Genomic DNA, 60,948 nt, shown 5'->3' on the forward strand with positions numbered 1-60,948 from the left:
TCATTTGCAGTCCCTGCAACAGGTGGTTGTAATGGTTGACATTCACAAGAGTGAAATGCGCAGGTTCATTGGGTACATGTATACACTTAGAGACAACTGAAGGCCCGTGTGATGTTTGCTCATTTTTGCGAATGATATTTTAATGGTATTATATACAACTCAAAATGCATCATCTTGATCTGTCCTACCATTTTGCCCATCTGATTGTTGAAATATGAGGTAAATGTGGCTTCATGGAGGCTTATAGTTCCATCATATTAAGTTCTGACCGTAGGGCCATTTGCGTCTTCACACATAAAGGTTGCATGTTGTTCATTGGTACAGTAAAGAATTGCGAGGCACAGAGAAATACCATCGCCAACGGATTGGAGGTACGAGTCCAAACTGATCTTCAATCATCGAATTGAAAAGCCTTTTTCAGATTCTGAATTATTTTATCCAGTGTTGGAGCCGTTTTTTCCGCTTTGTTCATACTACCAGATAACATGGTTTCAACTGTATCACATTGCTATACACACGTACAGTTATTTCTAAACCTGTTTGGATCATTTGCAAGCCTTAATATGTAACGCCCTCTTGAGAATTTTATCCTACCAGCAGACATATTTTGCTAATTCCTGGTATGTACTGGAAATCAGACAAACGCAGAAAATGAATTTTGTGCCAAAAATTGAACTTAGTACTATTCGCCTATATGGCGAACGCTTGAAATTGTTAGTCCAGGGATTTGCCATTAATCAGGTCAGCGGAACTGTTTCATATCACGATAAGATGAAGTTATAATAAGACATTGACCTGGATTGTTCACCCTGACATGGTTTGTGCTCACTGAATTGTGAAGTAAACATTTATAGTGTCGGATGAGGAAGAAAAAGTGTCACTAAGTTCACATTGAAGGTGTTGGGCCACCTAGGGTTAAGCTCATTATACCGACCGGCTGTTCAGGGTCCCTCCAACGAGGCTGGATAACCCTTTTTCTTTCAACTTTTTTTCTCTTTTTGCGAAACATTTGAACTAAAATATCGCTCTCTTTCTAATACAAACTTACTTCACCTTTGGGGATTTTATAAAATGAGAGAAAATTCGTAACAACGGACTGACATAAATCCCCAACACTTCTTGCAAGCACTATGTAACTATTTCCTTAGTGTGTAGAACAACATATATGCTATAAGCCAACCGCATACACTGTACTTTCAGCAGCCTCCCTGCATATGCTGCGCTACCGAAATAATTTTATGAATCTATAAGAGTGGTCACACATTGGCATATGTAATTGAGAGGTATACCGGCATTAATTTGTATTGAAGACAGCACAGGATTAGAAATGTTTGGCCAAAGGAACCTTGCGTATAAACCTTCCAATGCTTTCACGTAATACAGTCTGTTACTATATCTATACTAAAACATGTAGAGGTCGTATGCATTTAGGTTTCAGTGTATTGAGTTTGATTTATTATTTATTTATTTGATTGGTGTTTTACGCCGTACTCAAGAATATTTCACTTATACGACGGCGGCCAGCATTATGGTGGGGGAAACCCACTACCATCTGCAGGTTGCTTGCAGACCTTCCCACGAAGCCAGCATGAGCTGGACTTGAACTCACAGCGGCCGCATTGGTGAGAGACTCCTGTGTCATTTGCGCTGCGCTAGCGCACTAACCAACTGAGCCACGGAGGCCCCTATTTAGTTTGACGTAGTATTGACAGGTGCTTGGATTTATAGTGGACAGTAGCCCTCAATAAATGCTGCTTGCAAAACGCAATGCTTCTATAGATTTTTTAAACATATCACTTCAGGTTTCCAGGTTCTTGGGCCATCTTGGTGCCGTCCTATCCTGCCTTGTATGTTGCTAACAACATACATTTTCTGGAACTTAACACTTCATTTGATTATCCACAGGCTAATGAACCATGATTCATTCTCACGGATGTGTTATGCTGTGAAGCATTTGCTTATGTAATGGGATTAACCTGGCTTTTCAACCATTTTGAATTCCAGCACGGCATTTTACGGTGACACAGGGTACCATTATGGCTTGGTAATTTTTAACAATAGTGTTGCAGCCCATTGTAAACATTGTAAAGGTGCTGAAGTTTTCGACTCTCATTGCATTTTACTTGCAGACGCAACCGTTTTGATTCAGTATTAATATTTATAGTATACATGTAGGTCATGCCGAACAAAAAAACTTGCGTGACAGTTAACTTAGCATGAACAATTCGTGGTGGAACCATCTTTAGAATTGTAATGGACACAACTATATGATTTAATATGTGAAATTAATCAGTGGGTCAATCTATATGCAAATGAATGACCGAAGAAAATTTCAAGCGAATGTCCTTGTATTGCAAGCTTGAGTTGCAAACTTCCTGAGATTGTCAAATACCCTTTGACTTTCTAATCCAACGAGTTATTTTGAGAACACGCATTCCTTCTGCATACTTACCTGTATAATTTCTCGAAACCATGCGTAGTTTTTTATATACTTCTCAAATGTTTAAACCAATGTATGATGCTACGTAATTTGCAATTACAAAAGTCACGAGGTGACTTTCTTGTCCCGTTAGTTAAAACGTAATTTGTCTTACTTTTGACCTATATTCTCAAAACATTAATGTGTTAATTCAACAGAAAGTCTGTTGACTGAATGATGCTAGAATGTACTATGCTATTGCAACAAATTATTCTGTTAAATATAACACACATTCTATAATTCGACTTAAAGGCTCTGTTTGACTATACAGGATACTATGTTGAAGATGACACAGTATTATGCTGTAATTACGTTCAGGATACATTCTAGCATCACTCAGACAGCAGTCTCCCCTTTAAATTTAACAAATTAATTTTTGTTTTTAGTGTATTTAACTATGAGCCAGGTGTACCATCGCCGATAGATCCATACGCTTAGCTTACTTCAGAGCGTGGTTGGTATATATGTGGATCGTGGATCTTTGTCTGGCATTATATCCACACTGTATTCTTGATAAAATATCTATATAAAAGAAGAGCCCGTGATTAGTCATCGTCCCTGAGTCTACAGTGCTTCAGTAACAATTATAAATATGAAATTTATCTTGGCACTATCTTAGATTAGATCAGTATCACCACCCACTCGCTTTGAAATTAAGCTTTTTTTTCGGAGCAGATGGCATGATTTAAACCATAAAACCTTTTACTGCTATGGTTTATGTGCAGTCATAAAGAGTGTGTGTGTGCGCGTGTGCGTGTGCGTGCGTGTGTGTTTGTGTGTGTGTGTGTGTGTATCGTGAGATTTGTAGCAGTCGCGACGTTCGACGGTTTATATACAATCATACACCAAATGTACTTCCATATGACTATATATCCCAGAGCCAAAAAATCCGGCTTGATGTCGGTGATGCATTCATTTTGAAAGCAGGTTTGCGCATGGCACGTTAACACTGATGCATTAAGCCAAGATGCTATACTTGTTACTTGTGTACACAGTATGGCCTATGGACAAGGCATTTAGCTCTTTGCACAAGATAAACATTTATTTATGTGTTTGGAGTGCCCTTGTATACAGCGGAGTTGTAATATTACTTGGTTACAGTTATAGTTTGTAACTCATGGAATCTTCCATTGGACCGCAAGTAAATGGAAATAATTATACGTTTTGTGAAACTGATGATATTTGTTAATCAGTTTTATAAACTTGTTTATCTATTTTGATTAGTGTTTAATATCGTGTATACTCGATTTTTCACCTGTATGAAGGTGAATATTTTTATCGGTGAAGAAAACCGGAGTGCCCAGGATAAGTCACTGGTCTCCCTCAGGCACCTGACAAACCTCTTGACTAAAAGTCAAATCTGTAGCTTAACCAGCGAGAGCCTGCAACCATACTGCAAACATACTGGAAAGGAGGCCGATCTGTTGCGACCAGCGCTAAACTAGCCAACTTGACAAGCTATGTGAGCCATGATGACATAACAAGAGGTTGCACTGAAATTCGTTTTGTGTGGTTTCTTTGTTATAATTTTCTTTTTTGAGTGGGACAGACATGTGGCAGAGCGTTGCGCAGCGGTGGTATATTCAGTTCACAGCTAATAAAGTGGCCAGTTACATTTAGATTCATACATACATACATACATACATTCACGTGCTTACCGAAATATATATATATGATATAAGATCCATGCCTAAATCGCTTTTGGCAGTCTCTAATACAGACAGGTCATGGTTGCAACATTTGTATGAATCTGTTTGAGATCCGGCGACATCACGACTACATTACAAAACAATTGTTCAATGTAATACCTTCGGTGGCGAGCTTTGCCATTGATTCCATGCTCTGACCATGGTCCTGATCTATTCTGTACTGTTTATTGTACACATCATATATAGGTGTAGCTCTGAGGCTTGACTGTTACACAGATCAATATGTGGTAATGTCTGGCGTGTGCATGTGGACATATACACACAGTTACATTGGTCATCGTGCAGCTGAGTTTCTATCATATATTTCCAGTGCGGAATTTTTAAATTTTCGTTCGTCTTTCCGGCTTTTTTGTATTAGGTATAAGTATTTTGAAAAAAGACTCAAGTATAGCATTGTGTGAGACTATAGCATACATGTCATAGCACTGACATATAGCTGCACAATTAAGATATGACTTAACCGGTGTGGCCGGTAATTAATGTTTGCTGTTGTGTACATTTTGACGTCACGTGAATGATTATACTTCTGGGTTTAGGTGTATAACATCCGTATTATGACTGTATTATAAATAAAAACTCTGTAACTGAGTCATTTTTCATGCTATGCATAACAGTTGAAAAATAAACTTTCCTCTGTCACTTTAGCGCTGTTTTTTACTGCAGCTTCTAAAATAGTTTTTGGAGTAACGCCATATTTTTCTTTCACGCCTTTACCGCAGACTGCGTAGTGCTGGTACCGATGCCAACGTATGGTCTGTGTCTTTTATTTGTGGTGGGTTCAGCTTTCTCGTCATGTTAAACTCGTCGTAAATGAATACAAACTGGGCAGAAAATAGACACCATGTTGTACATCCGTGAAACCCATGTATTGTTGGCCCTTTTCCTTTTTAAACCGCGTTAAAACGGTGTAACTAATGTATAGTTCCAACGCCAGGAACGGCCAACGTCCAAATGGTTAATATATATGTATGTTCGGGTAAAATGTGGTTGTTCCGTTTCCGTTCAAGCTCTTGGATTGAGTTCAGAATTGAGGCTTCTTAGTTATCATGGCTTCCACATCGCATTCTAGACTATCACTCGGCGACTCCCGACCGTCTATTTAGACTGTTCTGCGTAGCCGTCTGATGGTGATAAACTACCCTGAAAATCCATGCTGACGACTCGTGTCCGCTGCCGTCATCACTACGTAAGAGGGGTGTACACGTTATAGAACCGTCGAGAATACGACCTCGGCATTACTCATCGCTATAGACGGAGTCTAGGTGAAAGCTGAGAGGCTCGGAAACGCTCTCTATTTCCACCAGGGCCGAGCGTGCTTCTAGTTTATTGCTTTCTATACCAGCTAACAGCGGTAAAACGCTGACGTAGAGGGAAAGCGATGTCCGTCTCTCTTTGCCGGCCACAGGATTTCCGGAGTGGGCTCCTTTGGTCGATTTTTGGTTTCTCAATTACAAGTCTATATACTGGTAGTCTGGTCAGTTGGTGGCTCTTTCTGTGATCCGCCACGTGCTCTTGTGCGTTGTGAAGGTCTATACCCAATTCCCATCAATCAGAGGGGCGACTGTTTATACTATGGTCTATATATGTTTTACTATTTTGTGGCAGCAAATAGTATACACACCAAATAATGATATTAAATGTAGCGTATGTATAATGCAAGGCCATGATCAGTTTGCTGGCTTGGGTGTCAATGAAATGTTCTAGACTATCACTGGGTTTAAAAACTGTCGAAATTTATTCTACCTTTGTTATCGTATCCATCGAGATTCACGTGGGATGGTTTTAACATAACGTTTCTAGACTGCAAGGACATTATACACTGAATTTGTATTACAGCATTATCCGCTTTAAAAACCGAGAAAAAAACAGTGTTCGAGAATACAGTATAGTAAATAAAATATGTGAAATGGTATGATGTCATTGAAACCACATTAAATCATTTAGGCCTATATATAAAACAGTTTCTATCGATTTTATAATCGTGAAGGATTTAGAGACGTGAAAACGTTCTCGACCAGCTTTTATTCTATTATTTCCTAAAATGAAGTGCCATAAATAGGAACAGCATGCACTCCGTGCAAAACGGATATGACATGGAAGTGACTGATATTTAATAACGTAAAAAAGGCCTGTCCCATGCAGACACATAGGCGCGTGCCGAATAACGTTACTTTTATAAGAAAGAAATAATTAAACCTAAATAATTTAGCATAAGTAATTTTCTGGGGTCATTAACCTAAGTGGCCTTATAGGGTCGTTGTCCGTAACCTGCAAGTTTTTTTTTCTTTTTTTCTTTTGGTTTTTTTTTTTACTACAAAAAATTCTTAAAATGTCAAACAATTTCGTTTTTAACGGCTTCCGTATGAATGGCACTGTGAACATTGCATGACAGTATATGCATGAAATATCACATCATTTCCTCGCTAGCACATCTATCGCCTGGCAAGCTTATCGATTTTCTGTTATAGTGTACCTTTTCCTGCACCTAAATGTTTGATGTCGTTATAACTTTTCTCCATATAAACAGTGGTTTAGCCCAGGAGTCCTCTTATATTCCGTGGTCGGCCGATTTTCTTCATGATTTCTTTATCATAGGTTCCTCCGAGCATTCACGGACATGCACTCACAAACCATATTGGGTGTCTCATTAAAACACGAACACCTCGGTGTGTTCGTGGGCTTCTCTAAATGATGCTTTTATGGATGCCGACAATTGCAGTGATCATCCAAAATTAACTAGTAGACGTCTTTTGTTCTAAGAAATTTATTTTGCATCACTCTCACTTTAAGGTCACACCTCAAATATATTTTATGAACACGTTATAAGAATAGCCCTCAACCACTCAAATCATCAGCGATATTGGCCTGTTTTCCGGTGCATTAATTATTTCACTTTCTCCTTTTTTGGTTCTCTAGACCTCATGGTTTCAACCTACATATGTGAATAATTTACGTGTATATAACTGATATCCCTGATCGTTGAATTGTTTTCCCTTCTGACACCTCACCGCCTATAACTGTATATCACCAAGTCCCTGACTACGTTCCATACATGCAGCTGTTGCATATCACATATACTGATCAAACAGTTTTCTTTTCGATAACATATAAAGTATATATACAAAATATGGTTGAGTGTGAATATATATCTATATAAAGTTTACTAATATAGTTCAAGGTATAAAATGTATAAATATATAAATCTTATAAAATCTTATAAATATAAATCTTAGATTATCTCCGAATCTTTCTTATTGAGACACTGTATATCTGTATACATCTCAAAATCGTTTAGGCCACTTTACATCAAAATCTTTCGGACGGCTTTATATCGAAATATTTCAGTTTAAATAGGCCTATTTATACAGGTGTCAGAACGTTCCATTTTGTATAACTTCATTAAAAAAAAAATCAAATGTGTTCATTAATTAAATAATTCCTTCCTGTGCCAACACATGTGCATGCACATGATTTATTTCCTTCCACAAATTATGCCTTATATTTAGATTTTTTCGTTCTTGATTGTGCTTTGGTGTTTCATTATTTTATTTTTCTGTCTCAGTGTTCGTTCTTATCTCTGCTACGTGTATAAAGCCGGAAACATCACAACACATTTCCTCCCCTCGTACGTGCTTTATATATTGTTTCTATCCTTGTAGATTGAAACGTCTTATCTTCTGGTTACCTATTGTAAATCTTTCACAGTTTATAAGCTTATGTCAATGAACTTGCAAAGGTTTGCAAATTCGAGATGTTCACAACACAATATGCAAGCTAACCGATAGATATATAATGTTCCCTTACACGTGTTTATGTACAGAAATGACACACTGTTCATTCGGGTCTTCATTTTTTGTACGTATTAACAGAGCTTTCTTTACTGCATGCATACTTGCTGTTTGTGAAATTAATTGAACAATGATTAAAATAGCCTATTGGAAAATATATGACACTCCCAGAATTGTATATATCCAAGTATAAAAACTAGGTGTTCGTGTCTTATGTATATTTATATGATATGACAATATAAATATATGTAATATAGCCGCGTTTTATATTTGGGATCTTTGCATTGTATATGAAGCTAATTTTGACAATCGGTCTGCCCAAACCTGCGGATGTTCGTGGCTTTCCCCCGGGTTCTGCCCGGTTTCCTCCCATCATAATGCTGGCCGTCGTCGTATAAGTGAAATATTATTGAGTAAAACACCAATCAAATAAACTTTGACAATCATTGTGTATTCCATAATAGTATCTGAATACGGTTCGCAGAATTATTTATAGTGATACATTATTAATATTAATTTGATTATTTAAACATTTAGAATTATAATTATTTTATTTTTCGAATTTATGGTTAATCACTTTAACTAAATATAGATTTATACGAAATATCCCCTAGTTACATTTATCTATATAGCAAGATCTTTGTTGACGTTAAATAAAAATCAGGTAAATAAATAAATTTACCTCCCGAAACTTTGAACATCCTGTGCATGAATTCATATAAGATATGCAATCTTTAAAATTCATATAAGCCTCTCCGTAAATAATATAACAACTCTTTCGTTGCATATAGATTTTGTACCAAGCTCGCTTTTAATACGGGTTACGTTTTCCTGTGTGTAACAAAATAAAGTATTTTCGGGTCATAATAACTTGCCACCTGAGAATATTGGTCTTAAAACTTATGTTAAAAATTATTTACTAAGCGTCTTTTTATCATGCAAATTCAGCTGCAATATAACATATAGCAAAAGTGTGATGGATGGAGAAGGGATGATGTTGAAATAGGCGAAGTTATCTTTGTCGGTATGAATCTGTGATTTAGTTTTGTTCCGTTATAATTCAGTTTTTTGGGGTTAATTTCACAACTCACCATGCATCCATGACTGGCACGTGATCAGAGATATCTGAAATGTATAAAAGTGGGACAAAATGGCGAATATATTTCACTTCAACTGTACTAAAGCGGATACTCATTTACCTTACCTGAAATTTGTCTGTCAGGTGTATATTCTCTTTATGGCATAGTCCAGAATGTACAAAATTTGACCACCTTGAACTAATTAAAAATGCTTAAATTATATTTCACATAATTACAAATTCATTTTTTTTTTGACATTCGAACCCTCTGTTGTAAATAAACATACATACCTTGTACATTCATCTTTGTTCAGTTCTATACTTATTCTATATTAAGTATATACAAGGGAAAAAATCCGTGCACGGTCGACGCATAGCCCACGCATTTTTAGCTTTCCTGCAATCTGGGTCGCCATTTTGTTGGGAATTTGTGGCTTATAAGAATGCCGAGTTAACATGCCAGAACATCTGCACGCACACTTTGGAGAAAAGAGGCGTTTTAGGTCGCAACGAAGTTAACCATATATTTATAAGATATAAATATTAATTATTGTCGCGGTTTATCTTTGAGTCACAACACAAGTTATACGCTGTCGAGTCGCAGTAGTCTGTATATATATATATATATATATATATATATATATATATATATATATATATATATATATATATACGTAGGCGTATGCATGCAAGCCATCTTGATAAAGTAAAATGTTCTACATACTGGCTTGTATCATGCGGAAAACAGACTTCTGAAACTGGGAAATTGTTGGAATTGTGTTATGATTAGTCAATAAATGCGATGTAAACTTTCAACTCTGTATTGCTTCAAAATTGATTTCTGGCTGTGCGCTTAGAAAATAGGACAACTTGAATCACGGTATATGTTGATCGCCATCTTGAATCGCCCACGACCATCTTCTGGCATGTAGATGGACATTATGCTACTCAATTAAAAAGTTTACATCGCCTTTAGTTATGTATGGTTATAGAAAGTCTTTCCATGTTCAGTATATATATTCTTTATTGTATGTGTAAAGTTGATGAAATTTAATAAAAATACTTTCAATGAAAAAGTAATATTAACATGCGGGCTAAGAACGTTCTCCTAGTCATAAAGTTGTCAAAGGCACATCGGACCTCCATATCTACATGTAGTGTGATTTCCTACTCCTTTACCCGAAACGAAATATAGGGAGCATTGTTTACTTGAAAATGGCAAGTGCTTGTTGTTTTGACATGTTACGCCATGTTTTTATACACGCATGTAACTACCTCGGCTATGAATGTATATTGAGGTTGTGTAGTAATGTGCAAGTATGGCAGATGTCATTTACTGTTACACCATATAGCATCACTCCAAAAATTCTTTATTAAAAAAGTTTGGTTAATCTATAAGTTAACAAGAAAATTTTTTTTAAATGCCATTACAAGCCGAGGATGCGTGCATGTTTACCATATGTGAATACATATGTATAAAATGAATAAACACAATTTCCAGTACATGTCAGTGATTTAACAAATTTAGTTCACCATCCCGAGCATATATATTTCTTATTTATGTAATTTGATTTCACGAAATGATCCTCTACACGTATGTAAGGGCAGTGTTAAACGACTTTTACCAAGTAACAAATGCAAGGTAGAGCAGATACGTAATGAACGCATGCTTGTCGTCACAAACAGACTCGAGATCTTAAAATATTGTCTTAAACTTTACAGTCGTGTTTAATGGTGTTTCTGACTTTGCGTTGTTTTCATTGGTCGATTTATGCATGATGAAATATGCATGAAAGCGCCGTTTGCATTTGAATCAGGCGTGCATCACCGTGAACATGTTACAAATTCTGTGATCTCATATGCAGCAACACGCAGCATTCTGTTTGACTGGCGCGCGTTGGCAGGGAAACGCCCTTTCGAGAGACGCATCATGCACATGAACCGTATCTCGCAACATGTATGTACACTGTACAAACACGTCATTCGGGTTAGTGCCTGCTCCAGTATCATGGATACATATATCATATTAACAATTTCCCCCGAAGAGAGAAAAAAAGGAAACAAACGAATGTCTGTACAAATTAAGTTGGCGAGAGGAGGGTTTTAAAAACTTGACGATGCATGTGATCAGCGAATGAGCATCCATTCGAAGGCAGTATGTAGCACTATATGTACATGTATTTGACTCTGGCACCCTTAGGCTAATTCATCTGCATATCTACCTGATCACAATACACAAAAATTAGGGGACCCAGATTATTGGCTGCGCTCCAGTTACGTCAAGCTTAAGAAAAGATTGAAAAAATGAGCAACGACAAATATAGCATCCAGTGCGCTGTGTATGACTTCAGAAGAAAGGCAATTTATACATTAAGCAGAAACTTCTAGAACGACCCGAAGGCAAGTTGAACAAAAAAAAGACCTGTTTCTAGTTCAACATAACCTATATATATACGCACACAATGTAAACCACATATCGGATATCCCAACATGCTGGTTAGATGACGTTACCAGGTCAGCCAAACCTCTTCACGTTAGTTTCCGCGAGCCTAAGGTGGTTTAATTGTAAACACAACAAGGAAGGGAACCAGCACATAATCGAGGAAATCTAGCTATGTGTGAAAATGTGGTTACATTCAATTTTCTTTGATGTTAAGTTAATTTTTTATAGGTATCGGTTTTTGGATCTGACGTAAAGCATGCATGCTAAAATGCATGGCTTTAGACATGGGTCAGTCGTTATCATGCATTGTGGATTGCATTTAAACAATAATCGCATATTTTAAAAATTATTTTAAAGCAATATATGTGTACATTAAATTTCAAATACATGTACACAGGAAGTATTTTTTCTTACATTTTTATTGTAGTAATATTTTTTGGGGTGTGAGGAGGGGGGATATAAAATGGATGTGTTCAAATGCTGATTGTATTTCCCGTTCCTTAAACATTAACGGGTACTGGCGTGCCAATTCGATGCATGGGATGTGTTTTTATTAACTTGACTAATGTGAAACAGCACAACTTACAAGGGAGTCAATTTCCTATGCAGTTTTGTACAAAAATAAATTATATCGATTTTAAATATAAACTAAGCATGTTTTGCTGGGGTACAGAATGTAAGACCTACGTGTATATTTTCTAATTTGTGAGAAGTTCAGTTATTATCTGAGTGGGGGCTAAAAAGCGAAAAATGATGGCTAAGAATTTAATTTTAAATATAATAAACTGTATGCCCAGGTCGCATTGTTGTCGCACAATATAACCATCTAGGGAACTGTAACCATCTGCAGAATAATTTTGTGGCGTAAACTGTTTGTGGTTTGATGGGCTTATGGCTTAATGTTTACACAAACATGTACAACCATGGGTTTAGTTTATAGCGCGTATTGATATTCATTCTAGATCTACCTTAATAAAAGGAGGTCAGTAAGGTATCTGGTGAAAATTATGCCTGCTAAAATAAGCCGTGTGAGCTAAATACGTAACATGTTAGCCTGAACATGGATTCGTCGCACAATTGCTCGACCCCCTTTTTTCCGTGAGGTCGTCAGATTCTACTACGATACTAGCACTCACGCACTACTACAACCAGAAGTCCGCCACTTCCGCCGCTGGTTAACCACGTGCGTATGTAGTAATTTATCATAGTCGTCATTTCCCGTGAACGATCGTGATCTACGAGAATCTCCAAATATAAACCCGTCAGCCTTCGTCATGTTCGTTTCGGGTGAGCTCGGTTCTCGCCGTGTAGGTGAAGCCAATATTATGAATGAAATTTCTATCTCGGAGTGACCCGAAGCTGTGTCGGAAGTATTTCCTTATTTGGTAATGTCGGTGGTGCCTTAGTCTGTGACGTAGACAGCTTCACAATTGTGGAATCTAGCTTAGCTGACGTCAAAATTCCCACGATCCATATATGGAGGTGCTCAACCACAACGGTCAGAGGTCAACCACCGGGAGACCAGCATGAATAATTAATGAGCTTCCACCGCTGGCTGTACTATGGCATGTGCACGCATTAAAAAGAACCATTTCTGAACAAAATTTACATCTATCGACAGCTCAGAACACGAGAAAGATGTATATGTTAAAAATATGTCTGTAGTTGTGCTTAGTTTGGCAGGGTTTGCCTTTTTCTGTTGTCAACGGCTATGACTCCATTGCTGTGTGAAAAAGCTGTGTGATCATTTATGTAGCCTACGTCACATTGACGTCAGTCTTGATTGTTCGCCAATTGAATGAAGCAGTAATACTATTGGCTGTTTAAGAATTAGGTCTCTCCATATATGGGACAACATACGTCAAACCGTTCATTGATGCGCCCTTGGTATATAAGGCAGAGGTTCATTGATAAATCGAGATCAGTCTGAGCGAATGTTGGAGAGAACCTGTTGTAGTTTGTTTCTTGATTTTAGTCTGGACTAGCTTGTGAGCTACCTCCAGCACGTGATCTTGTCTTACTTGTCGTCTGATCGGTGTGACTTGTCAAACTTCCGTTATGATTATGGACGGATTGGATACTCTTTCACAGGTCGCCCTGGCCAGTGACCAAATGAATTTGAGCTTCGACACCTATCACCCGCCTTCTCAGGCGCTCAGTACAACTGGATCCATGGGCCGACAACTGTTCGAGTCCGTAGAGGACACTTTAAACACACCAGTGACTACCAATTCGGAGACAACTTTCTTCGGAGCGGATACATTCGGACCTCTACCTATTACAGCCACTGGTAAGTCGACTTCATTTCTCTGTAACTTGCGCTGTTGGCCCGTTGTTCAAACAGGTCGGTAGTGGCTGGCTCTATCTAAACGGCTCGCTGTGTGAGCATGCCCAGTGCGCTGCGGCTGTCGACGGCTCATTATTCCTGTCAGGCCTTTCATTCATACAGCTGTTTGTACGTGACCTAGATTATCGTTCAAAGTTCGCTTTGCTTTGCCGAGGTTTACTCATGGAGACAGGTTACCCTGTTGTGAACTCCAGCCCTTAGCGGTACAGTATACATGTTCGCAATTATACACACTTACAAGACTCGCCAGTACCTTGCTAAGTATGTATACAGCTTGTGCCGACAACCGTTAATGCAGCTTTTGTTTGTTTTATTGCCTTGGTCAATAGTTCTGTTTGTGTTTCTGTAATGTTGTACTGGCACAATAATTACCATAAGACAATGGCTCCCTGGTCGTAGTAAAAATGACACGCGTATTTGTTTACCATCACCACCCACGCAAGGCGGGGGTAGACTCGGGGGCGGTGATACAGCTATTTTTATAATACAACAAACTAATTGTTTATCAGCTATCTGGCATCGCGGGGTTTGCTTTTCCTTCTATATTCTATAAATATCCACTAAACATCTTCATCTTCTACGGCTGTGACGTTTTAAGCGCGTGTGGCAGTATTTATAGAAGCCGTCTCTACTTCAGATCAATTCACTCGCCTTGTGACAGTTCAGTAGTGCATTGCGTTATACATTGGCAACTTGGACATATGGTAGCTGAATCCAACAAGTGACAAAGATTCTTCGGGCTTCGGTCAATACCTTTTACTTACTACTGTTGACTCTTCAACCCCTTTGGTTTGACGCAACGCTGAAGATATTTTTATTACAATGTTGTTGGGTGAGAATATTGGTTTTTAATTTTGTGCCGTGATCGTCTTTCAGCAATCTGAATCACATGCATTTGGACATTCGGTGATTCTCTTGTTTGTGACTTATGTGTGTTTCACCATTTCTGTATTTCCAGCAAATATCGAGGCTTCTATCACGATCCCAGAAAAGTCCAGCTTCGAGGGTATGCAACCCGTGAAATCACAATGCCAACAGCAACAAGGTTACAAGATTTCCTACACGGGGACCCTGGTGACCACGGCCGCTACCCCCACCTCATCGTCCGGCGATGCCAGCCTCCCGCCCATCAACCCAGCTCTGTTCACCCCTCTGTCCCCTCTTCTCAGCATCATCTCTCAAGCTGCCCAAGTCTCCGTTGTTAACCCTTCCAGCACACAGACCACCTTCAGTACCATGTCACCAATGCAGTGCCGGCAGCCAACCCCCACCTACAGCCCTGCCCCGTCTACACCGCAGTCACAGCAGTCCCCACCCCACCCGAGCCAACAACTCAGTTGTGGCCGGCAGGACTCGGACCAGTATTCGGCGGCGGACTTCGGGTCCCCTTTGGCCGGTAGCTGCTCATCTCACTCTACCCCGGAACCCCAGATGACGATCGCTGACAGCCCGATGGATGTTCCAGAGTCTATGTCGTTTTCCTCACCACCACCGCCCTACACACGCTCCATATCCTTCGAAAACTCGATGTCAAACTTTGCCATGAAGCAACCCCCCACCTACAGTAGCTGTGCCCAACAGAGCACGAGTGTCAGCTTTCCAGGCTCCAGTTGTGTGACTGTCAGTCAGCCCTGTTCCGTGGCTCAGACTGTCAACACAGATGATTTGTACAGCAAGGCTTATTGTTACAAATGGGCCTCACAACAATCCCCCCAGGGTCAGTTGCCGGACTTTGCCGCTTTACAAGTGAGCGCGGCCCAGGGCCAGTTTACGCCCTCTCAGACCATTAAAACTGAGCCTATCTCGGACCCACTCGCTGAGACACTGCTTCTTGCCACATCAGACTTTGTCACATCCTCAACCAGTGCGTCGAAGACTCTTGATACTGTGTTAAATCAGCCTTATCAACAAGTGTCAGGTGCTATGAAACTGTTGCCCCTTAAGCCCCGAAAGTACCCCAACAGGCCTAGTAAGACCCCACCTCACGAGAGGCCGTACCCATGCCCAGTTGAGAACTGTGACAGGCGTTTTTCTCGCAGTGACGAACTTACGCGACACATTCGTATTCATACAGGCCAGAAGCCATTCCAGTGTCGGATCTGTATGAGGTCTTTCAGCAGGAGCGACCACCTCACCACACACATTCGTACTCACACAGGCGAAAAGCCGTTCTCTTGTGACATTTGTGGGCGTAAGTTTGCCCGAAGTGACGAAAAGAAGCGCCACAGTAAAGTACATTTGAAGCAGAAGATGAAAAAAGACGCCAAAATGTTGGCGGCTAGTGCTCCCCTGCCTTCTTCGTCCAGCACCTCGGGATCTGTGCCCGCTGACCTATTGGAATCAGTATGTGCCAGTGCAGTCAGTTCTCTGCCACTGCCGGTCACGACAGCGTCATTATAAACTTACACATCCATCTATTATTATTCATTCTATATACTGACTTTCTGTCAAACATTTCCTGTCTTACCGCTGTGCACTACAGCTGTAGTTGTGATAAAATCACCCATTTACAAGAAACTTACCAGTGTACCTACGTGCTGATTCGTTCATTGATCCGCAGTCATTAAAATTGGTGTCGCCGTGCGTGAAGTACTGCTGTATAACTAATCTGTCTCGAAGAGTCTGCATGGTGTGAGGTGAAAGCGTTTAGCGATGCGCTGTACAAACGTTCGCTTTTGTATTATTCATGTAGTGTTTATATACTGCACATTGTTACAGCCTAAATTCGCTATTATCACAAATGGCTTTAGATATCGTGCATGGTTTCATAAAAGAAAAGCAAAGAAAATTTTATATATCTCGGTGACGTACATTTTTAAAAGATGTCTTTTTATTTTATTTTATTTAATTCTACGTATATTTTTTTCATAAGTCGATTGATTCGATGGCCATAACAAAGTGTTGTCAACCCCGCAGTTTTGAGTGTTTGAAGTACGATGCATAATTGTTTTGTATTATGTATAGATGTGTACATAAATGTCCTGAGTTTTTTTTCTTGTGACTCCATTGTAAATGTGACAGTATATGTGACCGGTGCACATTGGTTATTGTCCTTTTGACGTATTTTCACTCACTCAAGCTGCCTTATCAGTTGTCATACTTCATATTTCATTGACATAAAATTGTCTCGTGCCATGCACGTGTTTATTAGTGTATCCCAGAGCGCTCTGCAACTTGGGTTTACAGTTAGAATTCGTCATATTGACGTCGTTCAAGTTCATTTTGTTGTCCCGCCTGTGTTCGTGCTAGTATCAGTCGCGTTACTTGTTACCTGGGCAGAAAATATCACCTTTTATTTTTCTACACAGTACTTTATGAAATTTCTATACGTTAATGTTGACGCTGTTGTATTGAAGGTAAACGATATACGCGAGTTCCTGTTATTGTGTATGTTAAGAGCATATATATTTGTGAAGCCCGTAGGCCTGGTTGTCTGTACTTTATGGGCGATTCTGTTGTTCAGTTTATATATAATATCCAGCACAAATTTTTGCCATTATTTTGTTTACATGTGTACCATGTTCAGATGCTATCCAGTTGTTCTCCCATAGTACAAGCCCTATCTATCTATCCATCTATATATATATATATATATATATATATATATATATATATATATATATATATATATATTTCTCTGTTGAATGTTATTTTGTTCTGTTGGTTTTCCTTATGTCGACTGTATTCGTTTCTTGCTGGTTGAGAAGCCGGGAATACTGAGCGCCGTCAGGCTGTTATCAACTGATATATGACACAAAAGATTAAAAAATTGACACTGTTGAATTTCATTCTTGGACTTTGTTGTTTATTGTTTTGTCATTAATTGTTTCCAGAAAATATATCAATCACACATGGGTCTCCTTCCTATTGGGTGAAGAACAATCATCACATCAATTCATACGTTTTGAATCCGTGTGATTGGATTATTTCCGTGGCCGATGTCAATAGCCAAGTATTTTTCACTTACATCCGGTGGGTGCCTGGGGTTTGGGGTGGAAGAAACTTGAGTCAACTGATACGTGGGAATCTCCATCCCCTGATACCTAAGAATCCCCATCCCCTGATACCGGAGAATCCCCTTAACTTACAGCATCAACGGAACTACATGCCAAAGATGAAATTTTGAGATGGATGTGACTTCAGTAGGCAGGAGCCTATTGGCTCGATACAATGAGACTTTACATATACTGGAATTTATTTATTTATTTATTTATTTATTTATTTGATTAGTGTTTTATACGCCTTACTCAAGAATATTTCACTTATACGACGGAGTGTTGGAATTGAGTATATATATCTGCGTTAATACTGGTCGTACGGAGTTCGAGTATCTGGCTACTGGGAATGAGTATTTGGCGATTGGTATATTTATTTCTTTATTTATTTATTTGATTGGTCTTTTACGCCGTACTCAAGAATAGTTCACTTATACGTCGGCGGTCAGCATTATGGTGGGTGGAAACCGGTCAGAGCCCGGGGAAAACCCACGACCATCCGCAGGTTGCTGAGGGACCTTCCCACTTACGGCCGGAGAGGAAGCCAGCATGACCTGGACTTGAACTCACAGCGACCGCATTTGTGCGATTGGTATATTAAGTAAATGGCTACCGATATCGAGTAAACGGCTGTTGCAATTGGGATTGACTACCGCTGATGAGATATAGATACCTGGATTGAGAACACGATCACCGAGAGTGAGTATGTCGTCAAATGTATTGGTTATATGACTATGCCTGGAATTAATACCGATACGGAGAATCTGTACATATGGCTATGATGGATTTTTATCGTTTCGTAGATTCGATGACTAAGTAGCGAGAGCTAGATTCGAACACGCGACGTCTTACAGACTAATTAGCCATTGATTAGGCCGGCATGCATAAATTTGAGTTTCAAGAATCTCAAACGTATTTTTACATAAAACATATTGATTCATGATGATGTATAGTTGTATATCTTAAACAAACTTCTCAGCATATATATGTATATACATACATTGGTTGGAAAAGACCTCCGTGTTGTTCTACATCTACAAACATATCAGCAAGCAATATAGACCTTTATGCTGTTGAATCGGGTGCTACGTCACAAATTAAGCTCATCTAGCTGTCTTGTGCTGTACGTTCGCGCAGATATTAATGTAGCCATGAAATCAGCTTGCGTTACGCTATATTTGTCCGAACAGCTACGTCACGATCTCCTCCAAATTTCTCACCATTGTCCGTAATGGAGGCTCCTTTGGGACTATAGTGTCCATCTATATTCCCGCGGACGTCAGCATTGCCAAGCAGACCCTGGCCAAGCCGAGTCCGTCTGCGCATTCATAATATTTCAGAAAATCGATAATCTGGATAAAAATAGGCAAAAACGTACGCCAGAGGAAAAATCGCCAACCCTGTATCTTCGACCTTCGAGGACCCTTATTATACACAGAACTGAGGTGAATTGTCAAGGTTTATTTACCCCAAGTGTTTGGTGATTGAGGGGTTCCTGCATTGACCGGACAAACCAGGGGCACTATATACTGCACTGAGCATACATTTTGCAGGCTGTGGCCCTATCCACAGAGGTAAAAGTAAAGCCATCAGCAGGAGTTCGAATTGCCGTTTACCGAACTGCCCATTGGCAAGGGAAAAGATTTACACCTCAGTCGTCTTGAGAACTAACCAACTAATGAGGCCGACTAGATCCGTGATTTCTCAGTTATTGAATTAGTTCCCCATAGAGTACGAAACTGAATGGATGCCGCGCGTGTCAACGACCTGGCCGCTCGCCAATATAGTTTCGTCTTTGTCAGACGCTGTGCACTGCTCTCCGAACTGACTAAAATCTGTATCTTTTGTAATGACATATAGGCAGACGCCTCTGACCGAAAATAGGTTCCTCTGCGAACATATGTCGGCTTTGCCACATCATAAATACGTTAAAATCGAAAATCAAACGTTGAGTAAAATTTCACACACGTGTCAAGCTGCACACAATTTGATTTAATGTTTCTGTATTTCGCTGCAATGTATTCCAGATGGCCGATGAGTGAGTGAGTGAGTGAGTGCTTGGGGTTTAACGTCGTACTCAACAATTTTTCAGTCATATGACGACGAAGGAATCATCAGATGGCCGATGAGAATATGAACATTTTAACAGGCGGCCAATTCTACTACCCTGTAAGCCCTGCAGCTATGCAGTCTGTGTAGTCTCGATAACCAATACAGATATACTCGCAAAAAAAAAAACTGTTGAACTTCACAGAAATCGGTTGTCTGAGTGATTCAAGAAGGTTTTCTGCTCTTGCAACAGAAGATAACTCTCAGATTCTATTAATTCAACACAGTGATTATATTAGACTAACAAAATAATTTTGTTGAGTATGACATAGTATTATGTTGTATTTACTCACCGCATTCTTAAATCAATGTCAGCAGGCTGCGTTAAAATAACCTATTTTTTGAATGGCTTCGTTTTTGTACCATTGTGCCCTGTGTTGTGTGTGTGTGTTGGGAGTGGTGGGGGTGGGTGTGGGTGTCTTGACATAGATCCAGTATAAGATGTACGCAGAGTTAAAATTGTGTATAACATCAGTTTAGTTTTTGGTAATCGAAGTCGTTACGAAATCCCCAAGTTTTTTTTTAATGGTTTACAGACACGGTGAACGGGCACATGTTAAAATTAATCTGAAATGTATAATATATGTGCTGCCAATATTGCGATATGGTTTGAAGAGGAACAAGCAAAATGTATTACATTTCAGCACACCCGTCCGTTCTAAAAAGAAAAATGATCAGATCTTCCCCTCGCACGTTATATCATTAAAATCAAACTGCCGAAAGAAAACACATGTGGAGGCCACCTAATACAAGTATTTAGGCCGTCATAGTCCGATAGGGCCTGAGATCGTGTTAAATGCCATGTACTACATATAAAGGAGCAATGATCCCTCTTCTTATTGAGGTCTCCGTAGCCGAGTGTTAGCGGCCACAATACCTCAGGACCCACCCACCAGTGCGGCCGCTGTGAGTTCAAATCCAGGCTGGCTTCCACTGTGGTTTTACGTGCATGCTGAGGTCTGTTAGCAACCTGACGATGGTCGTGGATTTCTGCCGGACTGTGCCTGTTCCCTTCCACCATAATGTTTTCCACCATGGTATATTAGGAATAAAAATTGAATACGCTGCGTAAAGAACCAATCTGATCGAATCTTCGTCCTGTGGATCGCCACTCTCAGGCTGGTATATCGTCGATAGGGTGGCGACACGCGAGTTATAGGTATAAGGCAACCATCTGATGATCCTTCATGCAAATGCCTCAGACAAGCCTATGGAAGTCCAGTCTGTAGACATCTACGTGATTTTATTGTGATAAAGCCGACATGCACTGTCAATAGCGCTTATCAAGACATGTCGCATGTTTGATTACATGTATAGCTCCATATATACATGTAGTGCACCCGAGACGCTAACGGCCATGGCAGGATAGGGACATTCTATCTTGTCACGATTTGCTGCATGGACAGTTTTTGTTCCTCGTGATGAAAGCGCTTTTTCAAAGCCCGTCACACCAAACACATTTCTTTGCGTTAAAAACATCAATTTTTATGACAAAATTACAAAATTGCCTATCTGGTAATTTCATGACTCAGGCCGTATAAAATGCAGCCAGTTAAAGCGAAAGCCCTCTGTAAGTAGATGACTGTCTTGACTAATGTTGGATATGTATCCGAATGTTCGAGGAGACTTAACATAAAATCAACGATTCACTTCTCACGGGAGTGATTCACAGAGAGGCAACTATTTGGGGAAAGTGAGAGAGTTAGTGAGAGATATAAATACGTAGGCCTATGACTCGCTTGTTTATTTTGGAAAGAAACCCGATGTACAGTTTTCGGGTACACTCTGCAGTCGGAAATCAGGCTTTCCTGCGTTGAGTGGCTCTGGTGTTGATAATGAAACGCACTGACACTGTTCCGGTTAATATTAACGTTCTCTAGTGTTCCTGTGACGCAAACTTGGCTTGGCTGTAGAGTCGACTTCCGGTGAGCCGTTCACCACTGACGTGTTTGTGTTGCGCGACACCATAGTTACGTCAAGAGCCGTGGTTACTCGTCTCTTGCTTCAGTAGAACCGTGTACACATGCATTCTCTACATTCTCGTTACACAGAAACCGAAGCGTACTAACTGATCTCAGGGGAGAAGAAGAAAGAACAGGAAAAGATGAAAGTTGGAGGAGAACTATAAGCCATTGTCCTTAGATGAATAAAATTTTGTCTGTAAGGATATTACACACATTTTACAAGCTGTCTAAAATATGAAAATGTACAGATGTAAGCATTTTAGCATGATCTAAGATAAATTGTATAATTAATAAATGATACAGAAAAGGTCAAAACTGTTGATATACACTGTAAACAAATTTTGAAGCGGTATAGACATTAATATCTTCCAAAACTTTACATCTGACCTCAATAATTTTCAAGTTATTGTTATACAAACACCGTGTTTTTTTTTCTAAATATTTAGTCCGTGAGTTCTACATCATGCGCACCCATGAATGGAAACATATGTGAAGTATTAATTAAAGAATTTGTTTTTTTTTTGTTTTTTTTTCTTGATGTGGAGGAGAGGCATAAAAAAAAATACATTCAAATTCTGTATCGTTAGTTGTAATGTAACGACGTTGATGGATTGGTTTGCTTTTTTTTGTACAGTATTATATTTTGACGTATCAGAATTTATTTTCTATATTTATTTATTTGATTGGTGTGTTTCCTTGGTTATACATGTAAATTAAAATCTAACATGAAGTATATTTCAGATGAAAAATCATTAAACATTCTACAGGAAAATACATGTAGTTTGATTTTTTTTTTGTTTTTTGATTGTTTTTTTTTAACCGAGTAAAATTTTGGAAGAGAGAGAGAGAGAGAGAGAGAGAGAGAGAGAGAGAGAGAGAGAGAGAGAGAGATGTTTCAAACAAACGCGAGAGGTGAACGTGATACCATTGATATCAGTGCCGCACAAGGCTGACTGGAACGGAGTATTCTAAACTCTTGTCTTAAATCTCTAGGGATGGGGTTCGTGGATTCCTCCTCTCTCACCGACCGCTGGCCTTCTTGACAATAAACAATCGACGATGCTCGTGTGGCCGTTCGCTGACGACCATTTGTCTTCCAGCAGTATGGCGTGCAGATCTGTTCGTCAGTGCTCTGGTTTTTCTCTCTCTCTGCTGTACGTCTTAATTATGTTGTCTATATGGGCTACGTCTGTGGTTTACCCCAGGCACTCGGGTTTGTCTAGCCCACAAATCTCACCAACATCATATATAGGAGAAGAATTCTTGAGTATCGCTCTAAGCAGCAATAAATCAGTCACTCAATCAGATCGATATACGTGATGTGTGGTGTCCACAGCATAGCGTCCCAGTGAGGCAGGATCAAACAAGAAGACGACATTTGCAAGCGACGCTTACCCTAAAGCAAACAAACGAACCATAACCGAGTGAACAAGGTCCATATTAATATTGTAACCTGCATGAAAGAGTATATGGAACCTCAATATCTATCCACTGGGAAAGGTTTCGCATCTGACATTAACCGATCTTGTCTTTGGCTTTATTTTGTCACACCTGCTCTTAATAAGATATATCAATTGTTGCAATATCTTTGAATTAATGGCCTTCTCACGCTTTATTTTATATAAACGACCTCAAAACGCAGTTTGAGGTCTGTATCTAACCCTATATGTGCATGCAAGCTGTCATTTGTGAACGTTGTTCTTACTTTAACCCTGTCAAGGTCGAACACTACCACATGTGCGTTACGATCATATTTAGCAGCGATGTTCATTTATCGCACAGAGGTAGCATCTGCGCTGACCTATTCATCCTACTGACCCTTTATCCCGGAGACAACGTCGCTTTGGGCCATATCTGGACTGTCCTGATGGAGGGTAGGGGAGTACAGAGGTCAGGTATCACAAAGCAATCCTTACTACAAAGGTTTACATCGGTATATACGTCTGTTACCGGCGTCCAGATATGCTAGCACTCTGTTATAGCTATTTGGATTATCGCAGAAACGTGCACTGGCGGAGTTTACATTCGAGGCACCTGCTGTTTCTTGTTGGAGTCAAAGCCATATAGCATAACCCATAACCGGAAATGTTTGGCAAAACATTAATCTGTGCAAATCCAGTCGAAGTTTCGCTATTATTTTAACAGTAGTCACCTAAAATCTCTGTTTCGCCTGTGCACAAATTACCTTTCAAAATCGGTTATAAAGATCCTACGTTTTATAAAGTGGGATGCACTATAGCTCTTTCGAACATTAGAATCATTTTAGTACATATAGATACGAGTCAGACATGTACTCAAAGACATGATTTGAGTTATTTTTCATGTTAAATATACCGATAATTTAACGTGATTAGCGAATATGGATTTTTTTAGTCAAAAAATTCAGGTATAGCCTTTTTAGTATCAACTGCTAGACATCGAAGCTTTTATCCCTATATATACCTGTACAGAGCGGTCATCTTTTAAAAACCTACCACCACCGACCGTTCTCTCTTCTACCACATGTATAATTGTTCTCTTTTTAAATGATTACCACCTTCAGCTGTTCTCTTTTGTAGTAAGAACCAGCTGTACACCCTTCAAAATCAACCACCGCCACCTTCCCTCGTCTTTCGAGAACCATGTAACAACCAATCCCGCTTCATGTAACAACAGCCATCAGCAGTTTTCTTTTCTAGTAGAAGCCATGCACCCACAGCTGTTCTATTTTCTATTGAGAGCCATGCACCCACACCCTTTTTCTTTTCTGGTAAGAGTTATGCACCCACAGCTTTCCTCTTTTCTACTAAAAGCCTTGGACCCACAGCCGTTATCATTTCTGGTAAGAGTCAAGCACCCACAGCCGTTTTCTTTTCTGATAAGAGGCATGCACCCACAGCCGTTCTTTTTTTTTTTTATTAAGTCATGCATCCACAGCCGTTCTTTTTTTGTATTAAGAGTCATGCATCCACAGCCGTTCTATTTTCTAGTAAGAGTCATGTACCCACAACCGTTCTCTTTTTTTGTATTAAGAGTCATGCATCCACAGCCCTTTTTTTTCTATTAGTCCTGCACCCACGGCCGTTCTCTTTTCTAGTAAGTCATGCACCCACAACCGTTCTCGTTTCTATTAGGAGTTATGCATCCACAGTCTTTCTCTCTTCTATCAAGTCATGTACCCAACCCCGTTTTTTTCTGTATTAAGAGCCACGCACCCACAGCCGTTCTCTTTTCTATTAGAAGTCATGCACCCACAGTTTTTCTCTCTTCCATCACGAGGCATGTACCCACAGCCGTTCTCTTTCTATTAGATCATGTACCCACAGCCGCTCACTTTTCTACTAGTCCATGCGCCCAAAGCCGCTCTCTTTTCTATTAGGTCATGCACCCACAGTCGTTCTTTTTCGTGGTAGGAGACATGCACTCACAGCCGTTCTCTTTTTTATGAAGAGTCATACACAGCCGTTCTCTTTTCTCGTAAGAGTCATGCACCCACAGCCGGTCTCTTTTTCTGTTAAGAGTCATGCACTCATAGAATCCGTTCTGTTCAAATAACATAATACATAACTACCTTCAGTCATTATCTCTAAACATAACATTCACCTTCAACTATTCTGTCTAAAAATAACAACCACCTTCAGCTAATCCATCTAAAAATAACAACCACCTTCAGTTATTCTGTCTGAAAATAACAGCCACCTTCAGCTATTCTGTGTAAAAATAACAACCATCTTAATCTCTAAAAATAACAATCACCTTCAGCCATTTACTCTAAAAATGGCAACCACCTCAGCCACTCTTTCTAAAAATAACAACCACCTTCCGCCACTCTCTCTAAACATGACGACCACCTTCAGTTATTCCTTCTAAAAATAACAACCACCCTCAGCCACTCTCTCTGAAAATGGCAACAACCTTCTGCCACTCTCTCTAAAAATGACAACCACCTTCAGCTATTCCTTCTAAAAATGGCAACCACCCTCAGCCACTCTCTCTAAAAATGGCAACAACCTTCTGCCACACTCTCTAAAAATGACAACCCCCTTCAGCTATTCTCTCTCTGACGACACTCACAGTTCGTTACAACTTCGAACGAACGCCACACCATTATGGTGAACATGCAGTCGATACAGTCTCATGCATATGTATACCAAAACATGAACATATATACGGAGGGGCAGATTGATGATTATTTGCATGCTTACATGAAGAACAACTGTATAAAAAAAGTCGATCTGTTTAATACTCTCTGCAATACCATTACTCACTTAAATTCTGCATAATAAAATGTATATATGAATTAGTAACAGAAACAGTTTTTCTCAAGATATAATACTGCCGGCCTTCCTGGTTTATGCCGCTGTACTCGCAACAGTAGCTCACCTGCTTTCTCAAAAGGACAGTCGGCAGATATTCATCTATATATTCACATGTTATTCTCAGCCAAATAAGCATCTGATGTCTTATATCCAGTATGTGTCAGTATGGATTCATTCATTTGTAAACGAATGCAATATTGTAATATTTGGACAGGGTATTTGTAACTTTAAACTCTTCATGTTCTTTTCTCCCACCGATATGCTGCGTATATATATATGTACGTCACGAGTGGGAAGGTTCGTCAGTTAGTTACCAAAGGTCCGTTTTCCCGGGAAAACATATGAATATTGTGTTCTCCGGGATTTATGGATTTATAAATTATCCGCCCTCTTGTAAAGCACATCTAATTCATACGTCAAACTCCCAAATGTAGTCCTTGTAAAATGTCAGTTGATTTGCCCGCATGTTGTAACAGGATAACCTCGCGTTTTCCGTATGAACTAATGGCATGTTTATGCTTTGGATAATTGGGTTAGTTCATATTAAATTGTTTTGCCAATAGGAACAAATTGGAAGAGCGGAAGTAATTCAAATTCTGGTTAATTTGTGACCCCAAGAGGGATTTTCAACAGATTAAGTGCTGGAGTTATTTTTACATTACCTCAGCGAAAATACTGCCAACGAGTACCTTAGGCCCCGACAACGTGTTAGTGAGTAAGTCCAGCGTAAAGCCTGTCTAAAAATAGACCAAGAACAGGAATCGATCGAACAGTGATCGATCGCTAAGATTAGCCCCAACCGAACTCATTGTCGGAGAAATTGGAGAAAATCTAAATTTGTAGTTTCGATCACCCAGCCGGAGTGAAGTGATGGCTATATAGATGGAGTAGGTTATTGGAATAGGCTGACTTGCCGTTTATTTGGCCTGGGGTGCTCGGGGTGCTATGTAGCCTATTTCCCTCTGTTCCTCCCTCACTTCACCCACCCAGCTTCCCTAAGACTTATATTCCACTGGTAGGCTGTATATTCGGGTGATGTCAGTCTCTGCTGATATTTCTTTTTCACATTTCAGCTGAAACAATTCGGAGCTCGCGACATGCAAACCTTGGTATAGGCGAGCGTCACATGTGTACGAACATCCCGAACTCATTGAGCAAAAATGCCTCAGCAATCGATTGCCTGACGTCATTAGGGAAGCATCACTGAAGGCAAGTCGGTCTATTTTTAGAGCTCCATTCTCAACTGCGTGTATTTTTAAGGCAGCTGGCAGCGCTCGGTGATGTCAATTGGCTTTGCACATGCGCTCTTTCTGACCGCAGTAAGGCCGATTGATGATGGTGGCAAAGTATAATGACGAAGACTACGTCACTTGTATTTCTAGTGGAAGGCTAGAATAACAAGGCCTGGCGATGCGATAGCTCTGCGCCATGAGGCCATTACGTGGCTCCATATACATGCTACTCTGTGCAGGCAATTCACGTCATAGGCAATGAAGGTCAAACCCAAACACACATATTTCTGATTAATTAAAAATACTTTTTTTTATCGATTTACTGATATGGTCAAAACACTGCCTGCTTAAGCTTGCGTCACTGTAAATTACATTTATATTAACTGTATATATATATATATATATATATATATATATATATATATATATATATATATATGTATACGTAGATACATATATTTATAGACATGTAGATAGATTATAGTACTATATTTAAAGACGTGAGGACAAAACACTAAGGATGCAATGATTATAAAAATAAATCTTTCCATTTATTCGAGTATACCTTGAAGTAATATTTAAATTTAGAAATTCACGTAGTATATGTATACATCTCTGTGGTAATGAACTGTTATATTTCATTACTAGTTTATTTTTACTTTTTAATGGGACTTTTTAATGAAATAAATCGTTTAATATACAGATGAAGAATCTGTATATCAGTGAAAGCCCAATACAATAATATTGACTAAAATTAGGTTCGACATACCGGCACCTATAATAAATTTAGATGAATGTGTGCCAGAAGAAATGACTTATAAGACCAGGTCCGCAATATGATGGTAAAATATTCAGTTTTTAGTTTAGTCCTTTATATGTATAGCCCAGGGCTTTCTCGGCGCCAGAGAAATTAGATACATTCAGGTATAAAAAGTCACATATATATGATCTGTGCGGAATGTGAATCCAAACTCCATGTACATGTCAACTGATGGCCCTCTATATGTAAACGGCAAGACAATTGTTCGAGAAACAAGCCCCACCCCTTTCCCCATTTGTCAGTACCAGGTTGGCAAGAGCAACGAAGAACACGTGGTCGCTGCGTGATTCCTAACTGTCTGTGGGAGTACGCCAGACTGCCATCTCTATTCGTGTACCTTACAGACGTGACGCATTCGACCAATCATACGTCTTCATTTGTTGGTCCTACATGCATATGCGGTTACACTACACCCTCGATTTAGTTTACATTTCTGAACACTTTCAGTCATTATGCTGTTTCTGGTTTAGTTCACTGCATGGCTGAGGGCACGAAGTGTAGATCCGATCTGTGCCCCTGTCATATGACAAAAGCCAAAATGTGGAATTAGATCAAATTAAGCTCAACAAGTTGTAATCCCGTTGTTCATCCTAATAATGTGTTTCATTTATACAACGCTACCTTTCAGAATGGATATTTACCGTGTATCTATATAGATAAATTTACGGATGGAGATGTTTTTATAACTTATTTTTGGACGAATTTTGGCAAGACCGTGCATGTTTGAGACATTAAACAGAAGGCTGAGTAACTACAAGCACAATAGTTTATGCCTTCGAAGAGAATCCATGTAAGCGTATAGGTCTATATACGCATAAGCTTTGGGGTATAAAGAAAGGCTTTCTATATAATCTTTCAGAAACGTATTACCGTTAGGATTAACCGCTGGTCTACAGGATGATGAGATACTGAGCATCGATGAAGATAGAAAGATGCGTCTTTAGAGCCCCAAAATTGTGCTATTTTTAGATGGGCTCAGTATTGATTATTCAGACGGGAGACTGTTGGAAACTTGACCTAGTCAAGACAAGCTAGTCTGAGTATAGCGTTCAATCCTGCTTCATTCATGAAGATTTGTTGTGGAAGTGACCGTCCCATACGCGGATACGTCTGAAGGGGCATCTAGCCTGTGAATCAGCTATAGAGGCTACTTCCATAGTACATCAACCCATGATCAATGACCAGTTCTGCATGCACCGGGATTGGAATAGGGTCGCACAACTTACACCAGCTCAGTCTTGGCGAGAGCTGTTTATGACCGCGGCTCTGATGGGGTCACAATGTCAGGTCGGGACAAAGTATCACCAGTTACCCTACCTCAGTTTCGGCGAGAGCTGTTTATACCCGAGGTCGCTAATGCTGTCACAGTATCAGGTCGGGACAAAGTAGCACCAGTTACCGGAGATCAGTCTCGGCGAGAGCAGTTTATAACTGGGGTCACATTGTCAGATCGAGACAGAGTAGCACCAGTTATCCCAGCCCCAGCAAGGGCTGTCTATAACCCGGGTCTCGGATGGAGTCACATCTAGGGCAGGTCGGGACAGATCAGCAGATAGCATCAGTTACCCCATCTCAGTCTCAGTGAGAACTATTTATAATCGGGGTCTCTGATGGGGTCACAATGGCAGGTCGGGACAGAATAGCATTAGTTACCCCAGCTCATTCTCAATGAGAGCTACTTATAACCGGGGTCTCTGATGGGTCACTATGGCAGGTCGGGACAGAGTGGCATCAGTTACCCCAGCTCAGTTTGAGTGAGAGCTATTTACAACCGGGGTCTCTGATGGGGTCACAATGGCAGGTCGGAACAGAATGGCATCAGTTACCCCAGCTCAGTTCAGTGAGAGCTATTTATAACTAGGGTCTCTGATGGGGTCACGATGGCAGGTCGGGACAGAGTGGCATCAGTTAGCACAGCTCAGTCTCATTGAGAGCTATTTATAACCGGGGTCTCTGATGGGTCACTATGGCAGGTCGGGACAGAGTGGCATCAGTTACCCCAGCTCAGTTTCAGTGAGAGCTATTTATAACCGGGGTCTCTGATAGGTCACAATGGCAGGTCGGGACAGAGTGGCATCAGTTACCCCAGCTCAGTTTCAGTGAGAGCTATTTATAACTGGGGTCTCTGATGGGATCACAATGGCATATCGGGACAGATTGGCATCAGTTACCCTAGCTCATCCTCACTGAGGGCTATTTATAACTGGGGTCTCTGATGGGGCCACAATGGCAGGTCGGTACAGAATGGCATCAGTTACCCCAGCTCAGTTTCAACGAGAGCTATTTATAACCGGGGTCTCTGATGGGTAACAATGGCAGGTCGGTACAAAATGACATCAGTTACCCCAGCTCAGTTTCCGTGAGAGCTATTTACAACCGGGGTCTCTGATGGGGTCACAATGGCAGGTCGGAACAGAATGGCATCAGTTACCCCAGCCCAGTTCAGTGAGAGCTATTTATAACTGGGGTCTCTGATGGGGTCACAATGGCAGGTCGGGACAGAGTGGCATCAGTTAGCACAGCTCAGTCTCATTGAGAGCTATTTATAACCGGGGTCTCTGATGGGTCACAATGGCAAGTCGGGACAGAGTGGCATCAGTTAGCACAGCTCAGTTTCAGTGAGAGCTATTTATAACTAGGGTCTCTGATGGGGTCACAATGGCAAGTCGGGACAGAGTGGCATCAGTTAGCACAGCTCAGTCTCAGTGAGAGCTATTTATAACCGGGGTCTCTGATGGTTCACAATGGCAGGTCGGGACAGAGTGGCATCAGTTAGCCCAGCTCAGTTTCAGTGAGAACTGTTTATAGCCGGGGTCTCTGATGGGGTCACAATGGCAGAGTGGTCGGGCAGAGTGGTATCATTTACTCCAGTGAGAACTGTTTGTAACGAATGGCTCTGACTGGGTCACATCAAGTAAATTCTGTTCTTGTGTCACTTTAGTAGCCTTGGGGAAAAATTCACCCTAGTAAATTTTATTCCAATCTTAGGCTGTGAAGAAAAATGGTGGCGAGGGTGCACTCTGGAATCTGCCCGTCTGTCTCTCCGCTGGACATTATAATTATCTCTGTAGACATTATTTGTAAAATCACGCATTCAGGACGTAATACTGCTTTCCACGTATTCAGATTTTGTCCATGTAACTCCTCATCAATTCATGCCCCGATTGCCATGAAGCAATAGTAGAAAAGTTTTATATAAAAGTTGAAAGGTTGTCTCAGGTGACCTGCGTATACTGATAATCAGTAAGCTGTTTTTGACATACTCCGTAAAGCTCTCGCTTTACACCACTGCCACTACGTGACAAGCTTGATTTACAGCATGTGTGACGCATGTAAGCTTATTAACTTAACACGAGCGCTATTCATCACTATTTATCTAGTAAATTTGTCAAATTCAACCACAGAAGTATATATATATCCCCTAACTCTCTCGTGGTACCATGGCGTACCACCATTTGTAGCCTGCGCTCTCCTCTACCATTTATCAATACGTCATACTAGCAAGGCCATCATTTTTTGAGCTGTTGTTGCTGGAGATGAAGTCACAGCACTCTGTCCAAATCAGACAAAATTCGGATATATTTTAACTAGGTGGAAAATAGCAATGCAGAAATTTATAGTACATCAACAGCTTATTAATGTTGCAGTATTGTCCAATCAGTGTCGGACCCAGTTTTACCAATTACGTATGTGCAACATTTAGGACACTGGTGTCTTTCGCGTGGAATCAGCATTTGACATCGGTCCCAGTGCAAGAGACTGTGCAGCTCAAGATGCGAAACTGACTATAGTTGTGACTGACATCTGCTGACACCCTCGTAAGGCTATTTCTTTTTCAGTTCTGTTTTACGGTTCTTTTCGTGTTATATGGCAAGCATGCATTCATGCAATGTACATGTCATATGAAAAATCTAAGAATGGTAGCCTGCTCTGGTCACACTGAAATGTTTTTTTTTTCTTTTTTTTTCTTTTGCATTAGACACTGTAGAGTGTGAAAAATCAATCCCCCACAAATGTAACTTTTGAAAAATTCTTCAGCACTCAGTTACGCACCAATCAATTAAATACGTATATAATGAATGTTCAGCCTTATACTTCCTCTACACATAACATGTGCATGTTAATGATATCTGAGGACCAATCTGATATCTGGATCTATCCCCTCTAATGCATAATATGCGGTCGCTGTGAGTTCCGGCCGTAAGTCCTCTCCTGCCGTAAGTGGGAAGGTCTGGCAGCAAGATTCGAACTCTCCCGCGAGCTGAACCATAGTTACTTCGTTAGTTCACTGTACTATGGAGGATGTCTGGCATTATATTGCAGAAACACAGATTTTAAACTTGCCATAGTATCACAAAACCGATCACATTATAAAGTTTATTTTTTACATATGAAGATAAAGGTTAACCAAAACGACACTTTGACAGCGCGTAGAAATACACACATAAAACTTTCAGTTATTTTTCTGGTTAACGTTGATCTTCATTCTGTAAATTAAAAACAGTGCCTCATTTGAACGAAAAATTGTGTTTTTGACCGAGACTGTATTTTTGGCAAGTTTTTTACAAAGCAACCATCTCTTTTATGGCGTTATAACTTTATAGGTGATTCGACCAAAGATTTGTACTTCTGATGTAGAATTTACAGAATTGTGCTGGGATTTTGAAATTTGCGCTTTCTTACTGACTCTCCGCCTTACCGTACCAGGCCCTTTGCGAATGGTGAAGAGAACGGAACATGCACTGTGAGGAGTTTGTAATCTTACGCTAAGGTACTGTGAACTTCTAACAGCGAATAGCTGTCGACTAGGTGACTGATTTACACCTTTAGCTAACTTGGTCACACTATAACACAGCTGTTTAATTAACATGCAGGCGTACAGACCGACTGTCAACCAGTATGTAAAACAGAAAGCCGTTTCTTTCCCTTATACAAAGCAATGAGTTCGTGACTATTACTGGACGTTACCTAATGAGTAGTTTGTTAAAGCCTGCATGTTATTTGAACGAGCAGAACGAAAGCTTTCAGCATGCGAATCCTTAACACGTTTTGTGTGACGATGCCTTTAATACAGGAATTTGTACAAGTTTTAATTGCTGTACAAAAAGCCGTGGATACAGGATGCAAACGTTTGGGTTGCTGTACAGAAATCCGTAGATAAAAGACGTAAAAGTTTGGATTGCTGAACACATAGCCGTGGACACAGGACGCAAACGTTTGGGTTGCTGTACAGAAAGCCGTGTATATCGGATGCAAACGTTTTGGTTTGCTGTACAGAAAACCATGGATACAGGACGCAAACGTTTGGGTTGCTGTACAGAAGGCCGTGTATATAGGATGCAAACGTTTTGGTTGCTGCACAGAAAGCCCTGGAGACAGGACGTAAACGTTTGGGTTGCTGCACAGAAAGCCCTGGAGATAGGACGCAAACGTTTGGCTTGCTGCACAGAAAGTCGTGGATACAGGACGCAAACGTTTGGGTTGCTGCACAGAAAGCCCTGGAGATAGGACGCAAACGTTCGGCTTGCTGCAGCCGAAAGCCGTGGATACAGGACGCAAATGTTTGGTTTGCTGCACAGAAAGCCCTGGAGACAGTATGCACACGTTTAGGTAACGACTCAAAAAGCCTTGGATACAGGGCGTAAACGATTGGGTATTTCGACTCAAAAAGCCTTGGATACAGGGCGTAAACGATTGTGTATTTCGACTCAAACAGCCTACAGGACGTAAATTTTTAGGTAGCTACTCAAACAATCGTGGATGCAGGACGTAAACCTGTGAATAACGACTCAAAAAGTCGTGAATACAAGACGCAATCGTTTGGGTAGCGACTCGCGTGGTAAAGAACGCCTGTCAAGAAAGCGGAAGATCCATTTTAAATCTCGTGTCATACAAGTACCAATGACTTTAAAACTGACAACGTTTAAATTTGTTAAATTTGAGAAATTTTGGGGGCTCATGTGTTAACCGAAAAGATAGGCGAAGCTCTTATCAACAAATTATCAATCAACATGCAGTGTCTGACAACTTTGACTTCATGGGTGAGGGCATCATATATATATATGTTAGATCTGATCTCCTCGGCATAGCATCCCAGTGAGACAGCACTATAACATGGTCTGAAAGACAAAACGTTGAAAGCAACATTAAATGCCAATGAAACTCCATCTCTTCCTCCCGAAGCATTATTCCTTACATTATTTCGTGATTTGCACCAAATCCGGAAGGTAAACTCTGTGTAAGTCAAGGTCCTCACGAGCACCTATTCCATTCCATGCGGTTTTCCATCCGAGGAACACAAGTTGATTGGTCCAGAGGCATAGTCAGTACAATTTTTTATCCCAAAAACTGTCCGGTCACTTTCATAACGATCATTTTGCGTGATATACCATGTATACAGAAAACTATAAGCAAAAAATAAAATATGCAATTGGCGGGGCGGCTTTTTATTGATATGAAGCAAAGAACAATGGACAAATGGATCAAGACAAAGTGGTGGATGGGATTGCCAAGGTTTAAGTCAACATTTCATGTAGAAGACAATAATGAGTACATGGTGCGCGGTCTCCAGTTAGAAGGTACCCTGCATTATATATATTGATCTGTTCTGTACAACTATTCATAAATCCCTAGTCATAAATCCCACCACAACTCACATGTAAGTATATTGAGACATCCTTACAGCATAGGGGATCATTCTTATTCCAAGGTTGAGTTTAGGAATTATAAGTTATATTTATGACGAGGTTAATTTGTTACCCTATGATGGATCAATCTGACCTCATGTGGAATGAAGCCTGTTCATAATACTTGTAGATTACCTACATACACACACTTAGAAGGAATGTCATCAGGCTATCCTATAGGATATCAGGGGCCTATTCTACAAAGTCATCCTTGACTTACGTCAAATTTAAAATATTTTCACAAGGCTTAGTTTTTGGCGTCAGAGGTTGAATTTTTGACACCTTCGTCTTAAGATAACAACGACGAGCAGGTCAAAATGTTAATATTTGGGGCCAAAAGAAATAGGTACAAAATAATTCAAATCTTGATTGTAGTCAGAAATGACTTTGTGGAATTGGCCTCTGTTCTGGGACATTCCAACGGAAATTGAAGTTAAATCTCAGTAGATGTCGTAGTGATAGATACATAGAGTTATATGATGTTTGATATGCAGATGATGGCACTATTCGATACGTCTGATATAAGTGAAGAAGGACACAGAAACCTGTACATTTGGGTTTCCGCACAAAACATGCTCAGTACGTCCATTTGGTTTGCTCTTAGGCCCATCGGTGAAGTGAATGTCACACGTCAAGAGATGAGATGTCAAATCTGACCATCCACTGACAGATCTACCAAGTAACCTATAGACATACAAACACTTATAGAGATGCTTGACGCAGCTTAAAAAAAGGCAAATCTATAAGCTCACCATGCAACCGTGAACAGTGGTCTGGTATGGGCCTGAGGGTTTCAGAGGAGGCGTGTAGAGGGGCAGCTCTTCCCACACATTTCTACATATAGATATATTACGCCAAACCCCATCTAACCCTCTAATTCCAACTACCTCTTTCATACCCTCACCTTGACTCAAGAAGGAGAGGTTATAATTTCACCTTATGTAGACATATCGAGCATCATGACCTTGAGGCCGCTATATACGGCTATATAAGACCCGCTTGTGCCTGTTCAAAAATCGATCTCCTGACTATAGCGCAAATTCTTAAAGGTTATCGCCAGAGAAATTGTGATGGACTTTTGATATTAAAATACCAGATGTAAGTCTGTCCACTGTCCTTCAGATGAAAACATTCATCTTAATTTTTTAAAATCTGTTCGCAAATATGTATTTGAAAGTCCACGACTTGTCAGCTGCACGGTGACGTCATTTGGAAATATATACCTCTCAAAACGTCGTTTGCACCTCTCTCGCAGTACGGAGATTCCCGTGGGCGGGATTCCTTAAATGACCAGACTCCTCTCTATTTTTCGCAACCTATATGACCAACGGAAAGGGAAGTGTCCCTGGAATCTGATTGACCCACCGATTGCGGATTGCTGTAAGCCTGTATAGGCTTTATAAGGCCCTAGATTTCTAACATGAACGGAATAGGGCATCTCCACCTTATTAAATGGCTTATTTTAGGCATAGGTGTATGGTATACAGTTGTAAGGCCCCGTGAGGAAAAAAAGTTTGCGTTTAAGGCTTTTATGAAACACGGGTTTGTAATGAACACACGGGGGGAAACTGCGTTATGGTTATTTGGAATTTACACTTTTGGGGTATGTATATATATATAACAAAGATTCTAGTTCAGAAAATTGGCTGAGACCACTCCTGGTTTGAGCCAATGACTTCATCCATGCACCTTATCACCAGCAATACATTTCTGGGCCATTCAACTAACATGATTGTCACAAATCCAGAGGGTCGTTGACGGTAAACTTCACAACACACATGCGTTACCCTTTCCGATGAATGGGAACCATACGTGTATACAGCTCTCAAAATTGAACATCATCAGACGAGCCGATGTCATGGAGTAGAAGTTTCAAGTAACAGTATTATTGGTATCGCTTTCTGGAATTTACATAGATTTTAGAGCTGAAAGTGTCTGAAGCCACAATACTAGTGGCATCAATAGCACTAAAACATGTGCTGCAATCAGAATGCTAAAAATCCTCAGACGTCTGAGCCAGTCTGAGTTTCAGTCATAAATCTGTGCTACAGTTAGCGAATTCAAAACCCAAAGTGACCGATTACATGGCAGCAATAGGATCTGTGTTATTCCCAGAAAGTGAATATCTCAAGTAATATCAACCAATCTGAAACGTTCAGCTATGGGAGCACTGTTTGTCTAATGGCTGACATGTGTCGTTCGAGATTGGGTGTCTAACTGTAGGGGTCAATGGTTCGAATGCATTTTCTAAAATCAGATGCTTAGACTCATGTATCTCATATTAACCCGGCCATTGTTATTATATCCGCTTAAGGAGGTTAGGTTTTTTGCTGGCGTTTATTTGCCTGTCAGCAACGATACGAAAACAGTTATGCGCCGATTTTGATGATACTTTGTTCATGTCTTAGCCTTTTCGAAAAGCAAGAATCCTTTACAATTTGGATCCGCATCCAGGAAGTTTTTAACTCATACTTACCCTTTAATAGCAGGATACCTGTCTCTTCTTCAGCAGTTTTAACGGGGTTACACCTTTGTTTTAGGCTTGAAACAAGCACCAATCCATTATATTATTTTGGTGCTGAACCGAATTTGGATCCGGATCGAGGAATTTTCAAGCGATTTTCAACTATTAATTGCCAGATGTCTTTCTCTCTGCCAGCAACTTTATAGAACAGTTATGCACGACTTTTGCTAAAACTTTGTGCACAACTTGGTGATGGCACAATCACTAATCATCACATCTTGGCGATGATTCGAACCCTAATATAGGCTCAGATTGGACACAAATATACTACCCCTGCGTCTGTAATATACAGGGGATTTGTCCATTCGGCTGTATAGCAGACGTTTGGCTGTGTAGTGGACGTTTGGATGTATAGCAGACGCTCTGTAAAAATTATAAATCAGATAATAATACGATCGGTCCGCATAAATGTGAAAATACCATTGCCTAGGTTATCATTTTATACTGAAAACACTATCACTGGAATTGAAATGTGATTTATTTCATTGGTGTTTTACGCCGTAGTCAAAAATATTTGACTTATACGACGGCGGCCAGCATTATGGTGGGAGAAAGAAATGAAATGTGTTTAGTATTAAAGGTAAACAAGATCATCAGTCGATAAGCACCTGACCAGAATGCATCGATCCTTACTACTCACAAATGTTATGTTTGTCTCACTATAACTTTTATTCCCTGAATTATATAAAACATTCGCCAAGCTCTATGTTATGCGATTCATGGTCTTTCAACATATTTGTCAGGTGGAAAATGATGGACGTAATTTTAGATTATTGTAGAGTTTCACTGTTTGACTTATTTATTTATCTGATTTCGTATTCTTAACACTTTGCCCATAGTTGGAGTTTAATTGCTCACTAAGATGCTATATTTTACATGTTTCGCTGAACAAGAGATGCAATGAATGAATGAATGCTTGGGGTTTAACGTCGTATGACGACGACGAGTCATTAGGTGTGTGTACATAATATATTGTGTCTTCTTGTGACAGGGCAAGTCCATGCAGCCAAAATGCTGCCGCCATAGGAATATCATGCCAAAGACACCAGACATGACACACTATACCCGGTTACATTATACTGACGCCGGGTCAACCAGTCTTTTTCTTTGTTCTAACCAATCAGTGAACAAGAGTTGTATGCGTTAATATATACCCTTCTAGTAGAATTGATCAGAATTATTTCATGCTAAAGACCCAAGTCTAATTCAGATACGAGTGTTTGAGCCGCATCCACACGATGAGATTTGACGTATCGACCCATCGCATTCGACAAGTGGAATAAAATTAGGACGAGTCTGTTTCATAAGCCGCGCTCAGGCCATGCGATTTGTCGAATGCTAGCTATGTGTGCACACGTTCTGTCTCAAGGGTCGAACTTCATGGGTCAACCCGACAGTCGCACCCCATGACTGCGACTTTAAAGGAGAGCTCATTTCTCATTGACAAGGTTATCCGTCTGTTGATGAATGGTCCTCGTGTGAAGAGGTTGACCCTTACTTAATCCCATGTTACATTGTCCCTATATTAAAAAAATACCTTGAAGTAAGAATAACATTCAAAATGCAAAAAGAATTGTAATGAAAATACTCACGTAATATTTGAAATCAAAGTGATATTAGAAATGAAAACAAAATATACAGGCGAGATTACAGGTGTTATTTTTTTGTTTCCCATTTATGTCCTGTTATATGAAGACTTATTTTTTTATTATTAATCCACATCCTGCTTCTCTGGTGTATTCTTGTATTCTATTCATAGTGTGAACGGATATGTGTATGATGCCTTTATTGAAGTATAATTTGTAAGTAGAAACCAAAGCACTTTTCTTGAACGGAATCCTAAACGATTCGATAAACTAAGATCAGAGGTTTACCCCACGCGGGCACTTCGGTTTCTACCACTCATAAATTTTTTGAGTGTGGCGTTCAACAACTATGAAATATAAACACACAAATATGTTTGTGTAAAATAGTCATTGCGAAGAATCTGCAAAGAACCCGAACAAACCAAAAGCTCCAATTTGTTTTGGTTATTTACACGATATTGTTCTTCATTAAGATCAATCGTTGCATTAAGATTTAAGCAGGTAACAATCCTTCTGTTTGTCTATCTGTATACACGACTGTCATTCTATATAACAAATCGTTATAGGAGGTTGTTTTATGATGGTAGAGGACCACCCAACTACAACATTGGTATATGTCAGTTAACTGCTTCTGCACGCATGTCTCTTGGCATCGTTCTTTACCTATATTTATGAACAATCATTTTGAAATATTTGTCGTAATAAAAATAATTGCACGCTTAGATTTTACGTTGTTGAAAAAAATGAGACTTTCAAACATTCATTTTGACCACTTTTAGTGCTTAGGCTTACACAAAGATCAGTGGTTACTCCCCAGTATTGAGAGTTAATATGACAAATGACAGACATTTTAACCTTATTCGTGCTATCCTTAGCACACTCCGCCCTCACTTGTAAAAATCTATAATTTCTCTTACAAGAAAGACCAATATACGCGATGTTTACCACTGCAGAACGCGATAACCTTTAATGAGTCGAAATGAACCTGATTAGAATCACAGGCTAAATTGAGCATGCGATTAGGCCTACCTAAATCACTTTTTCAGGTACCGGTACCGGTAGTTTTTGTCTTGTTTATTACACGTTCATTTTTAACAGCTTTCATTTTTAACAACTTTCATCGGCCTTGAACGAATGGTCAACAAGTATTATTTCACCTCTTTGATTTAATTAGGTATACGCATTTCCTGCATGGTAAAGGACAAACAATTCCAACAACACGATTCTAGAGTGCTTCCAAGGCGGTCACCCAACAACGGTTTCATGATCCAAGGGACGTCACTCTAGATAACAAACTACAGCAAAACGACCCAGGGGAGGTAATACTTTGAGGAATGACGAATAGCGCTCAGGAATGTGTTTGTTTCTTTACTAAGATTTAAAGGTACTTTCACTATTATTTAAGTCATTTAATAGCGGTGTTTCCTAGTAAAACGCTGGGAGCAATATCAACTATGGCGAAAACATCAGGTATGACACCAAGGTCAGTTATATACTTACGCTAAACTGACACCAGGTTGAATACACCGAGTTCAATCGGTTAACAGACACTAATGAGTGAGTGGGTGGGTGCTAAGGGTTTAACGTTGTACTTAACAATTTTTCTATCATATCACGCGAGTCCTTGGAGTGCATGTACGAGTAATGTGCCTCTTTGTGGCAGGACGGATTTCCACCGCTCTTTTATCTAGTGCTGCATCACTGAAACGACTTACCGAGGACAAGTAAGCCGCCCCACCCGAGCCATTATACTGATATGGGTCAACCAGTCGTTGCATTATCCCCTTCATGCTGAACGCCAAGCAAGGAAGCTACAAACTTCCTCTTTTAAGGTGTTGGGTGTGACCCGACCCAGGATTGACCCTGGATCTACTGCCCCCAAGCCATCATCAGGGGCGGTGAGGTGCTAATGAGGTCATGACTCTAGAAGACACAAAAACATACCTAATGCAAGTAAAATTTATATTTTACTGACACATTATTTATTTGCCTATACAGATAATCATAAAGGTAATGGATGGACAACATTTATAAGTTCACTGACAATATTCGGAATATGCTTAGTCCTTGAGGCAACAAATACAGCATTGGATAATTTGTCTCTACATTTTGTCAGCTAAGTAAGTAGAGCAGCTGGATTTAAACACTACATGTTAAGATTTTGGCTCCAGATATCAGGGATGAAAAAATTTCTCTCATTAAGTATGAATTAAATATGGCAGCACTCAAATGCATGTGCAATCAGAATGCTAGCTGACAACACACATCTTAAAACAGATCTAGGCACAACATTGCATCATTTAAATATATGCTAACCATCTCAGATTTCACTTTTCACATTCATCCAGCAGCCTCAAAACAACAGCGCCAACCACTCCCGTTGTCAGATTGATTACAGATGTAGCTAACAACAACCATTTTTACATCAAAACTATTTTGTCTCTTTCAATAAAGTCTGCGGCATGTTTCACAGTCCCATATACACACTCATGAGCACAGCTGGCTTTGATCTTTAAAAGCACGGAAAAAATTTACCATTAATTCGAATCACTTTTGCTGAAAAACTTTTGCTAACAAAAATTTGTTAACAAAAAAAAAACTATTTTGTCTCTTTCAATAAAGTCTGCGGCATGTTTCACAGTCCCATATACACACTCATGAGCACAGCTGGCTTTGATCTTTAAAAGCACGGAAAAAATTTACCATTAATTCGAATCACTTTTGCTGAAAAACTTTTGCTAACAAAAATTTACAACATTAGTAAAGTTAAACTCCACTGATGACCTCTTGATGACCTCTTCGTGTTAATCGAGCAGCGTCAAGCATTTACACATATCTGGTCAGTCACGATTGGTGCGAACTTTAAATGAATCTAAAGTCTAAATAAATTAAAGTTTTAATGATACAGTACAGCATGTCATCATCGTCAGGTCCCCGAGGGGTAGGGGTTTATTGTAGGGCCTAGGTAAAAAGCCGAGTCACACCAATAATCGATAGGCTGAGACACCTGCTCTAAGACAACAAGTCTCTCGTCTTGACCTTCCGCCAGAGGACCTCTGTCTCGAAAATAGTTACACCGCCGGGCCCCATGTCTCTCATCGTAAGGTGGGGCTAAAATGTCAATGAAAGCTGCCGGGCCGGACTCGGTGGTTATTTCATGAATGTTTCCTTCGGACGGCGTCAGGACAACACAACTGTCATCTTCAGAAACGACTTTGTCCACATGTTTCTTCGCTTCTCTCAACATTCCTAATTCCCGCAGTCTGCGGAAAGCTTCGTTACCATGGGGACTTACACCCTCGACCTGACTGTAACTCCTGACTCTGACAGAACCATAGATAACTCTACACAGTCCAAACATGCCCGGATGATCGTGGAGAGGAAGGCGAGCTCCTCTTTTCAATACGAAAATACCCATGGAAAAGACGTCACCGTCCCATAAATGAATGTACGTAACTGGCGCTACGCCAGTCTTTACCGACACGGGCTGTTCGTTTAACACGAGGTTTCTGTCAAAGTTCACGTCCTTAGCTGTTACACGGCTTAACAAAGAACCCAAGAACGCGATATTTTCTTGGAAAAGACTGTCACTGGTATCTGTTAAATCCCGGGCAAATGTCCGGTAAGCGTGCTGCGCTACTCTCTGAATCAGAGTAGCCATTTTGTTGTGGCGAGTAACATCAGCGCCCCCTATAAACACACCGACTGGGGGACGACCAGGCGTTGTTGTCCGAAGAAATGATTCAAGAAAGTGAGCCAACAAAGGCCTTCACCATGGATTTAACAAGTTCTAAACTGAGTAAATAGTGTCTCCACCAGACAAATTACACGCTTACACATCAAATTTGCCATTCTCAGGTTAAAATTGTGGGAAATGAATGCGGAAGTATGCCACTGTCAGTAACATCATAAGGCCGTACGGGATTGTCGGATTCGTCGAACACCTAGGCCTATACTAGCGCAGCTGTAGTTACATTAAGCGAAGTAAACCTTTCTTTCAAGTGTAAACTCTCAGGATTAAAAGTTTGTCCGTTCATGTGACAATAGCAGTATGAATACTCACACATTTAAAATTAAAGTGTCACAGTGACACTTGACTATCCACCCCATTACAATCTAGACACAAATGTATCATCAGGTAATAGAACGACACACTGTAAGAGTAAAGAAAAACATTGCAAAACTGAGCGAAGTTAAGAGGAGTTGCGAACATAAATGCATTTTTAATGATACAGATACTCATTGAAACATAAATTTAGCTCAGCCTCTCGCGATGTTATTGATGTATAACTAAGGCCAATTTCTCGTCAGCGTTATTGTTTATTTACACATGCCTGTCTTACTCTTCCTCTTTCACTTTGTATCCCGCATTAATCTCCCATATAAGGAAGTGTGTTTGATGCCACACCTAACACCGCTTTAGGCTCCAATCTACCTTGTGATATCAGACCAGGATTTCCTAAATATGATGTTTTAATTGTGACGTGCTGAACAAGCTTGCTGAATTTCAGGTGGTTTTCTCCCTATTACCTTGCAGTCTATCACGATCATAACTTTGTTTTAGATAATGCTGATATGTTGTATTAAACAAATATTCCAAACAGAAGTGTCCTTTTTATTTACAGTTCCCATTTGTGTATAAAATGAGATGAACATGACGAAGTGTGAACAATGAGTAGGTAAGAATCAGGCAAATGTCTGGTGGGAAGATGTACCCAAGCCACCCCCTGACTTATCACAGTTATCAGTCATGATCGAGTTTAGTTGTTCAACAATTATTGAACTCAGACTAGGTCAATTTTCTTTGAGCCTTTTGAACCAGCTACTTTCTGCATAGGCTGAAAAATGTTTTTTCTTAATTTTAAGTGCTTGCAAAGCCACATTTGCATTGTTTGTATTTTCACAGATCTTGTTATCCAACTGAGCACATTTGATTTTACCCAACACTTTAAAGGTGAATTTAATTACAGCTTATATGTTTCTCTGTTTCAGGAACCTGTTCAGTCGGTACAGTGCTCCTAAAAAGAGTGTTATATCCCGCACTGTGAGTTCTGTCTTTTAAGTATAGATTTCAGTTAGATTTAGTAAGTGAGAAAAGAAGAGGGAGTTTTAGCATTGTTTTGAAGCATATAAATATAGTTTTCATTAATGTATTTTCTTGATCAGTGTGTTGTCCACCCAAGAATGTTGCACTTCTCTGGTGGAGGTCAGGTTTTTGGAGGAGAAAACCAGACAGAGACCTTCAGGAGGAAAAGACACAGAAACCTTCAGGAGGAAAGCAATCAGAGCCTTCAAGGTGCCAGACAGAACCCTGAGAAAGCCGCCACACCTTACTAGCTACCTTGCAGAACTCCTGAAATTGAATACTATATTATGACAGCTCCAGAAAAGTTCCACATTTGATAAATATATACAAAAAATATGTAATTTAAGGGTATCAAAACATAGAAATATACTTGTGTTGGAAAATTTTTAAGTGGTGACATTTCAGGACTTAGGTTAAGAACTGAATGTTATGTTACTTTGCTATTAGTTACTACATCTTATATGTTCATTTACATATATATATATATATATATATATATATATATATATTGTTTTACAGACAGAACGGGAAGTTGAGAGGGAGGCTAAGAAATTAGAAGGGTAAGAATGGTGCTACAGAAGTGCTTTCTTAAATTCAACCTAACATTATTTAAATGTAAAAGTGACATATATTTTGGCATCATCTCTATTTTCCTTTCCACATTAGGTATTCAGCCATAGAGAAGGTGTTTATTAGCTGGTAGGGAGTGCCATTAGCAGTAGGGAGTGCCATTAGCGGTAGGGAGTGCCAGTTCCGAAACAAAAGGACTGATGTTTAATTTATTTCTGACTTCTTATTATGACTTAATAGTCACTAGATATCTGCTGAAATGTGCTTCCAGCCATCAGAAATACCAACCTTCCAGGGCCTTGGCAGCATGTGGATCTAAGATCTACTGGGCTAAGATACATCACATGGCGTTTCAAACATTTTATCATCCGTTTTTAGGCCTCAAATAAACAAATTGTGAAAAGTACTCAGGATGTGTCTCTAACTATCTACAGGCCTAGGTGACACCTGTCAGATCGAGATGGTTGACCCACTTTTGAAAATACCTGACAAAGTCTATGATTGGGCATTGTTACTTAGTATTACTCTGATTCATGATCAGCCTTGTTCAGGAACTGTGATTTATTGCTTTGTTCTCAATTCACATTCAAAATGGGTTATTATGCAGAATAACAAAATGTAATGGGTTGTTAATTAACAGTGCCAGCTTGGTCTGAAGACATCGTGAATTCATATATATGCATTTGTTTAGAAAACTTGAGTACTTTACTGCATTATGTAGAAGTCATTTCACCATTTTAACATTTTTTTTTTGTTACAGGCTGGAAGATACAACAAAAAAGTTGTACAAAGACATGAAGAGATGTATAGAATCTTGTACAGGTATGTTGGTACATCAAAATTGTGCAACTCTTTTCGAAATGGTTTGTGTCTAGATTAAAACACCATAAGGCAAAGTGGTATACAAGATATCGGTGAAAAATGTGGGTGAAGGTGGTTAAGGTGGGTGAGGTAAGTGATGGACCTGCCAGTTGAGCCATCCGATGACCAGATACTTCCATGGCCAGATACAGCTCCTGTAGGATAGGCTGTGACTTCTACGTCAGTAGGGTTATCAGGTACATAATGAGGTTCTGTGGTTTTGTGTTTTTTCCTGACTGTTATGCACCCAGTGATCACTGTGGTTCCCTATAGACAGTCAGGCACACATTGAGTTTTTATGGTTTCCTCTAGACTGCTAACTACTAAAGGAGGTTGTACGGTTTCCTCCTGACCATCATGTACCTAGTGAGGCTCTCTGATTTCCTCTACTCTTTGAAGTACCTAGTTAGGCTCTGTAGTTTCCTCTAGACTGTTAAGTACTTAGGGAGGTTGTATGGCTTCCTCCTGACCATCAGTTACCTAGCAAGGCCTTGTGGTTTCCTCCAGACAGTCAAGTACTTAGGGAGGTGAGGGCCAAGGGAAGATCTGTCAGCAACCTACGAATGGTTGTGGGTTTCCCCTGGACTCTGCCTTGGTTCCCCGCACAGTAATGCTAGCCACCATTGGTATTTGTGAAATGTTCTTAAATACAGCGTAAAACTCTGCTGAAATGAAATAAAATAAATAACTAAATAGTGCAGGAAGTTGTATGGTTTCCTCTTGACTGTAAGGTGTCTAGTGGGGTTATGTAGTGTCCTCCTGACCATCAGGTACTGTTGAGGTGCTGTGGTTTCCTCTAGACTATTAAGTACTAAGCAAGGTTGTATGGTTTCCTCTTGACTGCAAGGTATCTAGAGGTTATGTAGCCTCCTCCTGACCGCCATGTACCGTTCCTATTGAGGTTATGTAGCTTCCTTCTGACTGCCATGTACCGTCTCTATTGAGGTTATGTAGCTACCTCCTGACTGTCATTTACCATACCTATTGAGGTCATGTAGCCTCCTTCTGACTGCCATGTACTGTACCTATTGAGGTTATGTAGCTTCCTCCTGACTGTCATGTACCATACATATTGAGGTCATGTAGCCTCCTTCTGACTGCCATGTACTGTACCTGTTGAGGTCATGTAGCCTCCTTCTGACTGCCATGTACCGTACCTATTGAGGTTATGTAGCTTCCTCCTGACTGTCATGTACCGTACCTATTAAGGTTATGTAGCCTCCTTCTGACTGCCATGTACTGTACCTATTGAGGTTATGTAGCCTCCTTCTGACTGCCATGTACTGTACCTGTTGAGGTCATGTAGCCTCCTTCTGACTGCCATGTACCGTACCTATTGAGGTTATGTAGCTTCCTCCTGACTGTCATGTACCATACCTATTGAGGTTATGTAGCGTCCTTCTGACTGCCATGTCGTCCCTGGCTGGCCGTGGAACTAGCCTTTGCGCTCTCAGCTTTTGTTTAGTGGTCACCCAGTCTGAAGGTGGTGTGACATTACGTTCTGTCGCTCTTAGAGGCAGGACGTATTCACTAGCTTCTTTGTAAATAGCCTGTACATAGTTTAGTGCATTTCCACTTTGTAATATCGTATCTATTTTGCACTCGGCATCCACACTGTTCCAAACGCATAGTTGTGGTCATCTCTTTAGGGTAGTAGTTCTCGCCCTGGCCCACAATGTTGTGGGCAGGGCGAGTAAATAGACCCTTAAGCCTTAAGCTTGTAATACAGGGAGGTGTACAACCGGTTGAAGTATACAATCGGCTAAAGGAGTTAGTGGGGAGTGGGCCTAATGTCCTAAAGGGACTAATCAATGTCTCTAGAGATGTCTGGAATGTTACAGTGGCTACGCAAACTGTGAAGGAACAGCTGTTGGCTAGCGGCTTCTCATTTAACGGGGTAGATTGTCCAATATATGATGTGGAGGAGCAAAGGCTCCTGGTTAGATGTCGATGTCCGATCGAGGTGCCCGATGACACTATTGGAGGTTTGATAAGCAGGTAAACAAGCAGGCCACTTTCAAAAGGACTGCCCGCTGAGCGATGAAAATGACAATGGCGATAATGATGATGATGATAAAGATAGTAATGTTTATGAAGTTGAAGGTGACAATAAAGATGAGAATGAAGGTCGAGGAGATGATGATGGTAATTATAGTGAGGGACATGGGAATGATATGGAAATTGGGGTTTCTGGCGAGTCTGTTCCTTCCAGTCAACAAAATAAAGGGACTTTGGATAACTCTGCTGCTGACAACGAAGCTGGAGAGTGGCAAGTTGTCACTAACTCCATGTCCTCCAGCAAAAAGATTCGAAATAAGCGCATTGATGCTACAAATAAGGTCAGGAAGTTAAGCGAATCGCCAGTAGTAGGTGGGCCCCAGAGCCTTTGCGAGGCATCTCAGACGTCAAATAGCCCGGAGTGGGTTGTCAGTATGAATCAAAACTCGAATTCCTCCTCACCCCCTAGATCGTCAGAAATTTCGAATACTACGCCATCCTGCATTAAGGAGACGCAATCCAGTGGCGTGACGCCCTCCAAAGGTGCACTTGGTGAGAGTCTGTCCTTATGGGGTAGGACGTTCAGCCCTGACCCGTCTACAATGTCACAGTTAGACACTAGAGATATAGCAGATTGCCTTGATCCTCAGGGAAGCTCTCAGCAATCTGATATGTTTAGGGCTGGTGGAGAATCCAATATGGAGGAATCTCTTTCGGAAATGGATGCACCCGAAGACTTGCCTGCCTATACCAGTGGCAAGGGTGAGGTCTTGGTACCTGTCTCAACATCCCTGGGGTCGTATTATTGCACATTGCGACGAGACTCTAAAGTTGACAAGGTTAAAAAGCAGAGGAAGTTGATAACGTTGTCACAGGAGGATTTTGCTGAGCGTAGGGCAGCAATGTACAAGAAGTCCAGAAAAAAGAAAAAGAATAAATAAATATTAATAATGGCTACTACAAAGATCTTACAGTGGAACTGTAGAGGATTGAGGTGTAACCTCGCAGAGCTCCAGATGTTAGCTCAAGACCTCAATCCTGTAGCTTTTAGCTTGCAGGAAACTCTGATGACTGATCCTAGTTATCAATGTCGAGGTTATGTATCTCATCACGCTGTTGCCACGTCTACGAATGGAAAGGCATCAGGGGGTTCTTCTCTTTTGATTAGGCAGGGTGTAATACACAATAGAATGGCACTGAACACCGATTTGCAGGCGGTGGCGGTGCGTATCACACTGGGTATAGTATTAACAACCTGTTCTATTTATATACCACCTTCTTCTACTCTTCTCCAACAAGAGCTGCGAAATTTATATGACCAATTACCTAAACCGTGTCTTCTTTTGGGGGACTTTAATGCCCATAGTGTTCTCTGGGGTGACTCTAAACGTAACCAGAAGGGCTCTGTATTGGAGGATTTTATATCTAATAACTCTCTATGCGTCTTAAATGATGGCACACATACTTACCTTCATCCTGCAAAGGGAATTTATTCGGTCCTTGATTTAGCTCTGGCTGATGCAGGGCTAAGATCGGAATTCAGCTGGAGCGTCCATGATGATCTGTGCAGAAGCGACCACTTCCCCACCATACTTACCCTTGGGGAGCCGGTATCTTCCTCCCTTCCACGCTTTAATTATGATAAAGCAGACTGGCCCCGCTTTGCTGTTCTGTGTGGTGAAACACTTACTAGCGACCTTTTTCTTGATGCAGTTGATCCTATCCAGTTATTCTCAGATCAGCTAATCGATGTAGCCTCCAAACGTATCCCGAAATCTTGTGCGGTTCCTCGTATTAAGAAACCGTGGTTCACGGAGGACTGTAAATGAGCTAGGCGTTTCAGGAAACGTGCTGAGCGCGTGTACCAATGTAGACCATCTCCCGTTAATTTAGACGATGTTAGGCGTACTCGAGCTAAAGCTCGTAGGACTATCAAACAGTCCAAACGTGACTCTTGGAAACGTTATGTTTCTAAGATTAATTATCGTACCCCTATGTCAAAAGTCTGGAATATGATCCAACGCATCAAAGGCAAGGGATCCAATGTCACTGTCAATCATCTTAAAGACGGGAATAATTCTTGAAAAAACTTGACATAGCCAATAGGTTGGGTGCTTCTTTTGCGCACCATTCGTCTTCAGATAATTACTTGCCTCAGTTCCAGCGTAACAAGGAACGGACCGAGGCAAGTCCTCTTGATTTTACATCCTCAAATGAAGAATCCTACAATGCTACATTTTCTCTACATGAACTATCCGCATCCCTTAGCAAGGCCCATGACTCAACTCCAGGGCCAGATGATATCCACTATCAGCTTTTACAACACCTTCCAGAATCTTCCTTGAGGGTGCTTCTTGGAATTTTTAATACCATTTGGATTTCCGGGAATTTTCCTGCCTCATGGCAAAACGCTATTATTGTCCCCATCCCAAAGCCCGGAAAGGATTCTACCGATCCAAATAACTATCGTCCTATTTCCTTAACCAGTTGTGTATGCAAGACTATGGAGAGGATGATTAACGATCGCTTGGTTTGGTTTTTGGAGACTAATGAGTTGATAAGCGACATTCAATGTGGATTTCGAAAGAATCGCAGTACTGTTGATCACCTTGTTCGTCTAGAATGCTTTATTAAGAACGGTATCGTTAATCGTGACCATGTCGTATCTGTCTTTTTTGATCTGGAAAAGGCATATGACACTACTTGGAAATATGGCATTATGAAAGATATGCATGGATTTGGACTTAGAGGTCGGCTTCCTGACTTTATTCGTAAATTCTTAGACCATCGTCACTTCCAAGTTCAGGTTGGGGCTACCCTATCTGACTACTTTGAACAAGACCAGGGGGTTCCTCAAGGCAGCATTTTATCAGTTACTCTCTTTATGCAGACTATTGAGAGACAGCTGCAGATTTGCCTTAACAAAGTCCATGCCTGGGCACTGGAGAACGGATTTAAGTTCTCCAAGTGGAAGACTAACTGCGTACACTTTTGTCGGAAGTACTTCCCCCATGAAGACCCCAAGGTATTTTTAGATGGATCCCCCATCAAGGTTGTGCCAGAGGCAAAATTCCTCGGGGTGATCTTCGATAAGCACCTTACATTTAAATCTCACATTAATTATCTTAGAGCCAGATGCCTAAAGGCGCTTGATATTTTGAAGGTTGTCTCTAGTGCTCGATGTGGAGGGGATCATAAAACCCTACTTCAGCTCTATCGAGCACTGATTGGTTCTAAGCTAGACTATGCCTGCAGTGTTTATGGAGGTGCGTCACGCTCCCAGTTGCAGAAACTCAATACTGTACATCACCAGGCCCTACGGTTGTGCTTAGGTGCTTTCCGTACCTCTCCTGTGGAGAGTCTGTATGTTGAAGCAAACGAGCCTCCCCTGGAGCTTCGAAGAACTAAACTATCCTTACAGTATATCACCAAGCTTAGAGCCAATCCATCCAACCCAGCCTTTGATTGTGTCTTCCATCCGGAATTTGTAGACTTATATGCTCAGAAGCCATCCATTGTTCCTCCACTGGGTGTCCGCATCCAGGAACATGTGCAAGCAGCTGGACTTGGGCTGGATACTATCACCCCCATACGCATCCAGGAAGATCCACCGTGGTTATGTCCTGAGCCTCAGGTTGATACCTCGCTCTCCTCCCTGAAGAAATGTTCCACCAACCCTTTAGTATACCAGCAGGAGTTTAGTAATATGTGTTCAAAGTATCCATTTTATCACCGCATATTCACTGACGATTCCAAGAATGATGATGGCGTGGCTTCTGCCGCTGTCCTTGGACCCAGAACCGTTTCAACTCGGTTTCCAAATTCCTGTTCTGTATTTACTGCGGAAGCCAAGGCAATTTTGTGCGCACTTCGGTCCATTCCAGAGCTAGGAGGTAGCAGATTTCTCATCTGCTCTGAGTCCCTTTCCTGCCTCCAGGCAATTCAGGCTAGTTCGCCTGTACATCCAGACATTCTGTCTATCAGGGAGATGTTTAAACGACTTAATGAAGATTTTGTCATTGTCTTTTGTTGGGTGCCCGGGCATATGGGTATCCCTGGGAATACTGCTGTTGATGAAGCCGCGAAGGCGGCTTTGCATTCCGTTACTACCCAAACTGACGTTCCATATTCGGACTTGCGTTCACTTATTTGCTCCTATATCAAGCGCTTGTTTCAGGCTCAATGGGATGGCCAGACAACCAACAAACTGCATGATATTCGTCAGTTTGTTGGTCCAGCGCCTTCCCTTTCACGGCATCGTCTCCGCTCTTGCATTTTGAGGAGGTGTTGTATCGGTCACACACGTGCTACGCATGGGTATTTGTTAAAAGGAGAAGATGCTCCTCATTGCTTTGCTTGCATTGCTTCACAGTCAAGCACATATTGCTTGACTGTGGCGACTTTGCTCCTGTACGAGATTCCTTTTATCACGTGAGCTCTCTTTCAGAACTTTTCAATTCTGTAGAAAGTGATACTATTTTTGACTTTCTCTCTGCCATTGGTATGGCAGGAAAGCTGTAATTTTAAACTACCGTCTGTGTTTGTTATGTGACTTCTGGTGTCCTTTTTGACTGAATAGTAAATGAATTATCCGTAGTAGATCGACTATTTGACGTTTTATTGTCGCGATAAAACTGAGATATTGTTGAAAGAGACGTTAAAACTTTCGCTCACTCACTCACTCTGACTGCCATGCACTGTACCTATTGAGGTTATGTAGCCTCCTTCTGACTGTCATGTACCGTACCTATTGAGGTTATGTAGCCTCCTCCTGACTGTCATGTACTGTATCTATTGAGATTATGTAGCGTCCTCCTTACTGTCATGTACTGTACCTGTTGAGGTTATGTAGCTTCCTCCTGACTGTCATGTACCATACCTATTGAGGTCATGTAGCCGCCTTTTGACTGCCATGTACCGTACCTATTGAGGTTATGTAGCGTCCTTCTGACTGTCATGTACCGTACCTATTGAGGTTATGTAGCCTCCTTCTGACTGCCATGTACTGTACCTATTGAGGTTATGTAGCGTCCTTCTGACTGCCATGTACTGTACCTATTGGGGTTATGTAGCCTCCTTCTGACTGCCATGTACAGTACCTATTGAGGTTATGTAGCTTCCTTCTGACTGCCATGTACCGTACCTATTGAGGTTATGTAGCTTCCTCCTGACTGTCATGTACCGTACCTGTTGAGGGTATGTAGCCTCCTTCTGACTGCCATGTACTGTACCTATTGAGGTTATGTGGCTTCCTCCTGACTGTCATGTACCATACCTATTGAGGTTATGTAGCGTCCTTCTGACTGCCATGTACCATACCTATTGAGGTTATGTAGCTTCCTTCTGACTGCCATGTACCATACCTATTGAGGTTATGTAGCTTCCTCCTGACTGTCATGTACCATACCTATTGAGGTTATGTAGCTCCCTCCTGACTGTCATGTACCGTACCTATTGAGGTTATGTAGCCTCCTTCTGACTGCCATGTACTGTACCTGTTGAGGTTATGTAGCCTCCTCCTGACTGTCATGTACCGTACCTATTGAGGTTATGTAGCCTTCTCCTGACTGTCATGTACTGTGCCTATTGAGGTTATGTAGCCTCCTTCTGACTGTCATGTACCGTACCTATTGTGGTTATGTAGCCTCCTCCTGACTGTCATGTACCGTACCTATTGAGGCTATGTAGCCTCCTCCTGACTGTCATGTACAGTACCTATTGAGGTTATGTAGCCTCCTCCTGACTGCCATGTACTGTACCTATTGAGGTTATGTAGCTTCCTCCTGACTGTCATGTACCATACCTATTGAGGTTATGTAGCCTCCTCCTGACTGCCATGTACTGTACTTGTTGAGGTTATGTAGCCTCCTTCTGACTGCCATGTACTGTACCTATTGAGGTTATGTAGCGTCCTCCTGACTGTCATGTACCATACCTATTGAGGTTATGTAGCGTCCTTCTGACTGCCATGTACCATACCTATTGAGGTTATGTAGCTTCCTTCTGACTGCCATGTACTGTACTTGTTGAGGTTAAGTAGCGTCCTTCTGACTACCATGTACCGTACCTATTGAGGTTATGTAGCTTCCTTCTGACTGCCATGTACCGTACCTATGGAGATTATGTAGTGTCCTCCTTACTGTCATGTACAGTACCTATTGAGGTTATGTAGCTTCCTCCTGACTGTCATGTACCGTACCTATTGAGGTTATGTAGCCTCCTTCTGACTGCCATGTACCGTACCTATTGAGGTTATGTAGCTTCCTCCTGACTGTCATGTACCATACCTATTGAGGTTATGTAGCGTCCTTCTGACTGCCATGTACCGTACCTATTGAGGTTATGTGGCTTCCTCCTGACTGTCATGTACCATACCTATTGAGGTTATGTAGCGTCCTTCTGACTGCCATGTACCATACCTATTGAGGTTATGTAGCTTCCTTCTGACTGCCATGTACCATACCTATTGAGGTTATGTAGCTTCCTCCTGACTGTCATGTACCATACCTATTGAGGTCATGTAGCCTTCTTCTGACTGCCATGTACCGTACCTATTGAGGTTATGTAGCTCCCTCCTGACTGTCATGTACCGTACCTATTGAGGTTATGTAGCCTCCTTCTGACTGCCATGTACTGTACCTGTTGAGGTTATGTAGCCTCCTCCTGACTGTCATGTACCGTACCTATTGAGGTTATGTAGCCTTCTCCTGACTGTCATGTACTGTGCCTATTGAGGTTATGTAGCCTCCTTCTGACTGTCATGTACCGTACCTATTGTGGTTATGTAGCCTCCTCCTGACTGTCATGTACCGTACCTATTGAGGCTATGTAGCCTCCTCCTGACTGTCATGTACCATACCTATTGAGGTTATGTAGCCTCCTCCTGACTGCCATGTACTGTACCTATTGAGGTTATGTAGCTTCCTCCTGACTGTTGTGTACTGTACTTGTTGAGGTTATGTAGCCTCCTTCTGACTGCCATGTACTGTACCTATTGAGGTTATGTGGCTTCCTCCTGACTGTCATGTACCATACCTATTGAGGTTATGTAGCCTCCTTCTGACTGCCATGTACCATACCTATTGAGGTTATGTAGCTTCCTTCTGACTGCCATGTACTGTACTTGTTGAGGTTATGTAGCGTCCTTCTGACTACCATGTACCGTACCTATTGAGGTTATGTAGCTTCCTTCTGACTGCCATGTACCGTACCTATTGAGATTATGTAGTGTCCTCCTTACTGTCATGTACAGTACCTATTGAGGTTATGTAGCTTCCTCCTGACTGTCATGTACCGTACCTATTGAGGTCATGTGGCCTCCTTCTGACTGCCATGTACTGTACCTATTGAGGTTATGTGGCTTCCTCCTGACTGTCATGTACCATACCTATTGAGGTTATGTAGCTTCCTTCTGACTGCCATGTACCATACCTATTGAGGTTATGTAGCTTCCTTCTGACTGCCATGTACTGTACTTGTTGAGGTTATGTAGCGTCCTTCTGACTACCATGTACCGTACCTATTGAGGTTATGTAGCTTCCTTCTGACTGCCATGTACCGTACCTATTGAGATTATGTAGTGTCCTCCTTACTGTCATGTACAGTACCTATTGAGGTTATGTAGCTTCCTCCTGACTGTCATGTACCGTACCTATTGAGGTCATGTAGCCTCCTTCTGACTGCCATGTACCGTACCTATTGAGGTTATGTAGCTTCCTCCTGACTGTCATGTACCATACCTATTGAGGTTATGTAGCGTCCTTCTGACTGCCATGTACCATACCTATTGAGGTTATGTAGCGTCCTTCTGACTGCCATGTACCATACCTATTGAGGTTATGTAGCGTCCTTCTGACTGCCATGTACCGTACCTATTGAGGTTATGTAGCTTCCTTCTGACTGTCATGTACCGTACCTATTGAGGTTATGTAGCTTCCTTCTGACTGCCATGTACCGTACCTATTGAGGTTATGTAGCGTCCTTCTGACTGTCATGTACCGTACCTATTGAGGTTATGTAGCCTCCTTCTGACCGCCATGTACCGTATCTATTGAGGTTAATGTAGCGTCTTCTGACTGTCATGTACCGTACCTATTGAGGTTATGTAGTCTCCTCCTGACTGTCATGTACTGTACCTATTGAGGGTTATGTAGCCTCCTCCTGACTGTCATGTACTGTACCTATTGAGGTTATATAGCGTCCTTCTGACTGCCATGTACCGTACCTATTGAGGTTATGTAGCGTCCTTCTGACTGCCATGTACCGTACGTATTGAGGTCATGTAGCCTTCTTCTGACTGCCATGTACCGTACCTATTGAGGTTATGTAGCTTCCTTCTGACTGCCATGTACCGTACCTATTGAGGTTATGTAGCGTCCTTCTGACTGCCATGTACCGTACGTATTGAGGTTATGTAGCGTCCTCTGACTGCCATGTACCATACTTATTGAGGTTGTGTAGCTTCCTCCTGACTGTCATGTACCGTACCTATTGAGGTTAAGTGGTTTTGTCCAGATACACATTGAGATCATGGCTTCCTCCATTTGGGTTGCCGTCATATGAGTGACAAATTTTCAAAACACTAATGAGCAAAATAAAAAGTTAATAATTCTTGAAGAATTTGTTTGTAGTGTCCATCTCTTGTCTGAATGAATTTCTGTATGTTGGAAAATTCTTGAGTTAGGTGCCACGTTTTAAAGAAAACACATGTATGCCTTGAAAGATTTGAAAATATGCAAATTTCCGAGTTTCATTTCTACTCCTAATAGCCACAGCAAAAGCCGAAAGAAAAATTCCCCAGGGATCTTCTTGCTAGTGCCCTCTGTCAGCAGGATACAGAACTAAAATCTTTGGTAGAAGATTGGGACCATGCTGCTGTACGATTGGAGCATCATCAACAAGAACTTGTGAGTATTGGCCAATCACTGAGGACATGTCCAAAACGATAGCATGCAGTCAGCATGTGGAATATTACAAATAAAACTGATAATATAATGTGGTGTGGAACTGCCAAAATTTCAGCTTAAAGGTATTATAGATAAAAAAAAACTGTCATGGCCTTTCTGCACAAATTGAAACAAGTGCCAATAATTTTATTGTACTTTGAACTCAATTCAGGCTAGAATTTAAAGGGTTTCACATGTTGCAAACATGTAGGTTTGTATTATTGGTTTTTAACCAGTTATTGATTACGGTACCTCTGATTTGATAATATATGGATGTCTTGGTTTTGTTTTTTCAGAATTCCTGCTGTCAGAAAGTGGTGATGGAACCTACTAAAAAGTAAGTCCGATTCAGCATATTTGGTAACAGACTAAATTCTTTCAGCAGAGCATATAAACCTTTTCCATGCTATTTTGCAGATTAAGCAGTATTTTCCCGGGTGTTCAGGCCGCAATAAAGAAGAGGCAGCAAAGTCTACAGGTATGTTCTATTGTCATACAGTCATTATTTTGTGAAGAAGGTGAAAGTTATTGTTGGTTGAAGCTTTAAACATGATGATGCTGTGAACAGTGAATTGTAGAAGATCAATGTGTCAAAATGTTTTTTTGTTTTTTTTTTTAACTTATTGCATTATTAATACTTATGATAATGTTGTTGTTCAATGATGACATTTCTTTGATAGGAGTATAACAAATGCCAGGCCAAAATTGACAAATACCAAGAGCGAGAGAGAAACTGGGGGCAATGTGGTTAAGAGAGAGACAGTAAGTTCATTTACGAATTTATACTTCATTTTTTTAACATTTCTATGTAACATATGTTGCAACAGCTTTGTGAAAAGGGAGCCTATGGGAGAGCTTATAATTTGTCTGACTTTCAGCAAAAACTTTCTGCACTTTAGTCAACTGGACCAATCAGTTCAGACAGATGTCATAAAATATCTTAACGGTCATCTGATCTACGTTTTAATATTTAATATTCATTAATATTCAGAGTTTTCTCCTAAGAGACACACTAGTGATGTTTGGAGAGTAAAGAAAGAATGCCAAAGAAGAATTCCAGTGCCTATGGTTTTTAGTATTACACTCCATTGATTTTTTCAGAGTAAAAAAGTTTTACAAAATGCTAAAGAAGAATTTGAGACCCAGCACTCCACCCTAATGGAAGAGATGCCAAAGCTGTATGAGGCCAGGACAGATTACTTCCAGCCTAGTTTTGAGGCACTGGTGAGGTCACAGGTACTGTATCAAAGTCACAGGTGTGCTGGACAGGGCAGATTACTTCCAGCCTAGCTTTAAGGCCCTAGTAGGGGAACAGGTGCTGTATTAAAAGTCACAGGTGTGTGGGACAGGACAGATTACTTCCACCCTAACCTTGAGACATTAGTGAGGAAGCAGGCAGTGTATCATAGCCACAGGAGTTTTGTGACAGGGCAGATTACTTCCACCCTAACCTTGAAGCATTAGTGAGGAAGCAGGTACTGTATCATAGCCACAGGTGTTTGTGACAGGGCAGATTACTTCTACCCTAGCCTTGAGACATTAGTGAGGAAGCAGGTACTGTATCATAGCCATAGGTGTTTGTGACAGGGCAGATTACTTCCACCCAAGCCTTGAGACATTAGTAAGGAAGCAGGTACTGTATCATAGCCACAGGGGTTTGTGACAGGATAGATTATTTCAACCCAAGCCTTGAGGCATTAGTGAGGAAGCAGGTACTGTATCATAGCCACAGGTGTTTGTGACAGGGGAGATTACTTCCACCCTAACCTTGAGACATTAGTGAGGAAGCAGATACTGTATCATAGCCACAGGTGTTTGTGACAGGACAGATTACTTCCACCCTAACCTTGAGGCATTAGTGCGGAAGCAGGTACTGTATCATAGCCACAGGTGTTTGTGACAGGGGAGATTACTTCCACCCTAGCCTTGAGACATTAGTGAGGAACCAGGTACTGTATCATAGTCACAGGTGTTTGAGACAGGGGAGATTACTTCCACCCTAACCTTAAGGCATTAATGAGGAAGCAGGTACTGTATCATAGCCACAGGTGTTTGAGACAGGGAAGATTACTTCCACCCTAGCCATGAGACATTAGTGAGGAAGCAGGTACTGTATCATAGCCACAGGGGTTTGTGACAGGATAGATTACTTCCACGGAAGCCTTGAGGCATTAGTGAGGAAGCAGGTACTGTATCATAGCCACAGGGTTTGTGACAGGATAGATTACTTCCACCCTGACCTTGAGACATTAGTGAGGAAGCAGGTACTGTATCATAGCCAGAGGTGTTTGTGACAGGGCAGATTACTTCCACCCAAGCCTTGAGACATTAGTGAAGAAGCAGGTACTGTATCATAGCAGGTGTTTTATGATAGGGGAGATATCTTCCACCCTAGCCTTGAGATATTAGTCAGAAAGCAGGTACTGTATCATAGCCACAGGGGTTTGTGACAGGATAGATTACTTCCACCCTAGCCTTGAGACATTAGTGAGGAAGCAGGGAATGTATCATAGCCACAGGTGTTTGTGACAGGGCAGATTACTTCCACCCTAGCCTTGAAACATTAGTGAGGAATCAGGTACTGTATCATAGCCACAGGGGTTTGTGACAGGGTAGATTACTTCCACCCTAACCTAGAGGCATTAGTGAGGAAGCAGGTACTGTATTATAGCCACAGGTGTTAATGGAAATGCTGGTTCTTTATATAAGGTTCATTTAGTGAAAATTATTGGATTAGGTGTTCATCTGATAATATTTACTGTATCAGTTAGCACTGGTCAAGATGAAGGTTGGATGTAAATTGTAAAACCTGTAAACATACGGGTAGTCTTTACTGGTTGGTTAGCCAGACCTGATCCCTCATATTAAATCTTCAGGTTTCCTATCACGCAGAGGCTTTCAAGATATACAGTGAGCTCTCCCACCAAATGACGGACAAAGATGGCCTCTCAGATGAAGATTACAGCGCTGTGATGCAACAAAAACTGACAGACATCAAAGCCCTGTCAATCACTGTTGATTGAGAGATGGATGTGGCTTGTTTATTAATTGACAGTATTTGAACACCAACAAATCATGCTTCCACAACCAGCCTTTGCTGGAAAGAATCTTTCAAATTGATCCAATAATCCATGACGAGTCTCACTTTCATTTTATATTATAGGATGTGTTGCAGATATTGGGTATGGCTTAAAAGTGAGAATGGAATGCTGATCGTATGCAGTGTAAATGTTGTGATCACCGTGACCACTATGCCAGACTGTTTTTTATGTGTTAATCGCCATTGGTGCTAGTTACGTGAAACTTTGATACAAGCACGCCGAATAATGACATTGTGGTCATCAGCGTAGAACTTAGACTAATGATTGATTTCTGACTGGCTTTCAGTGACAGTGCTATAACACTTGACATTAGGCTATTGGAGACCAGTCCCTGTTCTACTCAGTTTTGTCTTCTGAACAATTCCTTGTGACATTTATACTGGGTTGCACTCAGGAGCAATGGAAACATTTCTAAAATGGTTGTGGTAGGAGAACAGTGAAATAAAAAGAACGTCCAAGTGCCATCAAAAAATATGGCTACTCTTTAACCCTCATCTACCAGTAATAATGTCAGTAAAAGTTAGTATTTAATTGGGCCACAAAGGCAAATCTGAAGTATAGTACTGTCAGCCCAATCAAATTTATCATTGCTCGGATAAACTATCTATGATTCATTGCACAGAGGTGGAATTTAGTTTTTGATTTCATGACGGCGTTTAGTTATAATGTTATATACATAGACACACGAAAACGACAACTGCCATGACAGCAACTCCATTTACATCATTTCTGCAAAATAGCATGGTGTCTCCCGCATTCATTATTATAAACGCTTGAGATTATTTTTAAATAGTACCATGGGCAGGCTCCAGAGGGTATGTGTGTATTAAAATTGTGACATTATGAATTTTTATGTTTATGTGACGTCAAAATATAATAGAATCTTTGTACTTGGTGGGTAAATGAACGATACTCGTGAACATCGCAATTTATAACAAGTTATAACAAATTATAATGGTTATAAGATCGCAGGTAGATTATTAATATAATGTGTAAACCCACGAGTGAGAAAAACCTGCTGTGTTTTGATTTGTTTTTTCTTCGCCTGATGATTTTCGCAGTCTACTGGATAGGCTACGATACCTCGGGAAGAATTGTACTGCAATGAATGGAATTTAATGAAATTGATGTGTCAAGGTTATTGCATCAAACGCCTTCACTCTTAAGTTTTTAAAGTTTTACGAGACAGTATCATTCTCTTGAAAGTAAATATTGACAGAGTGTCCGGAAACTGCTGAGTGTCCAGAAACTGCTGTCGACTTACTATTGACCCTGGGCTAAAGCCCACGTTGGATATATGAACAGTTGCAATGAAGGGGCAGCTGGCAG

At 40.7% G+C, this 60,948-nt stretch overlaps 3 protein-coding genes across 3 annotated transcripts; 2 read left to right on the forward strand and 1 right to left on the reverse strand.

The window, feature by feature from the left end:
• The first annotated feature begins 13,383 nt into the window (after positions 1 to 13,383).
• LOC135468124 (E3 SUMO-protein ligase EGR2-like) lies at positions 13,384 to 17,421 on the forward strand. The gene is made up of 2 exons (XM_064746198.1): positions 13,384 to 13,787; positions 14,803 to 17,421. The coding sequence occupies exons 1-2, from the start codon at positions 13,556 to 13,558 to the stop codon at positions 16,242 to 16,244; spliced, it is 1,674 nt and encodes a 557-aa protein (XP_064602268.1). The 5' UTR covers positions 13,384 to 13,555; the 3' UTR covers positions 16,245 to 17,421.
• Positions 17,422 to 41,017: 23,596 nt separating this feature from the next.
• On the reverse strand, positions 41,018 to 42,719 carry LOC135468850 (2-aminoethanethiol dioxygenase-like). The gene has a single exon (XM_064747307.1). It carries the CDS (start codon positions 42,717 to 42,719, stop codon positions 41,985 to 41,987), a length of 735 nt encoding a protein of 244 aa, XP_064603377.1. The 3' UTR covers positions 41,018 to 41,984.
• A 29-nt stretch (positions 42,720 to 42,748) lies between these two features.
• Positions 42,749 to 60,714, forward strand: LOC135467696 (bridging integrator 3-like). The gene is given in 13 exon segments (XM_064745508.1): positions 42,749 to 42,857; positions 43,684 to 43,737; positions 44,051 to 44,102; positions 44,664 to 44,704; positions 45,475 to 45,536; positions 56,342 to 56,371; positions 56,373 to 56,479; positions 56,815 to 56,855; positions 56,936 to 56,996; positions 57,199 to 57,249; positions 57,251 to 57,280; positions 57,620 to 57,754; positions 59,395 to 60,714. Coding segments are annotated over 12 exon segments (765 nt in total). The 5' UTR covers positions 42,749 to 42,857; positions 43,684 to 43,729; the 3' UTR covers positions 59,542 to 60,714.
• Positions 60,715 to 60,948: the final 234 nt, after the last annotated feature.

The sequence above is a fragment of the Liolophura sinensis genome, chromosome 6 (genome assembly GCF_032854445.1).
Source record: "Liolophura sinensis isolate JHLJ2023 chromosome 6, CUHK_Ljap_v2, whole genome shotgun sequence".
Taxonomy (NCBI): Eukaryota; Metazoa; Mollusca; class Polyplacophora; order Chitonida; family Chitonidae; genus Liolophura; species Liolophura sinensis.

What these genes read in the sequence shown, in the direction of transcription:
- LOC135468124 (XM_064746198.1), top strand. Translation starts at nt 13,556, where the DNA reads ATGATTATGGACGGATTGGATACTCTTTCACAGGTCGCCCTGGCCAGT. An exon ending in TCTACCTATTACAGCCACTG is followed by an intron (nt 13,788 to 14,802) that starts GTAAGTCGACTT and finishes CTGTATTTCCAG; the next exon opens with CAAATATCGAGGCTTCTATC.
- LOC135468850 (XM_064747307.1), bottom strand. Translation starts at nt 42,719, where the DNA reads ATGGCTACTCTGATTCAGAGAGTAGCGCAGCACGCTTACCGGACATTT.